This window comes from Eucyclogobius newberryi, unplaced genomic scaffold (genome assembly GCF_026437365.1).
Source record: "Eucyclogobius newberryi isolate DKJ021-1_F unplaced genomic scaffold, fEucNew1.0.hap1 SCAF_20, whole genome shotgun sequence".
Classification (NCBI taxonomy): Eukaryota; Metazoa; Chordata; class Actinopteri; order Gobiiformes; family Gobiidae; genus Eucyclogobius; species Eucyclogobius newberryi.
Genome location: NW_027315835.1, coordinates 8,494,407 through 8,559,103, shown reverse-complemented (window position 1 = coordinate 8,559,103; position 64,697 = coordinate 8,494,407). Strand labels below are relative to the sequence as shown.

Below are 64,697 nucleotides of genomic sequence, written 5' to 3'. Positions count from 1 at the left end.
CTCTAGAGTCTTTTGTACGTGAAATTTGATTGTTCAAGCTTAGTATGGGTGGCCTGGCGCTCCTTTGTCTGTTATAACAATTATTATAACAAACAGTATAATGACATGATTATTATTGTGGGGTCATTTTTTTAAAAGTCAAGTGTCATTCACAAACACTTGACAGAACCGTGCAGAGTGAAATTAAGCCGATAAAGAAGACTAAGACAACAGAATGAAAGGAGGGAGCACAAAAGCAAAAAAAAAAAAATCATGAATCTATATTTTGAACCTTTTATGCTAAAAAATAAATGATTTATTTATTTTTGTGAACATTCTATACTGGTAGTTTTCAGATTGTACAATGTGATCATGTCATACTTTGCCATGAAACATCTCTAATATCTCCATCTAATCGTAATATATAATTTATAAAGGTAATTTCAGTGACAGCCTCAGATCTCACTAAACTACAACAAACATCTGCATTTTCACCATGTTTATTTCATTTTTCCCCGTCAATCTGTCTTAAGTATTATTGGCCAATTGAATGCTGTGATGTCATCTATATGGGGAAAAGGGGAAAAGTGAATATTCCTGCACTTTTCCGTTCCATTTTACAGTCTGTACATTTTATATGAAATCTGAACCTGAACCAAAGAATCAGAACCTGTTTTATCGCCGTTGACGATGAACTAAAGTCCAAAATGAAGAGGAAGAAACGCAAAATGTGAACTAATGTAATGTAATTGTAGATGTTAATTGGCAATTTTTAGTATGTTTCTGATGGATTGCATAAATATAATCTGGTTATGATCATTTATCAGGATACAAGAGTCACAGAATGATGTCACTTCAGTTTGAGAGACATAAACAGATCACATATTAAATTACTGCTGCAGTGAACATTGTTTCTCATCCCCTCGGTTTAATTTCCTGACCGCAGTCCACAAACAAACTGAGATAATGTGTAATTACACTTTTGATCCTTCTATCATCTTTAATTAAGTTGGTTCAAATGACACTTCCTGTTTTAGGCCCACAGATGCCGGGATAATAATGAAAAGATAGTTTGTCTTGACTAATCATCACAAAGCAGATTACTAAAGGTATCGGTTTTGAATCTGTTTTAAAATTAAATAATAATGACTTCAGGTAGCCAGGGATTTTTTACATTTTATTTTACGACATTTTGTTTAGGCTTCTGTACCGGTTGAAGTTTGATGAATGAATGAATTGATAAGCTAAACAAAACACACACATTTCAATGGCCATTATTCCAAAATATGTATAAAAGGGTTAAGTATATGTATAAATTTGGTTATCTACAAATGCTAGTAATTCTACAAATGAATCTTATTTAAAGTGACTGGGTTTGATGAAGAATTGTAGCAATTACTTTAACTTTTGAGAATGGCAAAGGTCCTCAAAATGGCCTCCGACATGAAAAATAAGATCTGACTGAACTCCATGAATATTCAGAGTAAGATAAGATCTTGTAACTTATAGTCCTATTGTCAGACACATTCTCACTGCTGCACTCTACTTTTTTGAGGATAATTGTACTTTTTTTTTAGTAGATTTTTAAACATGTACTCATAATTAGCTGCATCTTAACTCAAGTTATTATTTTCATAAGTACTTAATGTTTTTTTACTAAAGTAGAATTGTGGCAGCAACACTTGTACTTGTAATTGAGTATATTTTTTGCCATGTAACTGCACTTTTACTCAGTGTAAGCAGTAGTAAAGTACAAAAGTAAAAGTTCTGTCCTTTTACTTCTCTATTTGAGAGCAATTATTGACTCCACTTATTAACTGAATTGAAAAAGAAAAAAGATAAATGCATCTAGTTTGAGGGGTATTTTTTGGCAGTTTGACGGTCACATCCTGTGTAAAGGTTTTGAGTTCAAGTCCCGGCTTTGAGCAAACAAAAAATTACACTTAAAATTCACCTAAAAAATAGGAAATTGATTGTATTAAAGATTGCGCCTGTTCCCAAAGACCAGCAGCATTCTTTATCAAAATGACTTCAGTTAACGCTTTAACCGTTCCATTATCTGTGTGAAATACTTTTGATTTTCACTCTTAAAGTACATTTTGTAAAGGGTAATTGACTTTTACTCGAGTACTTCTTCCACCACTGCTTTTACGTACACATCCTCAGTTGTGTTCCCTCTAATGGTTTATTATTCAACCAATAACCACGTCAAACATAATAATTTACAATTATTCATTTTTTCAAGGCGACTTCTTCTTCTACGGTCGCCAACTGATGCTGCTGCGTCATGCTGCCGTTCCCTCTATCACCAGTAGAGGGCGGTGTCGCGCTGTAGAAACATCCTTTACTCGCAGCAGCAGCGGACTATAATCGATAATATAATAGATCCATAACTGTAATATAATAGATCCATAACTGTAATATAATCTATCCATAACTGTAATATAATATATCCATAACTTTAACCTGGATCCGTGACTTTTAACGCATTTAATTTGCCCCGTAGTGACGCAAACCGGAACACGACACATTCCCCCGTCCTCGACTGTCGCGCGCGAGCTGCAGTGGCGTCATGAAGTCACACGCGGCCGCTGCTGACGCTGCACGTGACGCAGTAAAAGGGGAGGGGACGGGGTGACGAAGCGTTTCCTCCGACGGTAATCATGGCCGACGGCTCTTAAAGGGGCTGGGCGTGGCTCGGAGCGGCGAACGGTAAAATGATGAGATTAGAATATATAATTTATCATAATCATTGAAGCGAAATGAAAGCAAAACGTGTTGAAATGGACTGAGAACTTTGGTGCTACTTTCTTTGAGCTACACCTGTGGTTCTGTAGTAAAACTTGGTATTAAAACAGCATTATTTGGGGTTTTTGGTAAACAAAACTATACGACTGCTATATTAGTTTTAAATAAGGACAAAAATGTGGATTAAAATATTATTAAAAATGATTTAGGCTATTTAATTAAGGCGTTAGTGCTTCTTTGTGTCTTAATAAAGTAGATACTACGCCTGAATACAAGTGTAGTTATTATAAATGGTCAGAAATGTACATTAGCATTTGGTTTATTCACATTTACAGGAGAATTATTGTGCACAATAAATCTGAAAATCAACTTCATTTGGATTTAAAATGTCAATATGGCGTAGAATTTGTTTCCTAACTTTTCCGCTTATTGTTCTTGCTTTGCCTTGGAAATATAAACTTGAAAACTCAATCTCTATGGCGATAAAAAGGAGGCACTGTCAAGCCAGGATACAGGTCAGATCTGTGGAGAGGCGACCCCGCTCACCGTGATAATTCACATTTTTCAAGGTATTTTTGAGCAGTAAAGCAGTAAAACGAATGCTGGATAGATTTGTTTAATGCCATACTGCGGAACGTAATAGTATCGCCATGGAGACCAGAAACAGTGCAGTGTTCAGCGTGTCTTCTGACGTCCGAGAATCACCTGTGCTCGTATTTGGTCCTAAAGTGAGCCCATTGCACTTTTAGATGTGGACTTGGTTTGTTCTTGTTCAAGTCCTTGTTTAGTCCTGATCTAGTCCAGGTTTTGTCCAGGTTTAGTCCAGGTTTAGTTCAGCTTTAGTCCAGGTTTAGTCCCGCTTTAGTCCAGGTTTAGTCCCGGTTTAGTCCAGGTTTAGTCCAGGTTTAGTCCAGGTTTAGTCCAGATTTAGTCCAGGTTTAGTCCCGGTTTAGTCCAGGTTTAGTCCAGGTTTAGTCCAGGTTTAGTCCAGATTTAGTCCCGGTTTAGTCCAGGTTTAGTCCCGGTTTAGTCCCAGTTTAGTCCAGGTTTAGTCCAGGTTTAGTCCAGGTTTAGTCCCGGTGAACGTGCAAGCGCAAACACACCCTAACAGGCAGGTCATAGTGTGATTTAGTCTTATATTAGTCCTGGGATTAGTCCTGTTTCTCATGCCCTGGTGCAGTCCTAAATAAATCCTGGTTTAGACTTGGTATGGCCCAGGTTTACATGTAAATCTACTCTAATTCTACATTATTGTCTACAAACTGGTCTGGATTAGCCCTAAAGATAAATAACGTGTTTCATGGATAGGTTTTTGCCTTGTTTGATATGGGTGGGTTGGTTTATTCACCTTGTGCGGTCACAATCCTCCGTCTTGTTGCGTACGGGATTTACAGATTATACCCGATCAAAATCTCTCCAAATCTCATAACGTGACGAGATTATTACGCAACGACAGTCGCGTGGCCTCAACGAAGACCTCGCGGCGTCTCATCTGCGCTACATTAAATCACGTATTCTTTTACAGCGGATGAAAGTTTTTCCCTTTTCATTTCAGATAAAAACACGAGAGGCTAAAACTGTAAAGTGCTACATAAACCAGGTCTAAATTTGGTTTAAACCGGGACTAAACCGTGATTTACAGAGCTACATTGTACTTGGGTTTAAAGAGAGTCCAAACAAAAACTTGAGCAAGATTAAACTTTAGACTAAAGGACTAAACCAGGTCTAAATAAGGATATACATAGTTCTAAATCAGGACTAAACAATGACAAGATATAGACTAAAACACAAGGTCTAGATTAAGACCTGTTCACGTTTGTCCTGGTTCGGTCTGGATGTAGAGTTGGTTTGGTCCTGTTCTAGTCCTGCTTTAGTCCAGATTGGTTTGTGTGAACGTGTGAACCACATACTGTACACGCAAGACTAAACCATGTCTAAACGGGACAAAGCAAGGACGAAATCAGCTGTTGAATAGCAGTGCAAACAGTGGGATTGACAAAAACACTGTGGGATGCAGCCGATTTTACACCAGATGCCCTTCCCTCTATTATATACCTTGACTGGGACACGGTTTTCTCTCAAATTCAGTTGATGAAGGGACTCTGGGGTCATTAGATCTGACGCGATTTGGCAAAACAGCAATAAAACAGAAGCTGATTCTGCAAATGTGAAATGGATCAAAGGACCAAACCAGGACTAAACCAGGACTAAACCAGGACCAAACCAGGACTAAACCAGGACCAAACCAGAGCCAAACCAGGACCAAACCAGGACTAAACCAGGACCAAACCAGGACCAACCCAGGACCAAACCAGGACTAAACCAGGACCAAACCAGGACCAAACCAGGACCAAACCAGGACCAAACCAGGGCCAAACCAGGACCAAACAAAGACCAAACCAGGACCAAACCAGGACCAAACCAGGACCAAACCAGGACTAAACCAGGACCAACCCAGGACCAAACCAAGACCAAACCAAGACTAAACCAGGACCAAACCAGGACCAAACCAGGACCAAACCAGGACTAAACCAGGACCAAAGCAGGACCAAACCAGGACTACACCAGGGCCAATTCAGGACTAAGCAGATATGTAGAAATGAACAGACTAAACTACAATCCTTCATTTGCAAACACTAAGCATGGTAAAATCTGTTCTAAAAGTAATAGCCTTTTTTACTATTATAATTAAAAGAAATAACCCAGGTCTGCCGGTCAAAGCAGAACAAAATTTGGATCGAAACTCTAAACATAAGGTCAAAATCAGGTCCAAACCAGCTCTAAACCAGAACTAAACCACGTCAAAATCAGGACTAAACAAGCCTAAACCAGAACAGATCAAATCCATATTAAAAAGGTAATTCACGTGCAGGACTGAACCAGACCAGGACTGAACCAGGACCGAACCAAGACTGAACCAGGACTGAACAGGACCGAACCAAGACCGAACCAGGACCAAACCAGGACTGAACAGGACCAGGACTGAACCAGGACCGAACCAGGACAGAACCAGGACTTAAACAGGACTGAACCAGGACCGAACCAGGACAGAACCAGGACCGAACCAGGACTGAACCAGGACCGAACCAGGACAGAACCAGGACCGAACCAGGACTGAACCAGGACCGAACCAAGACTGAACCAGGACTGAACAGGACCGAACCAAGACCGAACCAGGACCAAACCAGGACTGAACAGGACCAGGACTGAACCAGGACCGAACCAGGACAGAACCAGGACTTAAACAGGACTGAACCAGGACCGAACCAGGACAGAACCAGGACAGAACCAGGACTGAAACAGGACAGAACCAGGACAGAACCAGGACTGAAACAGGACTGAACCAGGACTGAACCAAGACTGAAACAGGACTGAACCAGGACTGAACCAGGACTAAGCCAGATCTAAACCTGGACTAATCCAGGACCGTGGCTCAGAGGGAGGAGGTGGAGGCTGCAGCAGTATGACTCGCCAAAGTGCTGCAGCATCCTCCCTCCCTCCCCCCGTCCTGCTCCACCCCCTCCTCGCTCTCTCTCTCTCTCCCTTGCTTTTCTCCTCTCCCTCTCTCCCTCTTCTCCTCTCCCTCTCTTTCCTCTCCTCCCTCTCCATTTCTAGCTCGCCGCACGCCACATCACATCCGAGCTCGCCGCAGAACACTAACGCTCCCCTGAAAGGAAAAAAAAAAAAAACCCTCACACACTCACACACACACACAAAAACCCACCCGCCTCAAATCAACAATTTCTATTCCACATTTTTTACCTTTTGCACTCTCTTTGCGCCGCTCCCACGATGGACGTCTTCATGAAGGGGTTCTCGATGGCCAAGGAGGGGGTCGTGGCCGCGGCGGAGAAGACCAAAGCAGGCATGGAAGAGGCTGCAGCCAAGACTAAAGAAGGAGTGATGTATGTAGGTAGGTTTCGAGAAAATTGCCCCGTTTGCGGCGATGGGACGGTTCGTGCAGATCTGGTGCAGCGTCCTCCCCCCCCCACCACCCCGCACCCCCCCGTCGACTCTCACGTTACCGTTGGTTTCCCTCTAAAAATGGTGCTCGGTTAATGTCTAATTCGAGACGTATTGGTGAGAGTTTGCCTTTCCGTTTTGGGTTCGTGACAGGATGATGGGGGGAAATGAGGGTTAAACATTTCTGCCGTTGAAATCTAGGTGTTTTTTAACGCGTAACCTCAAGAAAATCTAAATGTGCAACAAATTTACCCCGTTTTGGCACTGGAATTGTACTGGGACGAGTCGTATCGTTCAAATTTGGTGCAGCGCTCGTCTCACTTGTCGTCTGGGGCATCACAGTCGCTGACATGATTAATTGCGCGGTGAATTTTAATTTGGGGATTCAGACATAATGAAAATACTTTGCCTATTTGAGATTATTACCCTAGATTTGGGTGGGTCCTGGTGTGGGTCAGTTGTAAGAGGATGATGGTGCACAATGAGGGCTTTACAATTGGCAAATTAAGAAGCATTTGTAATATTTTTTTAACACTTAACCTTAAGAGAAAGAAAATTTACAAAAAAATTACCCTACAGCCCCATTTAGGGATCGTAACGGGCTGATTCTTATCATTCAAAACTGGTGCAACCCCTTTTCTCGCCTCTTCAAAGAGAATCATTCTGTAAAATGCTGTCCCATTCAGAGACACTCGCGGTCCTGGTTTGGGACGGTTGCACGAGGATGACGGTGCAAAATGTGGTCGAGACATGTGTCGATTTAAGAATAATTTCACACATTTGATCGTTCGTGATCCTGGGCCACAAACGGGAACACGTCCTGTGTCGGGACAGTCGTGGTGCAAAGCTGCTGCAGACTCGTGCGCTCGACCGTCGGCGCATTTCAAAATGATTTATTATTGAAAAGCGGAGTCCGTAAATAGACAAACGGGAACGTGCCGTCCCACTTAGGAGTAAGAGGTCTGAACTGGGTTTGGGTGCATCCTGGTTTGGTACGGTCGGGCGGTGATGTGGGACTGGTTTGGGTCTATCCTGGTTTGGGACGGTCGGGCGGTGATGTGGGACTGGTTTGGGTCTATCCTGGTTTGGGACGGTCGGGCGGTGATGTGGGACTGGTTTGGGTCTATCCTGGTTTGGGACGGTCGGGGCGGTGCTGTGGGACTGGTTCGGAACGATCGGAGCGGTGATGTGGGACTGGTTTGGGTGCATCATCCTGGTTTGGGACAGTCGGGACGGGGATGTGTGACTGGTTTGGGACAGTTGGAGCGGTGATGTGTGACTGGTTTGGGACAGTTGGAGCGGTGATGTGTGACTGGTTTGGGACGGTGAGGTGATGTGTGACTGGTTTGGGTGCATCCTGGTTTGGGACGGTCGGGACGGTGATGTGTGACTGGTTTGGGACGGTCGGGGCGTTGATGTGTGACTGGTTTGGGACGGTCGGGGCGGTGATGTGTGACTGGTTTGGGACGGTGGGGGCGGTGATGTGTGACTGGTTTGGGACGGTGGGGGCAGTGATACGTGACTGGTTTGGGACGGTCGGGGCGGTGATGTGTGACCGGTTTGGGTCTATACTGGTTTGGGACGGTCGGTGATGTGTGACTGGTTTGGGACGGTCGGGGCGGTGATGTGGGACTGGTTTGGGACGGTCGGGGCGGTGATGTGTGACTGGTTTGGGTCTATACTGGTTTGGGGCGGTTGGGGCGGTGATGTGTGACTGGTTTGGGACGGTCGGGGCGGTGATGTGGGACTGGTTTGGGACAGTCGGGGCGGTGATGTGTGACTGGTTTGGGACGGTTGGGGCGGTGATACGTGACTGGTTTGGGACGGTCGGGGCGGTGATGTGTAATTGGTTTGGGTCTTAACTGGTTTGGGTCTATACTGGTTTGGGACGGTCGGTGATGTGTGACTGGTTTGGTACCAGCGAGGCAGTGATGTGGGACTGGTTTGGGACGGTGGGAGCGGTGATGTGTGACTGGTTTGGGTCTATCCTGGTTTGGGACGGTCGAGGCGGTGATGTGTGACTGGTTTGGGACGGTGATGTGTGACTGGTTTGGGTGCATCCTGGTTTGGGACAGTCGGGGCGGTGATGTGTGACTGGTTTGGGACGGTGATGTGTGACTGGTTTGGGACAGTCGGGGCGGTGATGTGTGACTGGTTTGGGACGGTGATGTGTGACTGGTTTGGGACGGTGATGTGTGACTGGTTTGGGTGCATCCTGATTTGGGACGGTCGAGGCGGTGATGTGTGACTGGTTTGGGACGGTGATGTGTGACTGGTTTGGGTGCATCCTGGTTTGGGACAGTCGGGGCGGTGATGTGTGACTGGTTTGGGACGGTGATGTGTGACTGGTTTGGGACAGTCGGGGCGGTGATGTGTGACTGGTTTGGGACGGTGATGTGTGACTGGTTTGGGACGTTTGGGGCAGTGATGCGTGACTGGTTTGGGTCTATACTGGTTTGGGACGGTCGGTGATGTGTGACTGGTTTGGTACGGTCGGGGCGGTGATGTGTGACTGGTTTGGGTCTATCCTGGTTTGGGACGGTTGGGGCGGTGATGTGTGACTGGTTTGGGACGGTCGGGGCGGTGATGTGGGACTGGTTTGGGACGGTCGGGGCGGTGATGTGTGACTGGTTTGGGATGGTCGGGGCGGTGGTGTGTGACAGGTTTGGGACGGTTGAGGCGGTGATGTGTGACTGGTTTGGGACGGTCGGGGCGGTGATGTGGGACTGGTTTGGGACGGTCGGGGCGGTGATGTGTGACTGGTTTGGGACGGTCGGGGCGGTGATGTGGGACTGGTTTGGGACGGTCGGGGCGGTGATGTGGGACTGGTTTGGGACGGTCGGGGCGGTGATGTGGGACTGGTTTGGGACGGTCGGGGCGGTGATGTGGGACTGGTGCAGGCTCTCAGTGCATTTCCCCGTGAAGGGAACAGTTTTTAATTAATCTTTTTTTCTTTTCTTTTTTTCAATCAGTAAAATCCAATGTTTAATTAAACCAGGTCAAAATGTAGAAACTAAATCTGGATTTAGCCAGGATTGACCCAGGTTAAAAACATAACTGACCCAGGTTTAAATGAGAGCTAAACCAAGACTAAACTAGGATTAAACTAAGACAAAAATACATTAGGGAAAATCAACTAAACTAGCACTAAACCAGGACTAAACCAGGACTTAACCAGGACTATACCAGGACTAAACTAAGATTTAACTAGGATTAAACCAGGACTAAACCAAGACAAAAATACATTAGGGAAAATCAACTAAACCAGGACTAAACCAGGACTTAACCAGGACTTAACAAGGACTAAGGCCCCCTAGTGCCACACGCCCCCTAGTGCCGCCCCCCCTCCCCTCAAACACATGTCCCCTAGTGCCGCCCCCCAAACACACGCCCCCTAGTGCCGCCCCCCAAACGCACGCCCCCTTGTGCCACCCCCCCAAACGCACGCTCCCTAGTGCCACCCCCCCCAAACACACGCCCCCTAGTGCCGCCCCCCAAACACACGCCCCCTAGTGCCACCCCCCAAACACACGCTCCTTAGTGCCGCCCCCCAAACACACGCTCCCTAGTGCCGCCCCCCAAACACACGCTCTCTAGTGCCGCCCCCCAAACACACGCCCCTAGTGCCGCCCCCCAAACACACGCTCCCTAGTGCCGCCCCCCCAAACACACGCTCCCTAGTGCCGCCCCCCAAACACACGCTCCCTAGTGCCACCCCCCAAACACACGCTCCCTAGTGCCGCCCCCCAAACACACGCCCCTAGTGCCGCCCCCCAAACACACGCTCCCTAGTGCCGCCCCCCAAACACACGCCCCTAGTGCCACCCTCCCCCCAAACACACGCTCCCTAGTGCCGCCCCCCAAACACACGCTCCCTAGTGCCGCCCCCCAAACACACGCCCCCTAGTGCCACCCCCCCCAAACACACGCCCCCTAGTGCCGCCCCCGCCCCCCAAACACACGCTCCCTAGTGCCGCCCCCCAAACACACGCTCTCTAGTGCCGCCCCCCAAACACACGCCCCTAGTGCCACCCCCCAAACACACGCTCCCTAGTGCCGCCCCCCAAACACACGCTCCCTAGTGCCGCCCCCCAAACACACGCTCCCTAGTGCCGCCCCCCAAACACACGCTCCCTAATGCCGCCCCCCAAACACACGCTCCCTAGTGCCGCCCCCCAAACACACGCCCCCTAGTGCCACCCTCCCCCCAAACACACGCCCCCTAGTGCCGCCCCCCAAACACACGCCCCCTAGTGCCGCCCCCCAAACGCACGCTCCCTAGTGCCACCCCCCCAAACACACGCCCCCTAGTGCCACCCCCCAAACACACGCCCCCTAGTGCCGCCCCCCAAACACACGCTCCCTAGTGCCGCCCCCCAAACACACGCTCCCTAGTGCCGCCCCCCAAACACACGCTCCCTAGTGCCGCCCCCCAAACACACGCCCCCTAGTGCCACCCCCCCCCCAAACACACGCCCCCTAGTGCCGCCCCCCAAACACACGCCCCCTAGTGCCGCCCCCCAAACGCACGCTCCCTAGTGCCACCCCCCCCAAACACACGCCCCCTAGTGCCGCCCCCCAAACACACGCTCCCTAGTGCCGCCCCCCAAACACACGCTCCCTAGTGCCGCCCCCCAAACACACGCTCCCTAGTGCCCCCCCCCCAAACACACGCCCCTAGTGCCACCCCCCAAGCACACGCCCCCTAGTGCCGCCCCCCAAACACACGCTCCCTAGTGCCGCCCCCCAAACACACGCCCCCTAGTGCCGCCCCCCAAACACACGCCCCCTAGTGCCGCCCCCCAAACACACGCTCCCTAGTGCCGCCCCCCAAACACACGCTCCCTAGTGCCGCCCCCCAAACACACGCCCCCTAGTGCCACCCCCCCCAAACACACGCCCCCTAGTGCCGCCCCCCAAACACACGCTCCCTAGTGCCGCCCCCCAAACACACGCTCCCTAGTGCCGCCCCCCAAACACACGCTCCCTAGTGCCCCCCCCCCAAACACACGCCCCTAGTGCCACCCCCCAAACACACGCCCCCTAGTGCCGCCCCCCAAACACACGCTCCCTAGTGCCGCCCCCCAAACACACGCCCCCTAGTGCCGCCCCCCAAACACACGCCCCCTAGTGCCGCCCCCCAAACACACGCTCCCTAGTGCCGCCCCCCAAACACACGCTCCCTAGTGCCGCCCCCCAAACACACGCTCCCTAGTGCCGCCCCCCAAACACACGCTCCCTAGTGCCGCAGACAGTCAAACTCATAAGACTCATAAACATAAGTTTTAAATGTAATATTCATTTTATTATGAAAAATAAAAGCTGAAATCATACACAATCTGTAAAGGCTGAAGCCTACAGTAGGATCTGGGAGTGTCCTGGTTTGGGGATCTGGAGGATGACGGTGCAAGTTTGATTTAGAAACTGTCTGTAATCATTAATCGCATAAGAAGTAGAAACATCGGCGCATGTTCGAGAGGAACTGGTGCTTCTACACAAGTGGTTATGAGTGACAGCTTTATCATTATTCTGTGAGCTGTAGAAATGTGTATGTGGGATTTAGGCGTTACCATGTGCTTCTAGATGACAGGATGATGCCTCTAGATGGCGCTGTGTACATTTGAAATCACACGTCGTGGCACAGTAACATAATGGGGAACACAAAGGTGGAGTTTTTAAGTAATGAAGAACTGGAACATTTTGTAATTTAATAAAATGGTCCCAAGAAAGGTTTAAAGTAATAACTAAAATGTGATGTTTGGGACAGTTATGAAGGAGCAATCACGGTTCTCTTCTGATAGTTCATATTTAAAGGTTCTGGTAGAGCGTCTGCTACGTTATTATCTCCATATTATTGTTAGATGTTCATAAAGAAAATGTCTGGCATAAGTCTTTAGGCATATTTGTGATTGTTTCCATTGTTATTTAGACGGTTTATTCTGTGTCGACCATTTAGTTTTTACAATTTTCAGAAAGAAAACACTTAACAACAAACACAAGGAATGGATCAAGGCCAGAGAGAAAAAGAAAGAAATTAAAAAAGAAAGAAAGAAAGAAAGGTGAAAGGCAGAGTCCAAAATTAATGTCTCATTTAGTCCAAAGTCGATCAAATTTGTCCATTTTCAAGTCCATACGTCAGTTACAACGTCGGTCCAGTTTGTGTCGTCCGTTTCTTTGCGATTGCCTTTTTTTCCTGTTCCAAAAGTGCGTCCCAGAGGTATCCATCTGTTGTTCCTCTCGAGTTCCATGTCCCAGATACATGGCTCTAAAGTCAAGTGGGACGTTAACCTTTCAAACAAAATAACGTCTGTTCAGTAGAAGATCGACACATTCTAAAACCTGTGAAACATTCGAGGCAAAGCTATCGCACCTTTAAGCCTTAACGTTTCATCGTCACGTCTCACTTTTTGAGCTTCACAGTGATTAGCTTTAGTAACGTAACGCTATCGTCCCGTCTGTGTTCAAAAGGACGTTTCCCTGCGCGCCGTGGGGACGGTTGTGATGCTGCATGACTGGTGCAGGACACGTGAGGGGTGGGGGCCCGCCAGAGCGCCGCGGATAAAAATAGCGCGAGCATGCTGGCGTAGTGTCGGATCATTTACGCAACATCAACCATTCAATTACGTCCGAGAGGCTGCGGTCCGTGCTGCATTTGCACCGGGGACGAGCTCGACGGAGAGAAAATGGCCGCGCTGCAGTCTGTGGCGCACCTGCCGACATTAATTTGGCTAATGCCTTTGGCGGGACGAGCTGCGGCAGGACGGCGACCGCCACGCGGGCTTCTGACTGGCTGTTCTGTCCCCGTGACGCTGCAGAAGGTGGAGGCGTTTAGTGCTGGGCTCCTGCAGCGCCGCTAAACTTAATGTCCCGTGTGAAAAAGGTTGTACAAAATGAGGCTTAGTGTCGAGGCCTTTTTGTTACATTTTTGTGGGAATCGAGACGTTTCGCGCGTCAGAGCTCAAGGCGGTGAAAGGGGAGGGGGAAGGGGAGGGGCCTGCACTGGGAAAGAGAGAAAAGACTATCTACAAAATGACTCTGGAATTGAGTGTTTAGATTTACTATGTACTGAATATTTTTCTTCATGCTAAATTATTTGACAGTGCAACATATTTTTTTTAGTCAAAACTTCACTTCATTGACATAATATTTTTTGCTTGTCATATTATGCATAAAATATTATATGTTTAAATTGATCAAATCCCAAACCTGTGCGTCTTTTCTGCTTAACTCCATTGAGACGTTAATTCTTTGTCTAGAATGTTACACTGCACGGCTTGAAATTGATCTTAGTTGCAATTATTAAATTACAGTTGTTGTTTTTTTTTAAATTGTTAACAAAAATAATAATAAATTGAAAAACATCCTTAAATCTGACCTGTAACAAGATTAATGCCATACTGCGGAACACACAAGGCAAAGAAAAGAGAAAAAAACGTCATAAAATGACAAAGTTTGCTCTGGATTAATGTGGAAGATTTTGGACATAAAATCAATTCCTTCTTTTTTTTTTTTTTTTTTTTTGCGCAATAAATCGCAATTGAATCAAAATTGCAATTGGTCTTGGGGCAATTATAAACACATTTTTAATACTTTTTATAGACAAATGCTGTTCCTGTGGTTTAGACTTTAGACAAAAATGCTCAGAAATGAATGAGATTCTTGTATTAATCAATCATTTCACAAACGTTAAAGCTCCTGGAGTCGTTTATTAATAATGTGCACTCTGAACACACAATCCTTCTTTTTAAACATGTATCGCTAATCTCGCCGTAATCGGAATAAATAAATCAAAAACCTTTGCTCAAATAAAAAATAATTAGCAAAATTCCAGTCATTTAACCTCAAAGACAGGAACGTCGATGCAGTCACTTAAGAAAATGTCAGCTGGAAAATGAATATTGACCCAAAACGCGCACTGCAGTGTATTTATATTCCGCGAACAGCGCCTCCTCTGGCCGTCCTGTCAGAGTGCGCTCACGTGTGGGACAAGCGCTGATGAACCGGCCTCTTCCATCAGCAAATCCATGAGGCCAGCAAAAAATCAAGCACGACTTTAATTACACGTTGACCGAAGATGAACGAGCGCATTCATCAAACCCGGGCGAGAAAGCGGGGGATTTATTCACGCCGACTTCAAAAACAGACATAAACCTACATTTTTTAAATTGGAGTGTTTAATAAAGTCATATTTTCTGACCAACGAAGTCCCAAAGGAGGCGAGAGCGATTCATTTCTACTCCGATCGCTCACAAGAAAGAGCGTGTGAGGGATAAATGCGAGGTCCCTGTGATGGATGGAGAAAACTCAACCACGCCCGATGTAATTCCTCATTTGTCCAGCAGTGGTCAGCGGCAGGAAAGGTTCATTCTCACGTTTCGGTCGTTGAAGTTGAAGTTTGCAGCGTGCAATTTGTACACAGAGTATTTCAAAGTGCTTTACACAATAGGAGAAGGCGGTTTGAGGAGTATAAATGCCGCTTCTCAAACCGCCTCTAGATTGAAAATAACATGTCCGGATGACAACCGTTGAAACTTTTCCTGCCACTCAACGACTTTGCGTTTCACTGCGATTTGTTAAAGATACACTGTGTAACTTTTGCCACTGTGTAACGTTACCAGCGTGTAATGAATGTATACATCTTGCATACAAATAATTATGAGTGTTTTTATTGCTTTAAAACACACGGAAAAACACAAATACTTACTGTAATTGGATCCACACTCACCAGAAAAGTTGCACAGTGCAGCTTTAAATCTGCCTCAGAGGAGAAAATACAATATGTGTTTGAATAGTTGCATTTGTTTTGTATTTCAGTTAAAGTCAGGTCTTTTGGTAACACTTTGTAATAACACTTTAAATAGCCTTAATAACACATGAACAAAGACTTAAGTCGTAATGAACTAATGATGATCAAGGCTGAGTAATTACTTAATAATTACTAAACCGAATGATGAGTAAGACGTAACTAAGCCTGAATTATCCTTAAAAAAACGATTAGTTGATTGTCTTGATGGTCTTGGTGTGATTATGACATTATCTCTCAACATCCTAACATTGACTTCTACATCATAAATAAATCAAATACCTTAACTTTTAGGTAAAATAAAAATAAACTCAAGTGCATCTTCTTTTTTACCTTCCGGCTCATGTTTGTGTCGCGTCGTCGAGTGTCATGAAAAGCTATTACAAGTGTATTATCATTATTACACATTTCTATTAATAGCTATGCTCTCCGTATGATCATGTTTGACAGACTGCGCCCTCTGCTGGTGGAAAGAGGAAGGAAACAGATGTGATGATTTGAGCCTGTGGAGCTGCTCCACTTTTGCACTTACGTAACGCGGCCGTACTGCAAAATGTGCTGAAAACACTTCCAGAGTATTACATAACCTCTCCTTTGAGGATCGAGTGCAGTTGTTCTTGAACTTTTCACGGACAAGACTAAATCTGGACTAAAAAAGGGCAAATACTGAAGCTTATATGAAACAGTTTTGTGTTAAAGGAAGATTTAGTCATGTCTGTCAAAGGCTTATTAACATGGATCTATTATATTATCTGAATATTTACCGACCTGTTTGAGTGTAATGTGCAAAATGTGCCAATATTAAAGGTGCACTGTGTAACTTTTCTTGTGGAAGGCCACCTGCTTGTATCCAGGTCAGATCTGTGAAGAGGCGAGCTCACTCACTGTAAGAATCTTTTCTTTTTTTTTAAGGTATTTTGAGCAAACAGCACCCAAAATGATATAAATGCTTGATATGATACATATTTTTAATGCCATACATTCGTGGCAAAACAATACAATCTCTATGGAGACATCAGAAAAGTTACGCAGTGCAGCTTTATGTATGAAGTCCTTTTCAGGCCGGAGGACCAGGATGTGCACTGCCAAACATAAAATTGGCACAAAATTCTCCTCCAATACCAAACACTATTGGCACTCGTGGCGTCCAGTCGCCCCGGCGACATAGGCCATAATGGTCATTGTTCATGCCAGAAAGTTGTAATTAAAAATAAACTATTTGTGGCTCGCCATCAACATTTGAAGAGTCATAATCCGCACTCGCTTTGGCTGATTTCACTCAAACTTTAATAGTTGGAGCTGAACAGAACGACGTAAGAACATTCAAACGGGCACTATAGGAATTTGTATGGAACAACTTTTCTTTGATGTTTACATACAGAGGTTTGTACAAATATATGTGACACGACAGCGCTCAAAAAAGTAAATCATGGCAAGTAAATCATTGTGTCGGCATGGCAACAACCCAAAAATCGATGCTCGCCAAAAGGATTTCCAGAAATCCTTTGTGTACCAAAAGAATGTGGTACACAAAAGCATCGTGGCAATTGGTACATTTTTTACTGTGACCACGCCCCCTTACAAACCGGAAGTCCGCCATCTTGGCTTGATGTCATATATAATGTAATATTATCTGCCACATTGACTGATTTATTAAACTTCCTTTTAAGAGCACAGTTCATAATCTGAGCACATTTTCTAAAGGTGCAACAGCGCCCTCAACTGGACACAAACTTAAACACACACAGAGGATTGTGAACATACAGTACAATCCAAACATACACAGAGCCCCACAGGATGAATTCGCAAAAAGTATATCAGGAATATTGGGAGGGTGAGTTTTGTCGCTTACAGTTATATTTATAATTGGGATTTTTGTGTCACAGGAAACAAGACGAAGGAGGGTGTGACTGCATCAGTAAACACAGGTAAGAATACAAGAAGTAAACTAAACTATTATTTATATTCAGCTCATCCATAGGTTTCAGAATTAGGACAGTTGCCATAACAAATATAATATATATATAAAATTATATATTAAGTCCTGAAGATGTTGCATAAAACATGGATATGAGAATTAAATATATTTTCTGTGGAGTGACAAAAACATAGTCACTTTTATTTATAAATATATATATATATATATATATATATATATATATATATATATATATCTATATATATATATATTTCTGCACTCCTGATTTCTGAGTGCACAAAACGGTAATGTCAGCAGAGGGCGTAAGAGAAGCAATTCAAATGAGGTTTAGACCACCTCGAGCTACCTGTTTGTCAATGACCTGCATCCAAAAGAGCACTGAGAATGAGTCTTTAAAAATATGGAGGAGCATCTTCAGACACAGTATTGGATAATTTGCATAATATAAGACATTTAAAGCTTGTACAATGCCTAATATAACCTTTAATGTAACTTGTTTCACTGATCTCGCGCTGCAGTGTCTAACAAGACTGTGGACCAGGCTAACATCGTCGCAGACGCAACGGTTGCCGGGGCCAACGATGTTTCCCAGGCAACGGTGGAAGGAGTCGAGAACATTGCTGCATCAACCGGATACGTCAACCAGGTCTGGACATTTTATTAATCAATTCCACAATGAATCTGTCAATTTAGTTCAAGCAAATATTTGATTGGTCGACTAGTTTAGTGGTTGTACAGATCCTTTTACTTTACTTGATTAAATAACTATGTAAACGGCTATAAATAATAATCTTGAACATAAAAAGTCAACAAAAACAGCAAAACAACTCAAAACAAGGTATTTTAAATGTAAGTTAATTGTTTTGCTGTGTGTGTCGTGTTTGTGTGTTTGTTTGTGTGTCGTGTTTGTTTGTGTGTTTTTGATATGAAAACATGTGTCGTGTTGTGAGTCTCATCTTTTTGCTTTTCTTGTGTCTCGTTTTGTCCTGATAGGAGGAGCCAGTTTACGAGGTGTCTATGGGAGTTTTGCATGGGCTTTAGACAATAACATAATAAGGCATTATAACATTTGAACTCTGCATGTCATTAATGTAAACTACATCACACAATTTTGGCAGGGCAGATAAATAAAGAATGATTGATTGGTATAGATCTTAGTTTGCTATGGAATAATGATTTCATTAAAGGAAATTTGCCTAATTAGATGTATTTTTAGGCCAACAAATAGGACGTTTAGAGAAGTGTCAAGACCCTTGTTTTCACTAAAGCGATTCCCATATCAGTGTTTCCCAACCAGGGGTTCGCGAGTGGAATAGTTACATATTTTTAATTGCAAAATATTATTTGAATTGAAAAAAACACTTTCAAAGCAAGAAATAAGAGGAAATTCAAAGCATTTTGACGTAAAAGATTTGTCTCCTCTTCTTTTTTGCTTTCAAGTGTTTCCATACATTGATCCTGGAAGAACATCTGCCTCATCGATGCTCTCATCTTACACAATTTGGAAAAAATAAACATCTTTGTAACTTTGGCGTCTCCATGTTTTGGAGGATTTGGGACGCATAAATATATCTGTATATAATATATATTTATTTATACTAAAAGGGTTGGGAACCACTGTGATATGTGATTCCGACCACACCCAGGAATTAACTCGCGACCCCCTGGTTGATTACCACTGGCTTTGAATAAAATGTTTTTTTTCTTTTAGCATAAAATGCCCAAAATGTTTGATTTTTGTTATTTAGTTTTGATGGAAAACAACAGTTATAAGTCAACAACAGTTTAAAGGATTTGAGAAGTTGAATGTGGACTATATCAGGCTGAACGCTGCAGGATTTAACAGCATGTGCCAGTGTGTCTCCAGGGCTAAAGCTAACGACGCTAAAGCTAAATAGGCCAATGCACAATAAACACACTCACACGCTAACACGCTACGTACACGTTTGATGCCGCGGCGCTCCAGTGAACAATGACACTAATCTGCAAGAGCTGTTCATGCCAGACTGACAGCATGGTTTGAATACAATAAATAATAAAACATACTGCATTATTATAGTTTGTTTAATTAGTCAGGTAAGTTATTAAGAACAGGGGGAGAATTGTACAGGTAAAGCACTGGTAAAACACAGTTAGCAGTGAGTGATAATATATTTCTAACGCTTTTTAAAATGACCATATTGTAAAAAATAGTAATAATAAATGACCGGGAATTAATAATGCCACCTAAGTAATTAGTTAGTAATTATAATACATCAAATAAATCATACAAAATAAGATATTACTTCAAGAACAATTAAAAGGTGGATACATACAAATATTGAGCTCAAAATAATAATACTAATATAATGATAATGTCTCTCAATTATCGAACAATATGTTGATATTTGTATTATTGTAAGAGGGCTAATAGTGATGAAGTGTTTGCAACTGTTAGATCCCTGTTTAAGTCATATAAATGCTTTCTCTCTGCCCTCATTTTCATAATATTCACCAGAACAAGTTGATCTCACTCATTTGTCTGTCTCGCGCCTGGTTTTATAAATAAATAATCATAAATAAATCCCCCCTGCATGTGTTTGGTGCTTGAAGCCTTTTACAGCATTTGACAATATGAACAAGTTTCAATCGTTTTATCTCATTCTGTGGTTTATAATACGTCCTTGTGTCTGTGTTACAGGGAGAGTATGGAGGAATGGAACAGGGCGGTCAAGGTGGAGAGGTGAGAACGTTATTTAGACAAACACGGGCAAACTGCAGAGGCATTAATATAACAGTTGTCTATCGTTTTAGTATATGTATTTATCTATTTTTGTCATTATTGCAAAGGATATGATGTGAAACCTGGAGTGTGCAAAGGGTTTGATAGAGCTGGGAACAAGTTAGAGTTAACCTTCTTCGTAGATACAGAAGTAAAAGTACTGTACTCACGTAAAGTGTTAACATATTTGTATTTTACCATGGTCAATTTTATATGAATACTTTTAACCTTTACTTGAGAGCAGATATCTGTACTCTCTAACTGACTACATTTTAATACAGGACTGAAAAGTAAAAAGTGATTTCTGTATTTTTAAGCACTGAAATGCCAACATTCTGCCTAAAGTTGTTGTACTAAAGTCTTGGCTTTGGGCGACACGAAATATATATTATATTTTATATGAAAAGACTTGAAACATTGAGAAAGTGATTGACTTAAAAATCAGGACTATTCTTCACTATATTTAATTATTTACTGGTTATAATAGTCATAAAAATGTTCAACTTTTTCTTTTTAATGAGTCAATTTGGTAACACTAATAATAACGAAACGTATTTTTAAAGCATGAACAACGACTTTATTCTTTGGGAACAAATAGTAAGAATTATTTGAGCTTAGTAATTACTTAGTTAATACACTAACATTAATTCCTCACCCTAACCTAAAGTAATTACAGCCTGAATCATGCTTAATAGACTGATATGAAGTAAGTCTTTGTTCATGCTTTGTTAAGGCAAATTAAGGTGTAGTTAATATTAAGTGGTACAGAAATGTTGAGTATCTATTAAAAGCAGCACTTTGAGACAAACGGCCACTGCACGCTCTCTGCATCTAAATATAAAGTCAAATATGTGACAACCTGGAAATAAGAGCTGAAAGCAGCACTTTGATTGGCTGAGCTTTGGTGGTCCACTTTCACTTCACTGTCAGAAAAAAGACAATTTAAAGCTGTGTACAAACCTGAAACTGAATGTTTGTTGAATATTAGGGCTGTGCCAGAGACAGGTTACACATATCTATATATTTGTACTTTTACATGATTGTTTTACACCAGTCAAGTCGATATTTGTGGAGAAAAGTTGAAGAATCTGTAGAAATGACAGGAAGTGACATCACACTAGAGACACTCTTGCCAGTCAAAATTTATGCACAATTTACACAAACGAAAAAACTTTTTCGACCCTCTAAACATGAATTCAACACAATAAAGGTGACCTCATGTATTTGTATTTGTCAAATAAAAACACTGTGACATCAGAGTGAGTTTTGGCCCAGTGTTTGCTGGGTAAGTTCCTAGTGTGATGTCATCAATTACAATCAGAGAGTAAAATTACAGCTATTCTGGGATAAAATGTGTATACCGTATTTTTTGCACTATAAGGCGCACCGGACTATAAGGCGCATTAAGCAAAACAAAACATGTATCGCACAAAATCGCTTTGAGGTCAGAAAGCACAACCAGAATTAATCCTTTGAGAAAAATAAAGTCTTTTAAGTGCGCCTTATAGTGCAGAAAATACGGTATGAGTAAGGTCTTCTTCCACCACTGCCTCCTTCCTCCGTTAATGGTTTGAAAATCAGATACATCAGTTTTAAACAATGGTTCTACAGTTTGTCCACGTTTGTTTTCTTTATTCAGCTTATATCACCGTAAAAAGCTACAACTTATTCCTGATCATTATTTCTTGTCTTCTCCACAGGGATATTAGCCCACCTCAGGACCCCCTCCTCGCCCCGCGCCCTCGCCCCTGCCGCCCTCGCCCCGCCGCCCTCGCCCCGCCGCCCTCGCCCCGCCGCCCTCGCCCCGCGCCCTGTGCCCCGCGCCCTGTGCCCTCGCCTTGCCGTACCAGACTCCAGATGTTCAGCGTATTTTTTGTGACTTTATTGAACCAAATCTACAAAAGAGAAACAACAGACTTTTCTTGGCGTCGCACCTCTGCCTCCAAATACCTCCTCCACATTACAACGTCGCAAACCCAGCAGAAGCAGCCGACAACTAGCACCGATATATATTTTTCTCGCCTTTAAATGTCCTCTGGTTTTCTTGCAGCTTGTCGCTTTCTCCCCGTGTCACTGTGTTGTAATCCTGTCGTGATTCACCCGTGCTAAACCTTTTGAGATGCTTCACTTGCTAACGTGCCAGAAAACAAGTCAAACCCGAGAACAAAGAAGATTAATTCATGTACGGTTTGACAGATAACTTGTGTTGTAATGAGGAAAATCTGATCAAAAGTTGCCCTGTACCAAAAATGTAACGCGTGTAATCGGCAAATCTGAAAGTGGATACTAATAGGCAAAACAGAACGTTTAAAACGACTAATTGTATAGATTTGGAATAGTTTAGCATGTATGACCTAAAGTAGACATAACATAAGCTGATTTTGCAAGATTGTTTGTGGAAAATGTATCTAATAACTGCATGTATAGTCTAAACTTGCCATCTAGTTCACTCAGGCTAGCATTACAGATTATAGCATAGTTAGCGTAGCATTTATTAGCTCTAACTCGAAACTCGAGAAAGATGCTTTTTATAACAGGCTACTAAAATGTATATTAACTCCTCTGAATAAAAATATTAATAACAAACATAATCGTAAATGCATTGTACAATTAGCCTATATGCTAACATGCTAACATCTTAATCAAATTTAACCTGCACTACTGTTTAGCATGAGTTGTTTATTGACAAGCTAACAAAACTGACAAAAGCCCAACAAAAACATTTATGAACTTTACCAAAAAACTTAATTCCTCAAGTTTTGTGTCTTTTCCAGTCATGTGACCAAAACTATTTACTAAAACTAACGTAGCTAACATGCTAATGGTTACTGGCCGTTATGGTGTAGGATTAACATGAATATTGGACATATATGCTTAATATAAGGATAATCTTCTTGCGATGGGTTATACATATATAAAAGAGCATGAATTCGGTCATTTAGTTTATTAAAAACGTTTAGTTTCTGTGCTTAAGGTAGTTTAGGGTTAGTTAAGATCAGGTTTTCAAAGATGGAAAGGGCAAAAAAAGAGAGGCAAAGTCCACTAAACAGTAGACAATAAAATGACAAAATAATGCTTTATAGTTGTCGTGTGCACTCCAGTCATACACTTGCTCATGAGGCGTAGCTTTTGTTTGAGAGACAGAGAAAACTTGTTTGATCAAGATGATAAAAGGATCAGTTCAGTTTGAGACATGTTTTTTTATGTTCATGTTTCGTTTTTTGCTTGAAAACCAAACAAAGGATTTTATTGTATTATTGTATGTTTAGGCTATGTTTGTATTGCCTAGTGATGGATGATTAACGTTAAAGAGTCTTTAGTATCTGCGATTTAGTATTTGCGACTGCAATCACAAAAGAAAAAGATTCAACTCTTAAAAGTTTTTTGTCAACATAGTTTCAGTGCAAATGGCCACATAAACTTGTTATTGGATGATTTAGGGAGAAAGATCAAGGGTAAAATATTTTTTTGCTAAAGTTTCTGGCAACATTTCTTGATGAAAAACAGAACTCTGGATGATCCGGTGTCATTAGCACGTGAAGCATCTGTTTTACTTTGAAGCCAATGGAAAGTGAAGCCTGCATGTTGCCTTATCACGTACACACTTTAACACTGAAAACACTGCACACACCAAATACACAAGTACAAATATACACACATTTAAGTTCAAAGCAGATTCCCTGATTTTATAAACTGTGCCGGACAAAATAAAGTGTTTTGTTCAAATCCACCAACGTTTTGACTTTATATTTTTACAATACATATTTAAGTGGACACATGTACACGGGATATATATGCAGCCAAAATTATAAACTACTCAAGTGAGAATTCACTTGCCACTCCGCCGCTGCCACGCCGCAAGAGGAGGGGGCGCTAACGCGCCCCAATTGTTCTTTTATTACACCTACTGCTGAATCCGTGACGCTGTCACATCTTCTCCCCTTTACTTTACCATTCAAAAAGCAATTTTATTTTGAATTCTTGGCAGAATCTGTCAATTTCCTCATTGGAATAACATTGGGGGTTTCTGTCATCGCTACGGCTACGTCGTAACAAATATGACATGGGTGTTTTGGGCTTTTTTACTGGCATGCCAAAATAGAATTTTGTGCAAAATTTGATACATTTTGAGAGAACTAAATTTTGTGGCCCCCATTCAAAACGCAATTTCGTCCTAGGAGGAGTTCATGAAAGTATAAAGTGTAAGCATGTTCGAATTTCAGAAATCTGTCGATTTCCCATTGGAATATTATGGGAGGTTTCTGTCATTGCATTGACTTTTTGGATCGGGAGGCCAAAATTTAATTTTATGTCAAATTTCGTAAAATTTTGCTTAACTAAACATTTTACCTTCCATGTAAAATCTGTAGGGGGCGCTGTCACGCCAAATTAATTTATTTCACTTCAAGTAGGTTTAGGGCAAAGAGTTTAACAACTGATTCTAATTTGACACAATTCGGACTTTATCTGCGCAAACGGCAGCAAATTTAAAATTTGGAAAATTTCTAAAATTCTAGCTACAGTTTGCGGCTTCGCCGCACAGAGACCGTGACAGGTATCAAAGTGACTTTGACTTTTGATGTCCCACTCCTCAGCACCACTTTCACCAAATTTCAGCTCTTTAGGGCCAACGCCCTGGGAGGAGTTCGTAAAAGTACGACATTTGGAAACACTCCCTAGTCATGCTTAGCCATTTTTGAACCAATATGGCCGACATTTGGTTGGGCGAACGGAGTTGCCGTAATAATATTTTTTACTTCTCTTGTCACCATCTACCTCTGTGCCAAATTTCATGATTCTGCGATAAAAAAAAATTGGGGTCATTTCCTATCTCTCAATGCATTTTTGGTACATTTGTGGCCGCTGACGCGCCAATTTTTTAAATTTTAGTAAAGGGAGATAGCCAGAATGTAGAGAGGCACAATTTTAAGAAGTGTGCGAATAGGGGGGTTGGTCCCGAGACGAAAGAAAGAAAGAAAGAAAGAAAGAAAGAAAAGAAGAATATTCCGATGCGAAAACAATGTTTCCCATTTTTCAAATATAATAAACTATACATTTTCGGAAAGAGCTTGCGCTGTCCTACCTCATGGTGTGGGTCCCTGACGGTTACTTTCTTTAATTTGGAGTGGGCTCCGCCCACTTTGTGTTTTTGGCCCTCTATACAGTAATAATGTTTTTTTGCATTACATGCTTATATGCACGGAACATGCAAGAGATGGGGAACGTATTCGTGAGCTACTTAGCGCAAACAAGTGCTTTATATGGGGATGACGACCGCATTGTGTGTAAAGTGCTCGTTTAGTGCGCACTTTTGCACGGGCTTCGCCCATTTACAACGGTAATGTTCCAATTTCCTACTACTAATTAGTATGATTTCGTGCGCACTACGTGTGCACTTTCGCAGCCGTGCTTTGCACGGCCTTACGGAACTAATAGGCCTCTCGCCAGCTTGTAGCGCTCGGGCCTAATAATGTAGTAGTAATGCAAAATAAGGTAAAAAATAAATCAAAGCAAAAAGTGATTAAGTCAGGCCGTCCTTTTGAAATGATAGGGTTTAAAACAGAAGAAACATTGCACATTCGTACATGTTTTTAGTTTGAATGTGTCAAAAGTATAGTCCAGGAGAGTGAACTTAATCACAACACAATGTAGGGTAACATACTAGTACAAGTACTGTAAGGTTATGAATGTCCACCCACTTGTAAAGGGGGCGGGGCATTCAGGTTTGATATTGATTAAAGAATTGCTCAAGAATTCAAACATGACACACTGCCTAAATGTGGGTAAGTTTGAATCGTATTTTTAAGAGAAGAATGGGGCACCAGCCGGATAATCGGCAATTTAACAACTCTAAAATCAGATATCTAGATTAATTAATTAATTAGAAATTAATTTGCTCGTTGATCTAAAGGTTTGAGAACGTAACCGTGACATTGACCCCTTTTCTGGAAATGAAGGAACACTTAACCAAATGTGGGTTATGAAGATTTAATGACCAAAGAATTAAACAGATAAATATGAATCAGGCATATGCAAATGAGTCGATAACAGATGAAATACACTAGACATGATGGTTCTAGATCTATCTAGGCGTGTGCAAGAGTTAACTCTCAGATGAAATTCAGCCAGCCTGTGAGGTGCATTCATACGAACGGAACCAGAAGCTGTGATCCTGAGGAGACGGGCCTGCGTGGGGTCCAAGGGCCTGCTTGGGGTCCAAGGGCCTGCGTGGGGTCCAAGGGCCTGCGTGGGGTCCAAGGGCCTGCGTGGGGTCCAAGGGCCTGCGTGGGGTCCAAGGGCCTGCTCTGGAGTTCGGCTCTGACGTTGTCTGGCCAAAGAAGGACTGGATCGGTTCTGCGATCTGCGTTCTCCTTGGCTCTGAGGCGTTCCCGAATGAAAAGGCCGTCGTGCTGCTCCACCGATGTGGCTGGTCTAAAAGGCTGTGGACTTGAAAAAGTTGCAAAAGGTCCTTGCTTGATTTTGCGTGATGCAGCATCAATCACGTTTTAAAAAACGGGCACAGGTTTCTTAGTTCCGGGAGGGAACATTAGCTTCTCTTGGAAAAGTCTTTGTCCCGTAGCGTAGCATCGCTCACGCTAACTAGGCCCGAGGCCTGCTCCCAAGGCCTCATGGACCTTGCTGGTGGGACCCTGGATGGAGGGTCGAGCTTCGAAAGAAACTCGGATGGAACTCGCTCTGGAGCTCGGATGGAACTGGTCTGTAACTCCCTGCTCTTTCCTTTTGTCTTTCCCCGCGGGGGGTTTTGGCGCCGTGGCTTCAGCCAATCAGCATGCACGCTGGGGTCAGAGCTGATAAGGAGACGAGATCTGGCTTTAGGCCACAAGAGTTACACAAAAGGTAAAATTGTCCACAAAACAAGTTATGAAACAGTTAAAATGTTAAACACGATATCACAATATGTACATGTAAAGTCATCTGGTGGACACATTTTTGCAATCTGATGATTGTCTATTAAAACCACTAAAACCGCATAGTCTTTCAGCGTTTTAGCGTTTGTCTTGGAGAGATCGTTACTCTCTGTAATCCAAAAGGAGTCATTTGATGAAAAGTTATTTTCAAAGTTCAGAGCGTCTCTGTTGTCACTATTACATCCTCTTCCTTCTGAGGGGCGTAAAACTCCACACGGGCAGTAGATAACACCTAGCCCGCATTCCTGTCACCATGGCAACAGGGGGAGGACATCTGCATATCCTACAACAATATTCCACAGATTTACTATAAAAGAGCCAGTTTGTCAACTCTGTTGGCCACGATAAACAGACCTGTTTAATGACACATAGTTGTAATTCAGGGTTAATCACATTTAAAAATCAAATTCAATTCAATTCTTTAAATTAAGTATAGCATTTTTAATGAAAGCTTTTACTTTACTATTATTTATGTTGTTTAGCCGTAGTTATGGATAAGTTTGTTCTTTTTCATAAGCAAAAAGCAGAATTTTGATTATTTGAATATCCCCCTGCTCCAGTTGCTCCATATTCACCTCCACCGCCTCAGGCGAAGGACTCATCAGCAACAGCACCGCAACAATCTTCAAAGGCCTCGGACCCATCTGTGTCAGGCTCGACAAAATCCCTGTCATGGCCCCTGTCCTCAGAGCAGCCCTGGGTTCCCCCTGCAACATCTACTCCCACTACAGATTCCTCATTCTCCTTCTCATCTCCACCTTCACCCAGGGGCCTTCCCAGCCATCTTGAATGTCTGATCAAATCAGGACTTAAGATGGCTCCACTCACGCCCACTCAAGCAAGATCAAGGGTTATGTCAATACTTAACAACTCTTCCCCGCACAAGCCGACTACACCAACAAAAGCCCCACACCCATCCCCCCTCGTCTTTCACCTGGTATCTCCCATAGATAGGATGCACTGGGTCTCAGCGTTGCCGGGACTTATTGTCATATTCAAAATCAAACTAACCCGGGGCCCTATGTAAAAAGAGCCCCCCCTAGTGCTATTTCTGTAGTCACATCACACAGATGGAAAAGCAAAATGCGAGTCAGGCGGCCTAATCTGGGAAATTTTGTTCATATTCCCTGTGAAAAGAAAAGGCCCAGTCCCACTGAAACTAGTCTGAAACTTGCTGTGCTAAATGTCAGATCCTTATGTAACATGAATGTAATCTTGATTTTTATGTTTTTAACTGAAACATGGCTTGACAAAAACACAGGAAATGTAGTTCTGATAGAATCTGCTCCACCCAACTTTAAGTTTGAATCTGAAACACGAGAAAACAAAAGAGGGGGTGGAGTCTGTGCTATCTTTAGGGATGAAATAATTACCCACAGGTTGTCTTTTGGGGTGTTTTCATCATTTGAGTATGTATCCTTTAAAATGGAGGTAAAACAGTCGCCATCCATTCTCTTCATTGTTTTACACAAGATCTCATAATTACAAAGGGGGTAAATTATTTCAAATGTCAATGTAGTCGATGTTGCTCTGTCTGATCATTTCTGTGTCTTCTTTGACCTGTCTGTTTCTCCCAAACCACCGGTTGGTCCTGCAGTTGTTTAGAGGAGACACATAAGTGATGGCACAGGTGCACTGTTTATGGAAATGATAAACTTTGAAAATGTCCTAGCACCAAAGTACATCTCAGACATGTTAGTGCCATATGAACCATCTCAAACTCTGAGGACCTCAGGGACCGGCCTCCTGCTGGTGCCCAGAGTCAGGACTAAACATGGACCGGCCTCCTGCTGGTGCCCAGAGTCAGGACTAAACATGGACCGGCCTCCTGCTGGTGCCAGAGTCAGGACTAAACATGGACCGGCCTCCTGCTGGTGCCAGAATCAGGACTAAACATAGACCGGCCTCCTGCTGGTGCCAGAGTCAGGACTAAACATGGACCGGCCTCCTGCTGGTGCCAGAGTCAGGACTAAACATGGGCCGGCCTCCTGCTGGTGCCAGAGTCAGGACTAAACATGGACCGACCTCCTGCTGGTGCCAGAATCAGGACTAAACATAGACCGGCCTCCTGCTGGTGCCAGAGTCAGGACTAAACATGGACCGGCCTCCTGCTGGTGCCAGAGTCAGGACTAAACATGGGCCGGCCTCCTGCTGGTGCCAGAGTCAGGACTAAACATGGACCGGCCTCCTGCTGGTGCCAGAGTCAGGACTAAACATGGACCGGCCTCCTGCTGGTGCCAGAGTCAGGACTAAACATGGTGAATCTGCGTTTCAGTTTTATGCAGCTAAAATCTGGAACATTCACCCTGAAGATGTGAGACAGGTTCTACTCTGACAATGTTCAAATCTAAGCTAAAAACAGTTTGGTTTAGCTGTGCATGTGACTGAAAGGATTTTCTTTGCACTCTTCTCTTTTATGTCTTAAATTACTTTGTATCTGTAATTTCTTTGTGATTTTAATGCATTTTCCTGCTGTGAGAAGCACTTTGAATTGCCTTGTGTATGAAATGTGCTCTACAAATAAACTTGCCTTGCCTGCTAAATTGGCCGTGTCGTATTTAATGACTGAATAGATGGCACCACAGTGCACAAAGGTTTGCAGCTCATATTTCATGTCGTCATGAAAACTGTTGTGATTGGAGTTTATTTGTTCTGAGGCAGCTCCATCACATATAAAAGAGGGAGACTTTGATTCAACCTCCAGCTTCAGCTCAACAGCTTCAGCTCAACAGCTTCAGCAGCACCTGCCTCAGTGAGTATTGAGCAACACTCAAGGCCAAAGGGCAGTTTCTGAGCATGGCAATAAGATTTGTGTGTTTTTTGAAAATAAAACATATAATGCCATTGTGTAGTGCATATTTTAAACAAAGATGGAATAACATTTGAGAGAAGACTGAAACATGAACTGCTAATCACCAATATGTGTTTGTAGAATGGTTAAGAACAAAAAAGATCTTGTCATTGTTAAATAGTTGCAGCCTTGGCCATTTTACAATTGTTCGAATAAAGAATATTATTATTACACTGGACACGACTTCAGATAGTTAAATGACTTGACGAGAGAGACGAGAGAGACACAAACATACTCTGCAATCCAAATTATAATGCAAATACACATTTGCATAATAATTTGCGTGAGGACCGACAAAAACACATTCTATCGGCTGCATTTGGTCCTAAAGAAGACAACTACAAAGAAAAAAGAGACACAAACATACACTGCGTTCCAAATTATTATGCAAATACAAATTATTCTCTGATTTTGCCAAAGAGTCAATATACATGTCATAATTTTCATGTCATCAACATTTAGAGAACAAGTTCAATGTTATTGAACAAACGTCCCAATGATGAAAAATCAAACTGCACATTAATAATGCGCAGCACTCTGCAGGGCCTACAGTTCCTCTTTTCAAAGAGCAACATCACGAGACTCATTTGTGCTGATTTCTGCTCCATTTAGGAATGTGCACAAATGAGTTTTATAAAGTTTCATAAATGTGACCATTTCTCTCTGCACATAAAGTTTGGGTTTGGTCTGCATAAAATTCTACTTTAATGGGTCAAACTTTTTTATAAATGAGGCCCAGACTATGTCTGATTAGTTAATAATGAATTTGTTTATTTAGAAAGAACAGCTATTTCTATTCTGGTCATGAAAGGACAATGAAATGAAAGTCTTCACATATGTTTTGTGTCGTTATTTGTAATGTGTATTTACTCTGTGAGCAGGTGGTAGCTGGAGTCTCTCTCATATTTGAAAATGAGAAGACTGATTGTGTTCAGATTCTTCAACCACTCAAAATAAGACACGTGTCAGTGTTCATGGACCTGTCCTGTAACACAAGGAGGACGAACAAGGAAGGAGGGAGGACAGAGGCAGAGATGGAGCCATGAGACGAGAGAGAGACAAGAGAGACAAGAGAGACGTGAGAGACGAGAGAGACAAGAGAGACAAGAGAGACAAGAGAGACGAGAGAGACAAGAGAGACGTGAGAGACGAGAGAGACAAGAGAGACAAGAGAGAAGTGAGAGACGAGAGAGACAAGAGAGACAGGAGAGACGAGAGCGACGAGAGAGACAAGCGAGACAAGAGAGACGTGAGAGACGTGAGAGACGAGAGACACAAGAGAGACAAGAGAGACAAGAGAGACGTGAGAGACGAGAGAGACAAGAGCGACAAGAGAGACGAGAGAGACGAGAGAGACAAGAGAGACGAGAGAGACGAAAAAGACGAGAGAGAAAAGAGAGACAAGAGAGACAAAAGAGACGAAAGAGACGAGAGAGACGAGAGAGACAAGAGAGACAAAAGAGACAAGAGAGACGTGAGAGACGAGAGAGACAAGAGAGACAGGAGAAACGAGAGCGACGAGAGAGACAAGAGAGACAAAAGAGACGAAAGAGACAAGAGAGACAAGAGAGACAAAAGAGACGAAAGAGACGAGAGAGACAAGAGAGACAAAAGAGACAAAAGAGACGAAAGAGACGAAAGAGACGAAAGAGACAAGAGAGACAAGAGAGACAAAAGAGACGAAAGAGACAAGAGAGACAAGAGAGACAAAAGAGACGAAAGAGACAAGAGAGACAAGAGAGACAAAAGAGACGAAAGAGACAAGAGAGACAAGAGAGACAAAAGAGACGAAAGAGACGAGAGAGACAAGAGAGACAAGAGAGACAAAGAGACGAGAGAGACGAGGGAGACAAGAGAGACAAGAGAGACAAAAGAGACGAAAGAGACGAGAGAGACAAGAGAGACAAAGAGACGAGAGAGACGAGGGAGACGAAAGGGACAAGAGAGACACAAACATACACTGTGATCCAAATTATTAGGCAAATACAAATTTGCCTAATAATTTGCGTGAGGACCGACAAAAACACATTCTATCGGCTGCATTTGGTCCTAAAGACAACTACAAAGAGACAAAAAAGACATAAGAGACAAAAGAGACACAAACATACACTGTGTTCCAAATTATTAAGCAAATATAAATTATTCTCTGATTTGACCAAATAGTCAATATAAATGTCACAATTTTAAAGTTGAATGTTATTGAACAAACGTCCCAATGAGAAGAGTTTTTTCACATTCAGGACAACAACAAACAAGAATGTGTGTTTCAGCTGTCGTTTCTGACAAGTTTTTATATTTGACAAGTATTTTGTATTTGTCAGAACTCTGGATGAGGCCCAGACGATGTTTGATTAGTTAATAATGAATTAGTTTATTTAGAAAGAACAGCTATTTCTATTCTGCTCGTGAAAGGACAATGAAATGAAAGTCTTCACATATGTTTTGTGCCGTTATTTATAATGTGTATTTACTCTGTGAGCAGGTGGTAGCTGGAGTCTCTCTCATATTTGAAAATGAGACGACTGATTGTGTTTAGATTCTTCAACCACTCGAAATAAGACACGTGTCAGTGTTCAGGGACATGTCCTGTAACACAAGGAGGACGAAGAAGAAAGGAGGGAGGACAGAGGCAGAGATGGAGCCATGAGACGAGAGAGAGACAAGAGAGACAAGAGAGACGTGAGAGACGAGAGAGACAAAAGAGACAAGAGAGATGAGAGAGACGAGAGAGACAAGAGAGACAAGAGAGATGAGAGAGACGAGAGAGACAAGAGAGACAAGAGAGACGTGAGAGACGAGAGAGACAAGAGAGACAAGAGAGATGAGAGAGACGAGAGAGACAAGAGAGATGAAAGAGACGAGAGAAACGAAAGAGACAAGAGACAAGAGAAAGAAGAGAGAGACGAGAGAGACAAGAGAGACAGGAGAGACGAGAGCGACGAGAAAGACAAGCAAGACAAGAGAGACGTGAGAGACGTGAGGGACGAGAGAGACAAGAGAGACAAAAGAGACGTGAGAGACAAGAGAGACGAGAGAGACAAGAGCGACAAGAGAGACGTGAGAGACGAGAGAGACAAGAGAGACAAGAGAGATGAGAGAGACGAAAGAGACGAGACAAGAGAGACGAGAGAGACAAGAGCGACAAAAGAGACGAAAGAGACGAGAGAGACAAGAGAGACGTGAGAGACGAGAGAGACAAGAGAGACAGGAGAGACGCGAGAGACGAGAGAGACAAGAGAGACGTGAGAGACGAGAGAGACAAGAAAGACAAGAGAGACAAAGGGACGAGAGAGACGAGAGAGACGAGAGAGACAAGAGAGACAAAAGAGACGAAAGAGACGAGAGAGACAAGAGAGACGTGAGAGACGAGAGAGACAAGAGAGACAAGAGAGACAAGAGAGACGAGAGAGACGAGAGAGACAAAGAGACGAGAGAGACAAAGACACGAGAGAGACAAGAGAGACAAAGAGACGAAAGAGACAAGGGAGACGAGAGAGACAAGAGAGACGTGAGAGACGAGAGAGACAAGAGAGACAGGATAGACGAGAGCGACGAGAAAGACAAGCGAGACAAGAGAGACGTGAGAGACGAGAGAGACAAGAAAGACAAGAGAGACAAGAGAGACAAGAGAGACGAGAGAGACAAAGAGACGAGAGAGACAAAGACACGAGAGAGACAAGAGAGACAAAGAGACGAAAGAGACGAGGGAGACGAGAGAGACAAGAGAGACGTGAGAGACGAGAGAGACAAGAGAGACAGGATAGACGAGAGCGACGAGAGAGACAAGCGAGACAAGAGAGACGTGAGAGACGAGAGAGACAAGAAAGACAAGAGAGACAAGAGAGACAAGAGAGACGAGAGAGACAAAGAGACGAGAGAGACAAAGACACGAGAGAGACAAGAGAGACAAAGAGACGAGAGAGACGAGGGAGACGAGAGAGACAAGAGAGACGTGAGAGACGAGAGAGACAAGAGAGACAAGAGAGACGTGAGAGACGAGAGAGACAAGAGAGACAAAGAGACGAGAGAGACAAGAGAGACAAGAGAGACAGGATAGACGAGAGCGACGAGAAAGACAAGCGGGACAAGAGAGACGTGAGAGACGAGAGAGACAAGAGAGACAAGAGAGACAAGAGAGACGAGAGAGACAAAGAGACGAGAGAGACAAAGAGACGAGAGAGACAAGAGAGACAAAGAGACGAGAGAGACAAGAGAGACAAGAGAGACAAGAGAGACGAGAGAGACAAAGAGACGAGAGAGACAAAGAGACGAGAGAGACAAAGAGACGAGAGAGACAAGAGAGACAAAGAGACGAGAGAGACGAGGGAGACGAAAGGGACAAGAGAGACACAAACATACACTGTGATCCAAATTATTAGGCAAATACAAATTTGCCTAATAATTTGCGTGAGGACCGACAAAAACACATTCTATCGGCTGCATTTGGTCCTAAAGAAGACAACTACAAAGAGACAAAAAAGACATAAGAGACAAAAGAGACACAAACATACACTGTGTTCCAAATTATTAAGCAAATATAAATTATTCTCTGATTTGACCAAATAGTCAATATAAATGTCACAATTTTAAAGTTGAATGTTATTGAACAAACGTCCCAATGAGAAGAGTTTTTTCACATTCAGGACAACAACAAACAAGAATGTGTGTTTCAACTGTCGTTTCTGACAAGTTTTTATATTTGACAAGTATTTTGTATTTGTCAGAACTCTGGATGAGGCCCAGACGATGTTTGATTAGTTAATAATGAATTAGTTTATTTAGAAAGAACAGCTATTTCTATTCTGCTCGTGAAAGGACAATGAAATGAAAGTCTTCACATATGTTTTGTGTCGTTATTTATAATGTGTATTTACTCTGTGAGCAGGTGGTAGCTGGAGTCTCTCTCATATTTGAAAATGAGACGACTGATTGTGTTTAGATTCTTCAACCACTCGAAATAAGACACGTGTCAGTGTTCAGGGACATGTCCTGTAACACAAGGAGGACGAAGAAGAAAGGAGGGAGGACAGAGGCAGAGATGGAGCCATGAGACGAGAGAGAGACAAGAGAGACAAGAGAGACGTGAGAGACGAGAGAGACAAAAGAGACAAGAGAGATCAGAGAGACGAGAGAGACAAGAGAGACAAGAGAGATGAGAGAGACGAGAGAGACAAGAGAGACAAGAGAGACGTGAGAGACGAGAGAGACAAGAGAGACAAGAGAGATGAGAGAGACGAGAGAGACAAGAGAGATGAAAGAGACGAGAGAAACGAAAGAGACAAGAGACAAGAGAAAGAAGAGAGAGACGAGAGAGACAAGAGAGACAGGAGAGACGAGAGCGACGAGAAAGACAAGCAAGACAAGAGAGACGTGAGAGACGTGAGGGACGAGAGAGACAAGAGAGACAAAAGAGACGTGAGAGACAAGAGAGACGAGAGAGACAAGAGCGACAAGAGAGACGTGAGAGACGAGAGAGACAAGAGAGACAAGAGAGATGAGAGAGACGAGAGAGACAAGAGAGACAAGAGAGACAAGAGAGATGAGAGAGACGAGAGAGACAAGAGAGACAAGAGAGATGAGAGAGACGAGAGAGACAAGAGAGACAAGAGAGACGTGAGAGACGAGAGAGACAAGAGAGACAAGAGAGATGAGAGAGACGAGAGAGACAAGAGAGATGAAAGAGACGAGAGAAACGAAAGAGACAAGAGACAAGAGAAAGAAGAGAGAGACGAGAGAGACAAGAGAGACAGGAGAGACGAGAGCGACGAGAAAGACAAGCAAGACAAGAGAGACGTGAGAGACGTGAGGGACGAGAGAGACAAGAAAGACAAAAGAGACGTGAGAGACAAGAGAGACGAGAGAGACAAGAGCGACAAGAGAGACGTGAGAGACGAGAGAGACAAGAGAGACAAGAGAGATGAGAGAGACGAAAGAGACGAGACAAGAGAGACGAGAGAGACAAGAGCGACAAAAGAGACGAAAGAGACGAGAGAGACAAGAGAGACGTGAGAGACGAGAGAGACAAGAGAGACAGGAGAGACGCGAGAGACGAGAGAGACAAGAGAGACGTGAGAGACGAGAGAGACAAGAAAGACAAGAGAGACAAAGGGACGAGAGAGACAAGAGAGACGAGAGAGACGAGAGAGACAAGAGAGACAAAAGAGACGAAAGAGACGAGAGAGACAAGAGAGACGTGAGAGACGAGAGAGACAAGAGAGACAAGAGAGACAAGAGAGACGAGAGAGACGAGAGAGACAAAGAGACGAGAGAGACAAAGACACGAGAGAGACAAGAGAGACAAAGAGACGAAAGAGACAAGGGAGACGAGAGAGACAAGAGAGACGTGAGAGACGAGAGAGACAAGAGAGACAGGATAGACGAGAGCGACGAGAAAGACAAGCGAGACAAGAGAGACGTGAGAGAGACGAGAGAGACAAGAAAGACAAGAGAGACAAGAGAGACAAGAGAGACGAGAGAGACAAAGAGACGAGAGAGACAAAGACACGAGAGAGACAAGAGAGACAAAGAGACGAAAGAGACGAGGGAGACGAGAGAGACAAGAGAGACGTGAGAGACGAGAGAGACAAGAGAGACAGGATAGACGAGAGCGACGAGAGAGACAAGCGAGACAAGAGAGACGTGAGAGACGAGAGAGACAAGAAAGACAAGAGAGACAAGAGAGACAAGAGAGACGAGAGAGACAAAGAGACGAGAGAGACAAAGACACGAGAGAGACAAGAGAGACAAAGAGACGAGAGAGACGAGGGAGACGAGAGAGACAAGAGAGACGTGAGAGACGAGAGAGACAAGAGAGACAGGATAGACGAGAGCGACGAGAAAGACAAGCGAGACAAGAGAGACGTGAGAGACGAGAGAGACAAGAAAGACAAGAGAGACAAGAGAGACAAGAGAGACGAGAGAGACAAAGAGACGAGAGAGACAAAGACACGAGAGAGACAAGAGAGACAAAGAGACGAGAGAGACGAGGGAGACGAAAGGGACAAGAGAGACACAAACATACACTGTGATCCAAATTATTAGGCAAATACAAATTTGCCTAATAATTTGCGTGAGGACCGACAAAAACACATTCTATCGGCTGCATTTGGTCCTAAAGAAGACAACTACAAAGAGACAAAAAAGACATAAGAGACAAAAGAGACACAAACATACACTGTGTTCCAAATTATTAAGCAAATATAAATTATTCTCTGATTTGACCAAATAGTCAATATAAATGTCATAATTTTAAAGTTGAATGTTATTGAACAAACGTCCCAATGAGAAGAGTTTTTTCACATTCAGGACAACAACAAACAAGAATGTGTGTTTCAACTGTCGTTTCTGACAAGTTTTTATATTTGACAAGTATTTTGTATTTGTCAGAACTCTGGATGAGGCCCAGACGATGTTTGATTAGTTAATAATGAATTAGTTTATTTAGAAAGAACAGCTATTTCTATTCTGCTCGTGAAAGGACAATGAAATGAAAGTCTTCACATATGTTTTGTGTCGTTATTTGTAATGTGTATTTACTCTGTGAGCAGGTGGTAGCTGGAGTCTCTCTCATATTTGAAAATGAGAAGACTGATTGTGTTTAGATTCTTCAACCACTCAAAATAAGACACGTGTCAGTGTTCAGGGACATGTCCTGTAACACAAGGAGGACGAACAAGGAAGGAGGGAGGACAGAGGCAGAGATGGAGCCATGAGACGAGAGAGAGACAAGAGAGACAAGAGAGACGTGAGAGACGAGAGAGACAAGAGAGACAAGAGAGATGAGAGAGACGAGAGAGACAAGAGAGACAAGAGAGACGTGAGAGACGAGAGAGACAAGAGAGACAAGAGAGATGAGAGAGACGAGAGAGACAAGAGAGATGAAAGAGACGAGAGAAACGAAAGAGACAAGAGACAAGAGAAAGAAGAGAGAGACGAGAGAGACAAGAGAGACAGGAGAGACGAGAGCGACGAGAAAGACAAGCAAGACAAGAGAGACGTGAGAGACGTGAGGGACGAGAGAGACAAGAGAGACAAAAGAGACGTGAGAGACAAGAGAGACGAGAGAGACAAGAGCGACAAGAGAGACGTGAGAGACGAGAGAGACAAGAGAGACAAGAGAGATGAGAGAGACGAAAGAGACGAGACAAGAGAGACGAGAGAGACAAGAGCGACAAAAGAGACGAAAGAGACGAGAGAGACAAGAGAGACGTGAGAGACGAGAGAGACAAGAGAGACAGGAGAGACGCGAGAGACGAGAGAGACAAGAGAGACGTGAGAGACGAGAGAGACAAGAAAGACAAGAGAGACAAAGGGACGAGAGAGACAAGAGAGACGAGAGAGACGAGAGAGACAAGAGAGACAAAAGAGACGAAAGAGACGAGAGAGACAAGAGAGACAAAAGAGACGAAAGAGACAAGAGAGACAAGAGAGACAAAAGAGACGAAAGAGACAAGAGAGACAAGAGAGACAAAAGAGACGAAAGAGACGAGAGAGACAAGAGAGACAAGAGAGACAAAGAGACGAGAGAGACGAGGGAGACAAGAGAGACAAGAGAGACAAAAGAGACGAAAGAGACGAGAGAGACAAGAGAGACAAAGAGACGAAAGAGACAAGGGAGACGAGAGAGACAAGAGAGACGTGAGAGACGAGAGAGACAAGAGAGACAGGATAGACGAGAGCGACGAGAAAGACAAGCGAGACAAGAGAGACGTGAGAGACGAGAGAGACAAGAAAGACAAGAGAGACAAGAGAGACAAGAGAGACGAGAGAGACAAAGAGACGAGAGAGACAAAGACACGAGAGAGACAAGAGAGACAAAGAGACGAAAGAGACGAGGGAGACGAGAGAGACAAGAGAGACGTGAGAGACGAGAGAGACAAGAGAGACAGGATAGACGAGAGCGACGAGAGAGACAAGCGAGACAAGAGAGACGTGAGAGACGAGAGAGACAAGAAAGACAAGAGAGACAAGAGAGACAAGAGAGACGAGAGAGACAAAGAGACGAGAGAGACAAAGACACGAGAGAGACAAGAGAGACAAAGAGACGAGAGAGACGAGGGAGACGAGAGAGACAAGAGAGACGTGAGAGACGAGAGAGACAAGAGAGACAGGATAGACGAGAGCGACGAGAAAGACAAGCGAGACAAGAGAGACGTGAGAGACGAGAGAGACAAGAGAGACAAGAGAGACAAAGAGACGAGAGAGACAAGAGAGACAAGAGAGACAGGATAGACGAGAGCGACGAGAAAGACAAGCGGGACAAGAGAGACGTGAGAGACGAGAGAGACAAGAGAGACAAGAGAGACAAGAGAGACGAGAGAGACAAAGAGACGAGAGAGACAAAGAGACGAGAGAGACAAAGAGACGAGAGAGACAAAGAGACGAGAGAGACAAGAGAGACAAAGAGACGAGAGAGACAAGAGAGACAAGAGAGACAAGAGAGACGAGAGAGACAAAGAGACGAGAGAGACAAAGAGACGAGAGAGACAAAGAGACGAGAGAGACAAGAGAGACAAAGAGACGAGAGAGACGAGGGAGACGAAAGGGACAAGAGAGACACAAACATACACTGTGATCCAAATTATTAGGCAAATACAAATTTGCCTAATAATTTGCGTGAGACAAAAACACATTCTATCGGCTGCATTTGGTCCTAAAGAAGACAACTACAAAGAGACAAAAAAGACATAAGAGACAAAAGAGACACAAACATACACTGTGTTCCAAATTATTAAGCAAATATAAATTATTCTCTGATTTGACCAAATAGTCAATATAAATGTCACAATTTTAAAGTTGAATGTTATTGAACAAACGTCCCAATGAGCAGAGTTTTTTCACATTCAGGACAACAACAAACAAGAATGTGTGTTTCAACTGTCGTTTCTGACAAGTTTTTATATTTGACAAGTATTTTGTATTTGTCAGAACTCTGGATGAGGCCCAGACGATGTTTGATTAGTTAATAATGAATTAGTTTATTTAGAAAGAACAGCTATTTCTATTCTGCTCGTGAAAGGACAATGAAATGAAAGTCTTCACATATGTTTTGTGTCGTTATTTATAATGTGTATTTACTCTGTGAGCAGGTGGTAGCTGGAGTCTCTCTCATATTTGAAAATGAGACGACTGATTGTGTTTAGATTCTTCAACCACTCGAAATAAGACACGTGTCAGTGTTCAGGGACATGTCCTGTAACACAAGGAGGACGAACAAGGAAGGAGGGAGGACAGAGGCAGAGATGGAGCCATGAGACGAGAGAGAGACAAGAGAGACAAGAGAGACGTGAGAGACGAGAGAGACGAGAGAGACAAGAGAGACAAGAGAGACAAGAGAGACGTGAGAGACGAGAGAGACAAGAGAGACAAGAGAGACGAGAGAGACGAGAGAGACAAGAGAGACAAGAGAGATGAGAGAGACGAGAGAGACAAGAGAGACAAGAGAGACAAGAGAGATGAGAGAGACGAGAGAGACAAGAGAGACAAGAGAGATGAGAGAGACGAGAGAGACAAGAGAGACAAGAGAGACGTGAGAGACAAGAGAGACAAGAGAGATGAGAGAGACGAGAGAGACAAGAGAGATGAAAGAGACGAGAGAGACAAGAGAGACAAGAGAGACGTGAGAGACGAGAGAGACAAGAGAGACAAGAGAGATGAGAGAGACGAGAGAGACAAGAGAGATGAAAGAGACGAGAGAAACGAAAGAGACAAGAGAGACAAGAGAAAGAAGAGAGAGACGAGAGAGACAAGAGAGACAGGAGAGACGAGAGCGACGAGAAAGACAAGCAAGACAAGAGAGACGTGAGAGACGTGAGGGACGAGAGAGACAAGAGAGACAAAAGAGACGTGAGAGACAAGAGAGACGAGAGAGACAAGAGCGACAAGAGAGACGTGAGAGACGAGAGAGACAAGAGAGACAAGAGAGATGAGAGAGACGAAAGAGACGAGACAAGAGAGACGAGAGAGACAAGAGCGACAAAAGAGACGAAAGAGACGAGAGAGACAAGAGAGACGTGAGAGACGAGAGAGACGAGAGAGACAAGAGAGACAAGAGAGACAAGAGAGACGTGAGAGACGAGAGAGACAAGAGAGACAAGAGAGACGAGAGAGAGACGAGAGAGACAAGAGAGACGTGAGAGACGAGAGAGAGACGAGAGACAAGAGAGATGAGAGAGACGAGAGAGACAAGAGAGACAAGAGAGACGTGAGAGACGAGAGAGACAAGAGAGACAAGAGAGACGAGAGAGAGACGAGAGAGACAAGAGAGACGTGAGAGACGAGAGAGAGACGAGAGACAAGAGAGATGAGAGAGACGAGAGAGACAAGAGAGACAAGAGAGACGTGAGAGACGAGAGAGACAAGAGAGACAAGAGAGACGAGAGAGAGACGTGAGAGACGAGAGAGACAAGAGAGACAAGAGAGACAAAGAGACGAGAGAGACAAGAGAGACAAGAGAGACAGGATAGACGAGAGCGACGAGAAAGACAAGCGGGACAAGAGAGACGTGAGAGACGTGAGAGACGAGAGAGACAAGAGGGACAAGAGGGACAAGAGAGACAAGAGAGACGAGAGAGACAAGAGAGAAAAGAGAGACAGGAGAGACGAGAGCGACGAGAAAGACAAGCAAGACAAGAGAGACGTGAGAGACGTGAGAGACGAGAGAGACAAGAGGGACAAGAGAGACAAGAGAGACAAGAGAGACGAGAGAGACAAGAGAGACAAAGAGACGAGAGAGACGAGGGAGACGAAAGGGACAAGAGAGACACAAACATACACTGTGATCCAAATTATTAGGCAAATACAAATTTGCCTAATAATTTGCGTGAGGACCGACAAAAACACATTCTATCGGCTGCATTTGGTCCTAAAGAAGACAACTACAAAGAGACAAAAAAGACATAAGAGACAAAAGAGACACAAACATACACTGTGTTCCAAATTATTAAGCAAATATAAATTATTCTCTGATTTGACCAAATAGTCAATATAAATGTCATAATTTTAAAGTTGAATGTTATTGAACAAACGTCCCAATGAGAAGAGTTTTTTCACATTCAGGACAACAACAAACAAGAATGTGTGTTTCAACTGTCGTTTCTGACAAGTTTTTATATTTGACAAGTATTTTGTATTTGTCAGAACTCTGGATGATCCGGTGTCATTAGCAGGTGAAGCATGTGTTGTACATGTTGCCTTATCACGTACACACTTTAACACTGAAAACACTGCACACACCAAATACACAAGTACAAATATACACACATTTAAGTTCAAAGCAGATTCACTGATTTTATAAACTGTGCTGGACAAAATAAAGTGTTTTGTTCAAATCCACCAACGTTTTGACTTTATATTTTTAAAGTACATATTTAAGTGGACACATGTACACGGGATATATATGCAGCCAAAATGAGAAACTACTTATTTACATGAGTCAGGACAATCCCCATTTGTCCAGAACTCCACTCGTCTCAGCTAACCCGACCAATCACGGTGACTTCACCAGGACACGCCTCGAGCAGGACACGCCTCGAGCAGGACACGCCTCGAGCAGGACACGCCTCGAGCAGGACACGCCTCGAGCAGGACACGCCTCGAGCAGGACACGCCTCGAGCCTCAGCAGGACGCCCCTCGAGGCAGCGCCGTCACATATAAAAGAGGGAGACTTTGATTAAACCTCCAGCTTCAGCTCAACTGCTCCTGCCACACTGCTCCTGCCACACTGCTCCTGCCACACGGCTCCTGAGACACGGCTCCTGAGACACGGCTCCTGAGACACGGCTCCTGAGACACGGCTCCTGAGACACGGCTCCTGAGACACGGCTCCTGAGACACGGCTCCTGAGGCACGGCTCCTGCCACACGGCTCCTGCCACACTGCTCCTGCCACACGGCTCCTGAGGCACGGCTCCTGCCACACGGCTCCTGCCACACGGCTCCTGCCACACGGCTCCTGCCACACTGCTCCTGCCACACTGCTCCTGCCATAACCTCTGTGAGTATTGAGCATCACTCAGGCTCTGGGACATGTAGCAGAGGGCTGCACAATTAAGAATAAATAAGTACAACTCTGAGCATTAAACTTAGATCTGGGATTATGTTTTCAAATGAGGTTTAACATTGTTGGCATTGCATATTATTGTTGTGTCACTGGGCAAGACACTTCGCCACTTTGCTCAATATGAATGTGGTTTGTGCCTCCCCAGGACAGCCACATACGGAAGTAAGGAACGAACGGATAATAATTGTAGTCAAGCCTGTAAAATGAAATGTAATTTATAATTAAGGTAGAGAAAATAATGGAATGAAACAGCTAAAAAAACAAAGCTCTTCCCAACATGCATTGCCCCATGAATATCAGGAGCTTAAAGGCAAGGCACGTTTATTTGTAGAGCACATTTCATACACAATTCAAAGTGCTTCACACAACAGGAAAAATGCATTAAAATCATAAACTACAGTAACAAAGGCCGGTTACAGCAGCTGCAATGTTTAGAGTTTGGTTAGTTATTCAAGTTAAGAATTAATAATAAGAAAATGTAAGATGAGCAAAACATGTTTTGCAACGTGTTGTCACATGGTCTTGTTATAATGTATTGCATCTTGTATACTTTAAATACTCAGTTATAGTAACATGAAGTATAACTAACCTGATCTGCTCTACATGGCATGTTCAAATGTTCAAAAGTGTTTTTGCCCAAGATTCAAAGATAGTGTTTTATTATTATTGTTAATATCAGATCTGGCCCAATTCATTAAAAAAGGGAAGAAAGATTTTATTACGAGCTCATTACTATTGATGCTCTTATGAAGGACTGAGTTACAGTTTCTAACATTCGGGAACTTCACTTGTATTCTATTTAATTCATCCAGGGAAAATGATTGCATTTTCTAATAATATTGAACCATAATACTCGTTTACAGTACTCGTGTACTGTATTGTAATACAAATCAATTTTTTTGTTTTCAATTATTATGTAAAGTATTGAAATACTATATGGAATCCCAATATATCGTGCATCGAAATGCTATCGTTCACTAGCATCTAGTACGATCACAGTGTTTATTATCATGAGAAAAACACAAATGTACAGATGTTGATGCTGTTTTCCTTCTGGCGATGAAGGCTGAATGCTCCCGGGCCTCGATACCCCCAGAGGGGGGGAGGGAGGGGCACGACGTCATGAACACAGGTGTATGTGACCTGGATGATTAAATAGTGTAGCTGCAGGAAGGGGCGTGGTCCTGCTCCCGAACTTAAGATAACAAACTTATCTTCATTTATTTGACCTTAGATCTTATTGTCCCTGTCCCACTTCTGTTTGAGTCTGTTTTCAGTTTATCAAATGTAACAAAGTCATTTCCTGTGTACATAATAAAACAATGTATAGATTAAAGGCAACAACAATAAAGGTCAAATAAAAAGTGAAACTTCAAAGTAAAAGCTGTTTTCACAAGAGATTAAAAGTATTTACTGAACTTACTTTTCTGACTCTTGAGTTGGATTAAAACAGTGATGAATTATTGTTTTGTCCTTCAAATTAACTTCAAAATAATTTAAATTAATTTCATTCAAATTATAATTCAGATGTTACATCCACAGTTAAAGTTACTCTTACTTAAGAAATATACTGTAATTCTACAAAAACTTGTTTTACTCTCACTTGAATCATTTCTTGGACCACTATTTTGTACTTTTACTTGAGTAATGTTATTCAGAAGTTACTTTACTCTTATTCAAGTAAATTTTTTGGCAACGCAACCAACATCAGGTTAGAAATGTATTGGATTTATTATTTTGAGGACAACAGGGATTGACTGACTTTATAAAATTGTATTGTAATATTTGTTTGTTTGTTTGTTTGTTTGTTTACAGCATTCAGAAGAAAATGGCAACTGCCCCCACCGTGAGTAAATAATGGAACATGAATACATTTAAAAATCAAGTTACATTCACATGTGATAATCTGATATTATAATAATAAAAGATACTGGATGAAAGGTCAATATTACACTGCAGAGAAATCTGTTTTGGATCAATTAAATAACGTTTAGTTTTGCAGTGCAACCTCTATAATCTATAATCTATAATATCTCTGTATGAATGGAACTTGTTCAGTAATTGTTGAAGTGATGTTTTGTGAAGCAGTAAAAATGCATGTTGTTTCTTACAGTTGTCTGCAAGAGACTTTAAATATCCAGATCATCGCAACACCCCCAGTAAGAGGAGAGCTTACAGGGATGAAATATTAGCTGCAAACAAAGATACTCTCTACATGTGCAGGCGTCTTGGTAGAAGATGCAACCTGATTTTTCAAACCGATAAAAGAGAATATTGGATAAAAGCTTTTCTTGTATTCAAACCGAAAGGCAAACAGGTGATCAATTGCACTGCATGTGTTTATGAAAGTGGAAAAATAGTGATAACTGGTACAGAGAAAAACCTTGACATGTTTGACATGTCATTTGAGGACTTGAAAACTAGTGATCTAAATACTAAAATGGGCGATGCCACCCTGACAACCAAAAAGGAACCCAAAGAGCCTGAAGAAGACTCTGATGACGACTCTGATGTCGATGATGGAATTTCAGTGGTGGTCGTTAAAAGCATTGAAGTTGTACTGAAGAAAAAACTAAGAGAAGCGATCAAACTTTTCTTGAGGTTAGAATAAATCATCCATAAGTGATTTCGGTGGCGGGATTGAATTTTCTCATTACATTTATCAGAATGATCAGGTAGACATCAGGGATGAGGGAGCTGCAGCAGCTAACACTAGGATTTCAATGACACATTACAGGGCTGTTAGGGGAACAAAGATGATTAGTTATTAGATAGTTAGGGTGAAACAAATAGATAAACAGGACAGGCTATCAGGAGGCTCCGCCCAGTGGGCAGGGCTTACTCAGAGTAGTATCTGAGTTCTCAGACTCGATCTGCAGATTGAGAATGAAGTCGATTCGTCTTGTTTTTATAAAAACAGCGTCAGACGATACAACTGAAGCTTTTTCTACGATGGAGCGCTCCTGGACCAACGAGGGATGACACCGACATACACCCGCTCACAACTGTGTCGCTAATGATTTAGAGTTATCTTATATGCAAGTCAATAGGACTATAATTTTGTAGTAAAATTGATCTTTCTTGCTAAAAACCTTTAAAGATGAAGAATCATGTAACATTAAAATAAATAAACCTGTGTAAAAATAAGACTGTTTACTGTAAACTTTTTATTGAAGCCCCATTTAATTTATGTCACGGTCACAACGCCAGCGCTCAGGTCCTGCACGAGAGAGGAGGGAGGAGAGAGGAGGGAGGAGAGAGGAGGGAGGAGAGAGGAGAGGGAAAGAGGAGGGAGGAGGGAGGAGAGAGGAGGGAGGAGGGAGGAGAGAGGAGGGAGGAGGGAGGAGAGAGGAGAGAGGAGGGAGGAGAGAGGAGGGAGGAGGGAGGAGGGAGGAGGGAGGAGGGAGGAGAGAGGAGAGAGGAGAGGGAAAGAGGAGGGAGGAGGGAGGAGAGAGGAGAGAGGAGAGAGGAGGGAGGAGGGAGGAGGGAGGAGAGGGAAAGAGGAGGGAGGAGGGAGGAGAGAGGAGGGAGGAGAGAGGAGAGAGGAGAGAGGAGGAAGGAGAGGAGGGAGGAGAGAGGAGGGAGGAGAGAGGAGGGAGGAGAAAGGAGGGAGGAGGGAGGAGAGAGGAGAGAGGAGGGAGGAGGGAGGAGAGAGGAGGGAGGAGAGAGGAGAGAGGAGAGAGGAGGGAGGAGAGAGGAGGGAAGAGAGAGGAGGGAGGAGAGAGGAGAGAGGAGGGAGGAGGGAGGAGAGAGGAGAGAGGAGAGAGGGGAGAGGAGAGAGGAGAGAGGAGAGAGGAGAGAGGAGGGAGGAGAGGAGAGAGGAGAGAGGAGGGAGGAGAGAGGAGGGAGGAGAGAGGAGAGAGGAGGGAGGAGGGAGGAGAGAGGAGAGAGGAGAGAGGAGAGAGGAGAGAGGAGGGAGGAGGGAGGAGGGAGGAGAGAGGAGGGAGGAGAGAGGAGAGGGAAAGAGGAGGGAGGAGGGAGGAGAGAGGAGGGAGGAGAGAGGAGAGAAGAGAGAGGAGAGAGGAGAGAGGAGAGGGAAAGAGGAGAGAGGAGGGAGGAGAGAGGAGGGAGGAGAGGGAAAGAGGAGAGAGGAGGGAGGAGAGAGGGGAGGGAAAGAGGAGAGAGGAGGGAGGAGGGAGGAGAGGGAAAGAGGAGGGAGGAGGGAGGAGGGAGGAGGGAGGGGAGAGGAGAGAGGAGAGAGGAGAGAGGAGAGAGGAGGAAGGAGGGAGGAGAGGAGAGAGGAGAGAGGAGGGAGGAGGGAGGAGAGAGGAGGGAGGAGAGAGGAGAGAGGAGGGAGGAGGGAGGAGAGAGGAGAGAGGAGAGAGGAGAGAGGAGAGAGGAGGGAGGAGGGAGGAGGGAGGAGAGAGGAGGGAGGAGAGAGGAGAAAGGAGAGAGGAGAGAGGAGAGAGGAGAGAGGAGAGGGAAAGAGGAGAGAGGAGGGAGGAGGGAGGAGAGAGGAGGGAGGAGAGAGGAGGGAGGAGAGAGGAGAAAGGAGAGAGGAGAGAGGAGAGAGGAGAGGGAAAGAGGAGAGAGGAGAGGGAAAGAGGAGGGAGGAGGGAGGAGAGAGGAGAGGAAAACGAGCGATAAGAGAAAGAAAATAAAAGTAAAGGGCAAAGGATATGTTAGTACACATTAAACTTTTTGCTTATTATATTTAGTAAATAAATGTCACCAATTTATAGAAAATAGAACTAGAATTGCAAGAAGCCCACAATATTGACCTTGTTCTGCCACGCCTACTTTTGCCGTTTTGACATTTCCGGTCACATGGGTTTAAGATTAGTTTGACAGTTTATGTGAAGTTCATAATTTTACTTCCTGGTTGGAATTGAGCAGCAGATGTGACATTCAGGTACCAAAAAATACTTATAAATATAAATAAATAGTTACGATTTGACAAATAATACCTGGCAACGCCTTTATTTTGTTAAATGACTGTTTAAACTGTAAATTGCCCCAGCATTTTGGACTGAACGTCGCCTATTGATGACATCACAGAGGGTTTTCTGTTTTAAAACTCAGCTCCACTTTCTGTAATTTTCAACTGTTATTTTAAAACGTTTCTTGACTGACGTGAAACTATGATGAATATTTACCAAACCATCTCATAAAATGAAGTCACCATTAGAAAAACATGAGGAAAATGTCAGATGCATTTTAACTGGATAAAGTCCCACCATTAAAACATGACATAAAGTAGATTAATGTGGTTCAAAGTCAATTCCTGTTTCTCTGGGCTTGAAAAGTGCTTTGTGTCTCTGTGGAACTTGTTGAGATCAGCAATTCTACACGAAAAAATAATAATAAAATCACACAAAAAAGAGGGGCACAATTAATGCTTCTGGAATGAGGTCAATACAGCAACAACCAGCAGCACTTTATTAATTATGGTACGATCTACATTCTCTGCATTTATGGAGTTTTGTGGTGGTGGATTTGGGCTTTAGCTCAGTTTTGTTCAACTACAGGAAGAACCATGACGTTGTTCTACAGGAAGTTCTGTGGAAACCAACATTTACCATGGATTAAATCTCAAAAACACAGTCCAGAAAACTGCGACTGAAAATGTCTGGTATTTGAGTCCTTAGTGTGCAGACTGTTGCCGTGTTGCTACGGAGACAACAAACACGTGCGTTCAGGTCATTTGTGGAGACGGTATTTGTGAAAAAATAAATAAGAATGTTTTTTGTGGTTTAACACTGTAACTCCACAATTCCCCGTGAGTCTTCTATAGGACAGACTGTTTTATGGTGGTGTGGAGTAACTTTTGTGGATGTTGTTTATTAAAATGTTAAATAGACAGTTTAAAATGTTTGTCAGTGGAGAATAAAAAGTAGAAATTTGTCAGATAATTGTCATTTTACACATGAAAATCCGAACATTAGAATTGTTCAGTGGAATGAAGCTTTTATGATTGTTTCACATAAGAATTGGAGAGAGAACAAAATTGCTTCCTCCAAATTATAACAAATACATTTTTATATTTTATTTCATATTAAATAAACACATGAAGTGAAATCTGTTCATATTTTGTGATATTCTGTGGCTAATCCCAATTTAACCATTGAAATCTCATTATTTTCCACTATAATTGTTTCCATTTCAGAAAAAAAAAGTATTTTCATTCACATTTTTGAAAATGATCAAATTATTAATAAATAATAAAAGACTAGAGCGGTTCAGTTCAGAGCAGTTTGTCGTCCTCCAGCTGCTTGGGGTCGATGTCGTCGGGGTTGTAGACGCTTCTGTCCATCTTGTTCACTCCCAGCTCATGAATGATAAAAAAAAAAAAAAAAGTCCACAACAAAAATACTCTGAATACTCTGAATACTCTGAGTTATTCACGTGATACTGGCCATAAGGAATGTTTCCAAAATAGGACTTTATTTCAGAGCTGCAAAGAGCTCAGATGGAGAAAAGAAAAGGCCCTGGCGCCCTCGTGTGGCCAGTATGATTATTACCAAAAGGACTATAATAAACTGCAACTAATGATTATTTTGTCTTGTGCTTTTTAATGAAGTTTCGTAAAAGTCTTGTTTGAATATGTTTTTATAATCGTGTGCTGTAAGTTTTCCCACCCAAACCCAAAGAGGTTTTGATCTCTACGTTGTTGTTGTTGTTGTTGTTGTTGTTGTTGTTGTTGTTGTTGTTGTTGTTGTTGTTTTACCTGGTTAAATAAAGATTAGTACATTTTGGTCATCAGACGATTATTTCTATTGTACATTTAAATGTTTTATAGAATATTATTTGAAATAAATAAACGGTTGAAATATGATGACTGAAGGCTTCTGGACTGAAATAATATTTACAGATCAGTTTATCCTGGAGGAAACTCACTGGGATGAAACTTGAGACTTTGATTTAATAATATGAATAGAAGAATTAAATGATTGCTAACACTTTCTCTTTGTTTCTGTGGGACAAAGACAATAATTTCAGTCTTGAAAGTTGTCTTGCCTCCACACACTGATCTGTTGATGCAGTGACAGAGTGAATCCACTGGTCCATATTCACCTGCCGACAGTGAATCATAGATCTGACTCGTCTGCATCATTGTGATGGGACACGTTTTCACAGAAAAGTTGAACAGAAGCGGTCCCAGGACTGACCCTTGGGGCACCCCACAGGTCAAGGCCATGCAGCCTGAAACACAGTCATGGATCTCAATAAAATACTCCCCATCTTCTAGATAGAACCTAAACCAGTTTAGGGCGGAGCCAGTGATGACCACCCAATCCTGTAGTTTCTGCAACAGGATCCCATGATCCACATGGCCAAAAGCAGCACTGAGATGTAACGAGACTAAGACAGGGACTTTGCCTCAGTGTTCAGACGGATGTGGTCACTTTTATAGAGCAGTCTCAGTGCTGTGATGTGATCTCATGAGACTGGAAAACATAAAAAGACATTTCATTAGAAGATAATTATTAAGCCGTTGGTAAAAAACTTTCTCTAGGACTTTTCCCCAAAACAGTAGGTTTGAGGCTTAATGGCCGCGGTTTTTAAGGCTCTTGGTTAGAAGATAAAAGATAAAGCCCAGTCTCACTGAAACTAGTCTGAAACTTGCTGTGCTAAATGTCAGATCCTTATGTAACAAATCACTCTTAACTAATCATTTTATTTCTTCTTATAATCTTGATTTTTATGTTTTTAACTGAAACATGGCTTGACAAAAACACAGGAAATGTAGTTCTGATAGAATCTGCTCCACCCAACTTTAAGTTTGAATCTGAAACACGAGAAAACAAAAGAGGGGGTGGAGTCTGTGCTGTCTTTAGAGATGAAATAATTACCCGTCTTTTGGGGTGTTTTCATCATTTGAGTATGTATCCTTTATAATGGAGCTAAAACAGTCTCCATCCATTCTCTTCATTGTTTTATACAAGCCTCCCCAGCACTGCCAACGTTTTATTGATGATTTTACTGAGATGCTTTCAGTCGTATGCACAGACTTTGATGGTTTGGTCATTACAGGTGATTTCAATGTGCATGTTGATAATATTTGTGACAGAAAAGCTAAAGAGCTTGATGCTGTCCATGAAACCTTCAGTCTTACTCAGCATGTGAGAGGCCCCACCCACAGCAAAGGACACACTCTAGATCTCATCATTACAAAGGGGGTAAATATTTCAAATGTCAATGTGATCGATGCTGCTCCGTCTGATCATTTCTGTTTCTCCCAAACCTCCGGTTGGTCCTGCAGTTGTTCAGAGGAGACACATAAGTGATGGCACAGGTGCACTGTTTATGGAAATGATAAACTTTGAAAATGTCTCATGTTCTAATGTAAATGATTTGTTGAACTCTGTTACATCTAGTGTTTTGAATGTTCTGGACACCATTGCCCCTATAAAGGCTAAAATGGTTAAAAATAAGCAGAAGGCGCCGTGGAGAAATGATGATTCGGTCAGGGCACAGAAAAGGGAGTGCCGCAGGGCCGAACGGAAATGGCGCAAGTCAAAGCTCCAGGTTCAAAAAGAGATTTACAAAGAAAAGCTGAACATGTACAACCTAATCTTATGTAGAACTAGGGAAAGATATTTTTTCTGAAATAATTGGAAGCTGCAGTAACAACTCGCGTGTCCTGTTTGCCACAGTAAACAGATTAACAAACCCTCCAGCTCAGCTGCCGTTAGAACTCATTTCCACATCCAAGTGTAATGAGTTTGCATTATTCTTTAATGACAAAGTTCAGGGCTTTAAAAATGCTATAAATCCCACAATGCAAAAAATTACCCTAAAATCACTTAGACACTTAGAGCTAACTCACTTTGCACCTGTAACTGACAAAACTGTCCATGAGATCATCACCAGTCTGAGTTCATCTACATGCTGCCTCCATGTGTTACCCTCCAGATTTCTAAAGTCTGTGCTGAACAGTTTGTTAGCACCATTCACTCACATAGTTAACATGTCGCTTCAATCTGGAACATTCCCAATGTCTTTGAAAACTGTGGTCATAAAGCCTAGCCTCAGATTCAAACTTAAAGTTGGGTGGAGCAGATTCTATCAGAACTACATTTCCTGTGTTTTTGTCAGGCCATGTTTCAGTTAAAAACATAAAATCAAGATTATAAGAAGAAATAAAATGATTAGTTAAGAGTGATTTGTTACATAAGGATCTGACATTTAGCACAGCAAGTTTCAGACTAGTTTCAGTGGGACTGGGCTTTATCTTTTCACAGGGAATATGAACCACATTTCTCAGATCGGGCCTGACTCGCATTTTGCCTCAGGCTTGATTTAGTCCCATTCACCCTAACACATTGTGGTCAGCATTCAAGATATGTTTTCACTGCCACTGTAGTGTGTTGGATGTGATTTTAAAGGACTGAAGCTTGTCTAATAAGATGTTGTGCTCCACAGTATCGAAGGCCTTTTTAAGATCTAAAAACGGCCTCACCTCCACGCACAGTCTCCTCGAGAAGGGCTCGGTGCTCCACTTCTCTGGTGTGGCCCGCGGGGAGAGGCAGTGGGCTGGTGAGGGCTTAAATGGTCACATTTATATGTTTTTAGTTGAATGTGTCAAAAGTATAGTCCATGTCACACTCGTTCTAGTTCAGAGAAACAGGAAGTATTCACTGGTCACACCTCATTCCTATGAGCCACACCTGTCCATGTGCGTTCCATTCACAGGAGAGTGAACTTAATCACAACAGATTTAATCCTCAGATTTACTACAAAAGAACCAGTTTGTCTTCTCTGTTGGCCACGATAAACAGACCTGTTTAATGACAGGTAATTATAGTTCAGGGTTAATCACAATCCTAGAAGATTAATCACATTAAATTACACTCTTTAAATTAATTCTTACATTTTTAATGAAACCTTTTAATTTACTATGATTTGATTTTGCCATAGTTTTGGATAATGCGTTGTTTTTTTTCATAGTCAAAATAGAATAATGGCATTTTGAATTCTTAATGTAAATGTAAAATCTAATTTATGTCAGATCATGCAATCTTAGTACTTCAGTACTTTTACCATCACTTCTACTCCAGCTAATGTCATATAAGATTAAACACTGAGTCATAATTACACTTATTGTTAAAGCATGAACAAAGAAATAGTTTAGTAAGAATGATTTAGGCTTAACAATGACTTAGTTAATACACTAACATTAATTCTTAACCTTAAGTAGTTACTAAGCCTGAATCATGCTTAATAAACTATATGTTCATAATGAAGTAAGTCTTTGTTCATGCTTTGTTAAGGCAAATTAAGGTGTAGTTAATATAAAGTGGTACAGAAATGTTAAGTATCTATTAAAAGCAGCACTTTGAGACAAAAGGCCACTGCACGCTCTCTGCATCTAAATATAAAGTCAAATATGTGACAACCTGGAAATAACTTATATTATTGTAAAAAATATATAATTTATTCCTTATTATAGTTCATTATTTCTTGTCTTCTCCTCCTCTCCCCATATATCGCCCCGTCCCCTCGCCCCGTCCCCTCGCCACGTGGCCTCTCCCCATATATCGCCCCGTCCCCTCGCCCCGTCCCCTCTCCACGTCCCCTCACCAAGTGCCCTCTCCCCATATATCGCCACGTCCACTCTCCCCGTGCCCTCGCGCCGTCCCCTCGCCCCGTCCCCTCGCCCCGTGCCCTCGCCCCGTCCCCTCGCCCCGTGCCCTCGCCCCGTGCCCTCGCCCCGTGCCCTCGCCCCGTCCCCTCTCCACGTCCCCTCGCCACGTGCCCTCTCCCCATATATCGCCCCGTCCACTCTCCCCGTGCCCTCGCCCCGTCCCCTCGCCCCGTCCCCTCGCCACGTGCCCTCTCCCCATATATCGCCCCGTGCCCTCGCCCCGTCCCCTCGCCACGTGCCCTCGCCCCGTCCCCTCGCCCCGTGCCCTCGCCCCGTGCCCAACTAAACAACGTCTCAACTAAACATCAGACAATAAAATGACTGAACAACTATTAATATGACAAAATAATGTTTTGTAGTCGTCGTGTGCGCTCCAGTCTGACACTTGCTCATGAGGCATAACTTTTGTTTGAGAGACAGAGAAAAGTTGTTGAGCAAAACAATAGTGATCAGTTCAGTTTGGGACACGCTTTTTATTTTTAAGTTCATGTTTTGTTTGTGCTTATCAACCAAACAAAGGATTTTACTGTATTGTTGTATGTTTAGGCTACGTTTGTATTGCCTAGTGATGGATGATTAACGTTAAAGAGTCTTTAGTGTAGCTGCAGACTGTCATCACAAAGGTAAAAACTCCAAAAAGTTTTTTGCAAAATAGTTTTAGTGCAAATGGCCACATAAACTTCTTATTGGATGATTTAAGGAGAAAAATCAAGGGTAAAATCCATAATTGCTCAAGTTTTTTTAATTTGGCAACATTTCTTGATGAAAAACAGAACTCTGGATGATCCGGTGTCATTAGCAGGTGAAGCATGTGTTGTACATGTTGCCTTATCACGTACACACTTTAACACTAAAAACACTGCACACACCAAATACACAAGTACAAATATACACACATTTAAGTTCAAAGCAGATTCACTGATTTTATAAACTGTGTATGTATATGGGATATACGTGCAGCCAGAATTATAAACTACTTAAGTGAGAATTTAATAAAATAACAATAATGCAAAGTACTAATGTAAAATAAGGTAAAAATAAATTATATTAAACCAAAAAGTGATCAAATTTAAAGATGTTTAGGATCTCTTAAGTCAGGCCGTCCTTTTGGAAATTAAAGTGTTTAAAACAGAAGAAACATTGCAGATTTGCATAATGTATTGACACTAATTAATTCAATATGTTTTTAGTTGAATGTGTCAAAAGTATAGTCCATGTCACACTCGTTCTAGTTCAGAGAAACAGGAAGTATTCACTGGTCACACCTCATTCCTATGAGCCACACCTGTCCATGTGCGTTCCATTCACAGGAGAGTGAACTTAATCACAACAGATTTAATCCTCAGATTTACTACAAAAGAACCAGTTTGTCTTCTCTGTTGGCCACGATAAACAGACCTGTTTAATGACACAGATCATGCAATCGTAGTAATTCAGTTCTTTTACCATCACTTTTACTCCAGTTAACGTCTGATAAGATTAAACACTGACCAAATGTAGAGATATTATCATCTTTTATTGGTTTTGAAAAACAATGAAAATAAAAATACAGTAATGTTTTGATAAACAACAATGTGAAAGAACTGGACGGTCACAAATGAAAAACCAGCTCCTCTGGATGGAGAACATGACGCTCACATTTATTCATCAAACAGCCGATGTTTGAACTGCAGGAACTAAAGTACAACAATTATAGTTTTATGTCATTACAATTTGTTTTATAATAAATCTAATAAATCCCTTTGATGAAATGCAGTTCAAGTGTCTGTCTCAGAGCGGTCCTGACATAAGGCATCTGTAGTGTGGACTCATGCAAACAGGAAGTGGACTAAAATGAAGTGTGAGGACGCTGAAGTGACCCGGGACTGGACACGATGACAGGAGCTGAAAGAGCACGATGCGGCGGTGAACGTGCGTGTTCTGGCGGCTGACGCAGCAGAGCGCTTTATGTGAAGGTGAGTCCAGCCTCGTTGTAGACTTTGAAGACTTTCTCGATGGCGTTGACGTAGGCGGCCGTCCTCAGGTCCAGGCCCAGGTTGTACTTACTGGCCGTGCGCATGATTTGCTGAAAAGATGACAGGAGAATGGATCACGTTTAGTTTATTCTTTCTATGACGAGAATAGTTCCACTGAGATTTGGATTCTTATTTCAGGGGAATCTTTGCCCCAGAAGAATATAAAAGGAGACACAATACAATATAAACACTTAAAGCCTTGTAAACTTGTCCACTGCACAATTGAGTTTGTCTGTGAAATGTCATTACTGATCGTGGGACAACAGCTCATGATCTCTTTTACTTGAGTAGTAGTCAGGACAATCCCCATTTGTCTTTATCAGTCAAGAGCTAAACTCCACTAGCCTCAGCGAACCCGACCAATCACGGTGACTTTACCAGCACTTCACCTTTAGGGATCATCTCAAAATGGGTTGAAGCTGAAAAGACGTAATATTTTTCGTCTCTCTCTCGAAAGAGACGAAAGAGACGAGGGAGACGAGAGAGACGAGAGAGACGAAAGAGACGAGAGAGACGAGGGAGACGAGGGAGACGAGAGAGACGAAAGAGACGAGGGAGACGAGAGAGACGAGGGAGACAAGGGAGACGAGAGAGACGAAAGAGACGAGAGAGACGAGGGAGACGAGGGAGACAAGGGAGACGAGAGAGACGAAAGAGACGAGAGAGACGAGGGAGACGAGGGAGACGAGAGAGACGAAAGAGACGAGGGAGACGAGAGAGACGAAAGAGACGAGGGAGACGAGGGAGACGAGGGAGACGAGAGAGACGAAAGAGACGAGGGAGATGAGGGAGACGAAAGGGACAAGAGAGACACAAACATACACTGTGATCCAAATTATTAAGCAAATATAAATTTGCCTAATAATTTGCGTGAGGACCGACAAAAACACATTCTATCGGCTGCATTTGGTCCTAAAGACAACTACAAAGAGACAAAAAAGACATAAGAGACAAAAGAGACACAAACATACACTGTGTTCCAAATTATTAAGCAAATATAAATTATTCTCTGATTTGACCAAATAGTTAATATAAATGTCATAATTTTAAAGTTGAATGTTATTGAACAAACGTCCCAATGAGAAGAGTTTTTTCACATTCAGGACAACAACAAACAAGAATGTGTGTTTCAACTGTCGTTTCTGACAAGTTTTTATATTTGACAAGTATTTTGTATTTGTCAGAACTCTGGATGATCCGGTGTCATTAGCAGGTGAAGCATGTGTTGTACATGTTGCCTTATCACGTACACACTTTAACACTAAAAACACTGCACACACCAAATACACAAGTACAAATATACACACATTTAAGTTCAAAGCAGATTCACTGATTTTATAAACTGTGCTGGACAAAATAAAGTGTTTTGTTCAAATCCACCAACGTTTTGACTTTATATTTTTAAAGTACATATTTAAGTGGACACATGTACACGGGATATATATGCAGCCAAAATGAGAAACTACTCACTATTAGCACAGGTTGTACTTGAGCATGATCACGTTTAGTTTATTCTTTCTTTAATAGTTCCACTGAGATTTGGATTCTTATTTCAGGGGAATCTTTGCCCCAGAAGGATAAAAAGGAGACACAATACAATATAAACACTTAAAGCCTTGTAAACTTGTCCACTGCACATTTAGTCCGTCTGTGAAATGTCATGACAGCTCATGATGTCTTTTACATGAGTCAGGACAATCCCCATTTGTCCAGAACTCCACTCGTCTCAGCTAACCCGACCAATCACAGTGACTTCACCAGCATTTTACCTTTACCTAGTGCAGGACACGCCTCGAGCAGGACACGCCTAGAACAGGACACGCCTAGAACAGGACACGCCTCGAGCAGGACACGCCTCGAGCAGGACACGCCTAGAACACGACACGCCTCGAGCAGGACACGCCTCAAGCAGGACACGCCTCGAGCCTCAGCAGGACGCCCCTCGAGCAGGACACGCCTAGAACAGGACACGCCTAGAACAGGACACGCCTAGAACAGGACACGCCTAGAACAGGACACGCCTAGAACAGGACACGCCTCAAGCAGGACGCCCCTCGAGGCAGCGCCGTCACATATAAAAGAGGGAGACTTTGATTAAACCTCCAGCTTCAGCTCAACTGCTCCTGCCACACTGCTCCTGCCACACTGCTCCTGCCACATTGCTCTTGCCACACTGCTCCTGCCACACTGCTCCTGAGACACGGCTCCTGCCACACGGCTCCTGAGACACGGCTCCTGCCACACGGCTCCTGCCACACTGCTCCTGCCACACGGCTCCTGAGACACGGCTCCTGCCACACTGCTCCTGCCACATTGCTCCTGCCACACTGCTCCTGCCACACTGCTCCTGAGACACGGCTCCTGCCACACGGCTCCTGAGACACGGCTCCTGCCACACGGCTACTGCCACACTGCTCCTGCCACACTGCTCCTGAGACACGGCTCCTGCCAAACGGCTCCTGAGACACGGCTCCTGCCACACGGCTACTGCCACACGGCTCCTGCCACACTGCTCCTGCCACACGGCTCCTGAGGCACGGCTCCTGCCACACGGCTCCTGCCACACTGCTCCTGCCACACGGCTCCTGAGGCACGGCTCCTGCCACACGGCTCCTGCCACACTGCTCCTGCCACACGGCTCCTGAGGCACGGCTCCTGCCACACGGCTCCTGCCACACGGCTCCTGCCACACTACTCCTGCCACACTGCTCCTGCCACACTGCTCCTGCCATAACCTCTGTGAGTATTGAGCATCACTCAGGCTCTGGGACATGTAGCAGAGGGCTGCACAATTAAGAATAAATAAGTACAACTCTGAGCATTAAACTTAGATCTGGGATTATGTTTTCAAATGAGGTTTAACATTGTTGGCATTGCATATTATTGTTGTGTCACTGGGCAAGACACTTCGCCACAATATGAATGTGGTTTGTGCCTCCCCAGGACAGCCACGGAAGTAAGGAACGAACGGATAATAATTGTAGCACTTTGAGAGGCTTGTCAAAGCTGTAAAATGAAATATAAGAAATGTAATTTATAATTAAGGTAGAGAAAACCATTTTGGTGTAGAGACACCATTGCCCCTATGTAAGTACAAATATACACACATTTAAGTTCAAAGCAGATTCCCTGATTTTATAAACTGTGCCGGACAAAATAAAGTGTTTTGTTCAAATCCACCAACGTTTTGACTTTATATTTTTAAAGTACATATTTAAGAGGACACATGTACACGGGATATATATGCAGCCAAAATGAGAAACTACTCAAGTGAGAATTTAAAAGAATAACAAGAATGCAAAGTAATAACGTATCAGTTTTTCCCAAACTTCCTCTCTAAACTCTCCTGCACCGACACTGCACAGAGGACAATATTTACAATAGTCTTTATTTTCAAGTGAGAGCAGGTCATTGCACATTGTTGTATTCCTTCCCTTTGATCCAAATGGAGAAAAGTACAATAGAAAATAAACATGTTTGGACAAATAAAGGCTTATCTTATCTTTTGCAGACAACTGTCATTTTAAACCAGTTTCAATCAAATACAAATTAATGTCCAAAAGTTACAGTTTGGTTGTGTAGATGGCACGCCTCATGAGGGTGTAGTTTGGGGACGTTCCATTTCAAATCCTGTGATTGGTTCATAACACACATGATGCAAAAACAACTGAATACAAGAAGGAAAGAGACACTTGTGTCCTCAGCCTCAGAGACGTCTTCACTGAGTGAGTATCGTGCACTTACAGGAATCTAGACAATTCTCTTTAATTAGGACTTTTTAGTCTAATTATTACAATTGTGTTTTTGTTTTAAATTAAATGTAACATATTTTTGGCATAAATTGGTGAACTATAAGCTACTTTTAATATTACAAATGAAGAGTATGTTTGAATATTGTCTTGTCCTCATCTCATTTTCCTTGCCTTGTGTTAGTGTTTGTTAATGCTCCAAATGACAATTAACAAGGAACGTCAGTAATTGATTAGCACTCATCGTTTTAATTGATGTATTGCTAAGAATAAGTTACGTATGTCTTTATTTTTAGGCAGCGTCATGGCCCAAGCAGAAGCACCAACTCCAACACCTCCACCACGTTCACCTCTAAGAAAGGTAAGGAGACAAAATCTGCACAAAAGAATTAGAATGAAGTATGAATAGTAACCACATTTTTTCTCCCTTTTTTTTTTTTTTTAAGTTTCAGTTATCAAAAGATGATAAAAAGAGCATACGCGATCAAGCTAAAGATCAGCAGCTGAGGGCATCACCCGACTGTCTTTTCGAATATGAGACAAAAAATAACTTAATTTCCTCGATGGGTTTTTTTACAACGAAAAAGGATCTCTGGATAAAAGCAATACTGGCGCAATACCCAGGGAGCAGGGTGGAGGAAGAGCAGAAAAACAGAGAGAATAAGAAAATCCTTGGGCCTACAGGAGGAACCATCAGGGTGTTTAAAAGTGGGAAGTTTGTGATTATGGAAAACTGGGATTTGCAAAAATTTTGGACAGATTTTGATGGAATGAATTTAACAATAAATTTCGGGAATCTCTCAGTGTCAAATGACAATGAGTCGGAGAACATCGAAGGAGTCGGAGGAGAAGTCAAAGGAAAAGTCGGAGAAGGAGTCGGAGAAGGAGTCGGAGAAGGAGTCGAAGGAAAAGTCGGAGAAGGAGTCGGAGAAGAAGTCGGAGAAGGAGTCGGAGAAGGAGAAGGAGAAGGAGTCGGAGAAGAAGTCGGAGAAGGAGTCGGAGAAGGAGTCGGAGAAGGAGTCGGAGAAGGAGTCGGAGAAGAAGTCGGAGAAGAAGTCGGAGAAGGAGTCGGAGAAGGAGTCGAAGGAAAAGTCGGAGAAGGAGTCGGAGAAGAAGTCGGAGAAGGAGTCGGAGAAGGAGTCGGAGAAGGAGTCGGAGAAGAAGTCGGAGAAGGAGTCGGAGAAGGAGAAGGAGTCGGAGGAGAAGTCAAAGGAAAAGTCGGAGAAGGAGTCGGAGAAGGAGTCGGAGAAGGAGTCGAAGGAAAAGTCGGAGAAGGAGTCGGAGAAGAAGTCGGAGAAGGAGTCGGAGAAGGAGAAGGAGAAGGAGTCGGAGAAGAAGTCGGAGAAGGAGTCGGAGAAGGAGTCGGAGAAGGAGTCGGAGAAGGAGTCGGAGAAGAAGTCGGAGAAGAAGTCGGAGAAGGAGTCGGAGAAGGAGTCGGAGAAGAAGTCGGAGAAGAAGTCGGAGAAGGAGTCGGAGAAGGAGTCGAAGGAAAAGTCGGAGAAGGAGTCGGAGAAGGAGTCGGAGAAGGAGTCGGAGAAGAAGTCGGAGAAGGAGTCGGAGAAGGAGTCGGAGAAGAAGTCGGAGAAGGAGTCGGAGAAGGAGTCGAAGGAGAAGTTGGAGGAGAAGTCGGAGGAAAACTTGGAGGAGTAGAGAAGGAGGAATAGAGAAGGAATAGTAAAATTGACAACTTGACCAATGATTCTAGAAGTAAAACAACAGTCCTTCCTACAATCTGACAATTTACCAAGTAATTGATTTTATTATGCGAAATAAATCTGTTGTAACCAGTTTGTGTTTGTTGTTGTCGTTTTTCTTCTTAAAGTTAAACTAGAGTCAGAGTCAGTTGTGAGCTGTGCAGACAGAATGAGGAGGAGGACTCACTGAGCAGGTGGTAGTTTGAGTCCCTCTCGTATTTGAAGGCGAGGCGACCGTAACTGACGTGGTTCAGATTCTTCAGCCACTCGAAGTACGACACGGTCACGCCGCCAGCGTTCAGGTACATGTCCTGCACCAGGAGCAGGTCAATCACACAAAGCACTCAACTGTTGACTTTAAACTGAAGCAAAACCGCATAATTCCTCGATTTAGCCTGAGGAAGCTTCGATACATGCGTTCACACATCCGGGAACTTGTGCAGTGGCAACCGAGTCCGCCATTTTGAAAGGGGCACAACAGCACGTCTACTACATACGAAATCAAGGAAATATGAGGCCAAAATGCCAAAAACCTGCTTAATCTGTGAGGGCATTGCTCTGTTGACTGACCAAGAAATGAAAGCTTTGTCGTGTGCCTTAGTTTGCCGTTATTGTCTAAAGCAGTGGTCCCCAAACTTTTTGACTCGAGGGCCACCTTGGGTTCTAAAATTTGACCGAGGGGCCGGGCCAGGAAAATATGGTGTGTTTGTGTGAACTAATGAATTACTATAAATTAAACGCAAGATTTGACCTGTGACTTTTAAACAAAGCAAACAAATGCAAGGCTCAATGTACAAATTGTTTTCCAAATGCATTAAATAATGATTATTTTAATTACATTTCAGTTGAATAAACACAGCAGGAAAATTGACCTTCAATTTCAGTGGGAACAGTGTTGTTGATCTCCCTGTTTTGCATCAAAGTCTGGTGTAAGTTTTGTTGTGGACATTCTCAGGATGGATCCTTTGGTGTTGGTCAGTGAAGCTGGATCTGTGACGGGCTTTGTTCATGTTCATGACACTGAATGTCTCTCATATGCAGGTCGAACCAAACAAGACCAGCATCTTCTGTACGTCCTCCGGAGGTTTTGTTTCGTTCAGTAAAGCATAAAAGTTGTTAAGTTTTTTTATTTGCATTTCTTCTACCCATAAATTATCTAGTAGTAACAGCATGTACTGATTAATATCCATAAATAAAAAATCGTAATAAATGTCACCAGAATATGCAAACATTTTGACTTTAATGTTACATTTTTGCACGTCTGTCCTTCTCACGTCCCCAGAGGTTGGACACTTTGTCCAGGTTGATGCTTCGTTTGCTTCTTGCTGTGACTTTATGCTCATCAACTGCTCCAAAATGTGCCACTTCAAGACCATTTCTGGATGATATTATTCATAAACCGCAGGTGCCCACGTTGTAACATGAGATATTTACACAGAAATAAACGCAGTAGTGATGCGTCTTTTAAACCGGGGGTCTCGTGGGGCACGTGGCGCACCGCGGTCCGCTTTAGAACAAATCACAGATGTCTCTAGTGTCCCCTCTGTCCCCTCTGTCCTTAATGACTCTGTGTGGCTGATTTACCTGTGTCTTCACATCAGGATCATCTGCTCCTGAGCTCGTACTCATCGAGTGAGTGTTACGTTGTGACATGAGATATTTACACAGAAATATGGTCCAGATGATGATGCACATGTGTCTTTTGACTCGTGAGTCAGGTCTGGCCAAGAAAGTCTCATTTACACAATAGTGACACGCCAGTTGTGTTGCCCGCGGTCCACTCTGCGCTCAGTGAATATGATTCTGATTGTAATAAAACACACAGCGTTTTGAAACTAAAAATGTAGAGAACACGACGTGTCCCCTGGACAGTGCTTCTACTGTCCACAAGAGTCTTCAGTGTATCACACACTTGTGCTTCCTGCTTGATTGGCCCCAGTGGCCGTTTGTGGTAAATTTTATTTTCTTCGCGCCATAGATCTCATGTGCGAGCAGTGCGCAGCTTAGACGGAACAGTGACATCTCTTGGGGAAATGTGGGCATTACAGGTGAAAGGTAAAGTGAACGGCCAACCACAGTAACATGAGTTTGACTCCGACATTTGACATTTGGGGACCACTGGTCTAAAGAATCAAAGTATTCATAGCTCATTATGCCGTAGAAAAGGATGCAGTCGTGTTGGTTTTTATATATCGCGTGCCCCTTTTAAAATGGCCGCTATGGGAAAGCCCCGGCTGTATGACGTCACCGCAAACGCATGTATTACTTCCTCTGAACAGTGACGTAGTGAAGTGAAAGAAAGAAGCTCACAATACAATAACCAGAAGTACTATAGGTATAAAATCTACTTCCTCCACAGTGATCGTGTTTGTGGAGTGTGATGTTTGGGCTGGTTCACCTACAGGAATAACCATGACGTTGTTCTCCAGGAAGATCTTGTCGGCGTCTGGAGTTGTGGGTCCGTTGGCACCTTCAGCGATGATCTGTTGAAACCAAAATGCTCCAATTATCGCAAATATTTTAATTATTATTCATTCAATTTTAATATGTTCCAGCTTTTCGAGGGTCACCAAAACAGACACACGAAGGGAGACATTTTACACCATAATATTTACTATTGGAGAGTTTACACAGGATGTGGCACCTCAGTTTGTGATAAACCTAAAGGTGTTCGCTCTCAGTCCATCGCACGTACACGACCTCCAGAGCTCAGCTGAAAAGTCAGGTGGAATATATAACGTAAAAGTGTGGTGTGCATCATCCCCTACATGTAAAAGTGTGGTGCATCATCCCCTACATGTAAAAGTGTGGTGTGCATCATCCCCTACATGTAAAAGTGTGGTGTGCATCATCCCCTACATGTAAAAGTGTGGTGCATCATCCCCTACATGTAAAAGTGTAGTGCGCATCATCCCCTACATGTAAAAGTGTAGTGCGCATCATCCCCTACATGTAAAAGTGTAGTGCGCATCATCCCCTACATGTAAAAGTGTGGTGCATCATCCCCTACATGTAAAAGTGTAGTGCGCATCATCCCCTACATGTAAAAGTGTAGTGCGCATCATCCCCTACATGTAAAAGTGTGGTGTGCATCATCCCCTACATGTAAAAGTGTGGTGTGCATCATCCCCTACATGTAAAAGTGTGGTGTGCATCATCCCCTACACGTAAAAGTGTAGACGCTTCTGTCGGTCTTGTTCACTCCCAGCTCATGAATGATTAAAAAAAAAAGTCCATAACAAAAATACTCTGAATACTCTGAATACTCTGAGTTATTCACGTGATACTGGCCATAAGGAATGTTTTCAAAATAGGACTTTATTTCAGAGCTGCAAAGAGCTCAGATGGAGAAAAGAAAAGGCCCTGGCGCCCTCGTGTGGCCAGTATGATTATTACCAAAAGGACTATAATAAACTGCAACTAATGATTATTTTGTCTTGTGCTTTTTAATGAAGTTTCATAAATGTCTTGTTTGAATATGTTTTTATAATCGTGTGCTGTAAGTTTTCCCACCCAAACCCAAAGAGGTTTTGATCTCTACGTTGTCGTTGTTGTTGTTGTTGTTGTTGTTGTCGTCGTCGTCGTCGTCGTCGTCGTCGTCTTCGTCGTCGTCGTCGT

At 43.1% G+C, this 64,697-nt stretch overlaps 2 protein-coding genes and 2 long non-coding RNA genes across 7 annotated transcripts; 3 read left to right on the top strand and 1 right to left on the bottom strand.

Moving 5' to 3' along the window:
* Positions 1 to 6,438: 6,438 nt before the first annotated feature.
* On the top strand, positions 6,439 to 53,700 carry sncgb (synuclein, gamma b (breast cancer-specific protein 1)). 4 transcript variants are annotated; one of them, XM_072456622.1, is made up of 7 exons: positions 6,439 to 6,640; positions 17,380 to 17,421; positions 17,951 to 18,078; positions 18,426 to 18,443; positions 20,113 to 20,154; positions 21,894 to 21,930; positions 53,665 to 53,700. In XM_072456622.1, exons 1-6 carry the CDS (start codon positions 6,520 to 6,522, stop codon positions 21,900 to 21,902), a joined length of 360 nt encoding a protein of 119 aa, XP_072312723.1. In that variant the 5' UTR covers positions 6,439 to 6,519; the 3' UTR covers positions 21,903 to 21,930; positions 53,665 to 53,700. The 4 variants fall into 4 exon arrangements, with proteins under 4 accessions (XP_072312723.1, XP_072312725.1, XP_072312722.1 ...); XM_072456624.1 differs by lacking the exon at positions 18,426 to 18,443 and having other exon boundaries at positions 53,665 to 53,699; XM_072456621.1 differs by lacking the exon at positions 53,665 to 53,700 and having other exon boundaries at positions 21,894 to 23,923.
* Positions 53,701 to 56,886: 3,186 nt separating this feature from the next.
* LOC140368594 (uncharacterized) lies at positions 56,887 to 58,815 on the top strand. The gene is made up of 2 exons (XR_011928179.1): positions 56,887 to 56,927; positions 58,729 to 58,815. It is a non-coding gene; the product is annotated as an uncharacterized lncRNA (long non-coding RNA).
* Positions 58,816 to 58,953: 138 nt separating this feature from the next.
* Positions 58,954 to 63,577, bottom strand: LOC140369339 (uncharacterized). The gene is made up of 3 exons (XR_011928228.1): positions 63,482 to 63,577; positions 61,267 to 61,390; positions 58,954 to 58,993 (listed from the first exon to the last, which is right to left on the bottom strand). It is a non-coding gene; the product is annotated as an uncharacterized lncRNA (long non-coding RNA).
* Positions 60,202 to 61,167, top strand: LOC140369428 (uncharacterized). The gene has a single exon (XM_072456777.1). It carries the CDS (start codon positions 60,202 to 60,204, stop codon positions 61,033 to 61,035), a length of 834 nt encoding a protein of 277 aa, XP_072312878.1. The 3' UTR covers positions 61,036 to 61,167.
* Positions 63,578 to 64,697: the final 1,120 nt, after the last annotated feature.

Coding starts and splice junctions, on each gene's coding strand:
- sncgb (XM_072456622.1), top strand. CDS start 6,520: ATGGACGTCTTCATGAAGGGGTTCTCGATGGCCAAGGAGGGGGTCGTG. Junction 6,641..17,379: donor AGAAGGAGTGATGTATGTAG/GTAGGTTTCGAG, acceptor TTTGTGTCACAG/GAAACAAGACGAAGGAGGGT. Junction 17,422..17,950: donor GACTGCATCAGTAAACACAG/GTAAGAATACAA, acceptor CTCGCGCTGCAG/TGTCTAACAAGACTGTGGAC.
- LOC140369428 (XM_072456777.1), top strand. CDS start 60,202: ATGAGTCGGAGAACATCGAAGGAGTCGGAGGAGAAGTCAAAGGAAAAG.